This window comes from Mobula hypostoma, chromosome 27 (genome assembly GCF_963921235.1).
Source record: "Mobula hypostoma chromosome 27, sMobHyp1.1, whole genome shotgun sequence".
Lineage (NCBI taxonomy): Eukaryota > Metazoa > Chordata > Chondrichthyes > Myliobatiformes > Myliobatidae > Mobula > Mobula hypostoma.
The window spans coordinates 4,034,018-4,092,378 of NC_086123.1; the positions used below are offsets into that span (position 1 = coordinate 4,034,018).

The 58,361-nt window shown below is 42.9% G+C and overlaps 1 protein-coding gene across 4 annotated transcripts; it reads left to right on the forward strand.

The window, feature by feature from the left end:
* The first annotated feature begins 10,221 nt into the window (after positions 1-10,221).
* On the forward strand, positions 10,222-51,204 carry LOC134338562 (solute carrier family 2, facilitated glucose transporter member 11-like). 4 transcript variants are annotated; one of them, XM_063034477.1, is made up of 14 exons: positions 10,236-10,963; positions 11,175-11,250; positions 15,621-15,749; positions 19,955-20,053; positions 20,139-20,299; positions 23,767-23,891; positions 26,460-26,589; positions 28,342-28,490; positions 35,406-35,593; positions 37,014-37,124; positions 39,378-39,479; positions 42,200-42,275; positions 43,078-43,202; positions 46,522-51,204. In XM_063034477.1, exons 3-14 carry the CDS (start codon positions 15,741-15,743, stop codon positions 46,672-46,674), a joined length of 1,428 nt encoding a protein of 475 aa, XP_062890547.1. In that variant the 5' UTR covers positions 10,236-10,963; positions 11,175-11,250; positions 15,621-15,740; the 3' UTR covers positions 46,675-51,204. The 4 variants fall into 4 exon arrangements, with proteins under 4 accessions (XP_062890545.1, XP_062890547.1, XP_062890543.1 ...); XM_063034473.1 differs by having other exon boundaries at positions 10,237-10,963; positions 43,075-43,202; XM_063034474.1 differs by having other exon boundaries at positions 10,240-10,325; positions 43,075-43,202.
* Positions 51,205-58,361: the final 7,157 nt, after the last annotated feature.

Sequence of the window (58,361 nt, forward strand, 5' to 3'; positions counted from 1 at the left end):
GGCAAGCAGGAGCACAGGTGCCAGGGTCAGGGGATGTCTCAGGCTGGGTCCACAGTGTTCTAAAAGGGGAGGGAAAACAGCCAGAAGTCATGGTACATATTGGTACACATAACACAGGTCGGAAAAGGGATGAGGATCTAAAAGGAGAATACAGGGAGCTAGGTAGAAAGCCGAAAAGCAGCAGCTCAAGGGATAGTAATCTCTGGTTTGTGGCCTGTGGCATGTGCCAGTGAGGGTAAGAATAGGATCATCTGGCAAATGAATGTGTGGCTGAGGAATTGGTGCAGGGGGTAGGGTTTCAGATTTCTGGAACATTGGGATCTCATCTGGGGAAGGTATGACCTGTATTAAAGGATGAGGTGCACTTGAAATTGAGAAGAACCAGTATCCTTGTGGATAGATTTGTTGAGTTGTTGCAGAGGGTTTAAACTAATTTGGCAGAAGGATGTGAACTGGAGTGATAGGGCAGAGGATGGGACAGTCGGTATACCAGTAGGTGCAGTGTGTAGTGTGACGAGAATACACATAAAATTAAGATGTTTGCTGGCCTGGGTTAGCATCAGTGGCATCAGCAGTTGGTCTGCCACCTGCCCTCAGGGGAAGGAGAGATAAAGAACAATGGAGCAGCGTCTGGAGATGTGTAATGAAGGGACGGGGGAGAGAGAGCTGTCTGGAGCGGCTCCCCCCTTTGAACCCTGAACTGTTTGAAGTGGTGCACAGGCGATACCCCAGCAGGGGGATAAAAAGGGACAGGTTTGGTAAGGCAGGACACACACGCCACCCGAGGTAACGAGACCCTGGAAGCGGTACGCCTCTCACGAGTGGGTGAGAAGTACCAGACAATGGCCAGGGTGGAAAGGTACGATCAGCGGGAACCCGGTGTGTGTCCGCCCTTGCCTGGGTGCCAGGTTCACTGCAGAGGATCGACCGCATCTGGAGGAGGGGTCACAGTCGGTGACCTCAGGTGACATCACCAAGGACCCACCCAAAAGCTGCTTGTGAGCCATATCACCGGTCTGTGAGTGAAGCCGTGTCTGAATGATCAGTTGTTCCTGTTCTCTCTCTCTCTCCCCCCACGTTGTCCATCGCCATGGCAACGATTACTGCGAACTGAACTACTAAACTGGACTGAACTTTGAGTCACTTTGAAATTTGGTCATTTACCCCTAGACAACGATAGAGCTTGATTGATGCTGTTATCTTAATTCTGTGCACATGTGTGTTTATCATCGCTGAATTGTTGCATTTATTATCCTTTCGATTACTGCGTTGCTTGTTTCTTTAATAAAACTTTCTTAGTTCTAGTACTCCAGACTCCAACTGAGTGATCAATTTCTGCTGGTTTGGCAACCCAGTTACGGGGTACGTAACAGTAGTGAGACCATAAAGAAGGGAAGGCAGATGATAGGACAAAATTGCAGTCAGTGGGAAGGGTTAAAGAGTGCCTTTAAGCCAAATAGTGGGTTCACCAGTTCAACAGCTGGAAAAATGAGAATAAAATAAAAGGGAAGGAGAGTGCAGGAGAGGTTACAAAAGTCTCCAGAATAAATTTAAAAAAACAAAAAGTTTAGAAAGGAATAAAAATGTAACTTTCTGCACAGCGGGGCAAGATTGAAAAGGATGATGAATACAGGACTGAAGATGGTATATTTGAATGCACACAGTACACAGGATAAGGTCGATGATCTCGTAGTGCAGTTAGAAATTGGCAGCAATGACATTGTGAGCATCACTGAGTTGTTGCTGAAAGAAGATCAGGGTTGTCTGCTCAGCATCCAAGGATACACAGTGTATCATAAGGATAGACAGGTAGGCAGAGGGGGCGGGGTGGTCCTGTTGCTAAAAAATTAAATTAAATCCATAAGAGGAGGAGACATGTAAAAAGGGCAAAGTCATGATAGCCATGGGGGATTTCAATATGCAGGTAGATTGTGAAAATCAGGTTGGTGCTGGATAGGGAATTTGCTGAAAGCCTGCGAGATTGCAGTTGAGCCCACGAGGTTAAAGGTAATCCTGGATTCGGTGTTGTGTAATGAATCAGATTTCATTAGGGAGGTTAAGGTAAAGGAACCCTTAGGAGTTAATGATTATAATGTGATTGAATTCACCCTGCACTTTGAGAAGGAGATGCTAAAATCAGACGTATCACTACTAGAGTGGACTGAAGGGAACTACAGAGACATTAGCAAAGAGCTGGACAAAATGGATTGGAAGGGGACGTTGGGAGAGATGATAGCGGAGCAGCAACAGATGGAGTTTCTGGGAACAATCCAGAAGTTGCAGGGTAGATACATCCCAAAGAAGAAGGAGTATTCTAGGGAAGATGAGGCAACCGTCGGTGACAAGGGGAGTGAAAGACAGCATAGAAGCAAAAGAGAGGGCATATAATAGAGCAAAAATTAAAGGGAAACTAAAGGATTGGATGCTTTTAAAAATAAGCAAATGGCAACTAGAAAGTACTAAGGAAAGAAAAGATGAAATATGAAGGTAAGCTTGCCAATAATATAAAAGAGAATACCAACATTTTTTTTCAGATATTAAAGAGTAAAAGATAGACAAGAGTGGATATCGGACCTCTGTAAAATGATGCTGAGGAGGTCGTAATGGAGGATAAAAAAATGACAGATGAGCTCGATGAGTATTTTGTGTCAGTCTTCACCGTGGAAGATACCAGCAGTATGCCAGAAATTTGAGAGCCAGGGAGCAGAAGTATGTGAAGTTGCCAATACTAGGCAGAAGGTTCTTGGGAAACTGAAAGGTCTGATGGTAGATAAGTCACCTAAACCAGATGGACTATACCCAAGGGTTCTGAAAGAGGTAGCTGAAGAGATTCTGGAGGCATTAGTAGCAATCCTTTAAGAATTACTGGATTCTGGAATAGTTATGGAGGACTGGAAAATCACAAATGTCACTCCAATCCTTAAGAAGGAAGACAGGCAAAAGAAAGGAAATTATAGGCTATAAGCACAAGAGATTCTGCAAATGCTGGAAATCCAGAGCAGCACACAAAATGGTGGAGGAACTCAACAGGTCAGGCAGCGTCCATGAAAACGAATAAACAGTCGATGTTTCAGGCCAAGATCTTTCATCAGGTCTGGGACCACTTACCTTCCTGTGGCATGTCGGTGATGGATGATGGAATTGATGGCTTTGTGGCCTAACTTGTGGATGATATGAAGATAGTTTGAGGGGCAGATAGTGTTGAGGAATCAGGGAGTCTGCAAAAGGGTTTAGACAGATTCCGAGTTTGGACAAAGAAGTGGCAGATGGAATACAGTGTTGGGAAGTGTATGCTCGTACACTCTGGTAGAAGGAATAAAGGATAGACTATTTTCTGAACAGGGAACAGATTCAGAAATCAGAGGCTGAAATGGACAGAGGATCCTCATGCAAGGTTCCCTGAGGGTTAACTTGCAGACTGAGTCGGTGATGAGGAAAGCAAATGCGATGTTAGCATTCATTTCAAGTGGACTAGAATATAAAATAAAGGACGTAATGCTGAGACTTTATAAGGCATTGGTCATACCACACTCGGAGTATTGTGAGTAGTTTTGGGCTCCTTATCTAAGAAAGCATGTGCTGGCACTGGAGAGGGTCCAGAGGAAGTTCAGTAGAACGATCCTGCGAATAAAGGGGTTACATATGAGGAGTGTTTGATGGCTCTGGGCCTGTACTCACTGGAGTTTAGAAGAATGAAGGGGAATCTCATTGAAGCCTATCAAACACTGAAAGGCCTTGATAGACTGGATGTGGAGAGGATATTTTCTATAGTGGGGGAGTCTAGGACCAGATGGCACCGCCTCAGAATACAAGTCATCCCATTAGAACAGAGATGAGGAGGAATTTCGCTAGCCAGAGCGGGGTGAATCTGTAGAATTCATTGCCACGGATGGCTTTGGAGGCCAAGTCAATGGGTATATTTAAAGTGAAGATTGATATGTTTTTGATCGGTAAGTATAAAAAGGTTATGGGAGAAGGTAGGAGAGGGTTGAGAGAGATAATAAATCAGCCTTGATGGAATGGCGGAGCTGGTTCAAAGGGCCAAAGGGCCTCATTCTGCCCCAATGTCTTATGGGTAGGGAACTATAGTAACTGTAATTGTAAATAGTTTATTATTGTCACATGTACCAACATACAGTGAATAGTCTGACTTTGCTATGGGATCCAGACAGATCATTCTGTATGCGTACCTTTGAGGCAGAACACAAGGAATAAAAATAGATGAACGCTAGAGATTATGCAGAATCAGGAAATCACGCACTGAATGTTGGAGAAATTCAGCAGGTCAGGCAGCACCTATGGAGTGGGAGGAACAGTCAATATTTCAGGAAAGTCTTCTTCATCAGTGCGTAGAAGTCCCAACGAGAGAGAGTGCGATACTGGATCTGCTATTTGGGAAAGAGACAGGGCAGGCGACAGAAGTCTGTGTATGGGAACACTTTACAGCTGGTGATCCGATTGCCACTAGTTTCAAAGTACATATGCAAAAAGGTAAATTTGGTCTGTGGATTGAGATTCTAAGTTGGAGAAAGGCTAATTTTGATGTTATCAGAAAGGATCTGGCAAGTGTGGATTTGGACAGGCTGTTTGCTGGCAAATGTGTACTTGGTAAGTGGGAGGCCTTCAAAAGCAAAATTGCAAGTACGAAGCCTGTACGTGTGTGTGTGTCGGAATAGAAAGTAAAGATAACAAGCGTTGGGAACCTTGATTTTTGAGAGATATTGAGGCCCTGGTTAAGAGAAAAAAGGAGGTGCATAGCAGGTTTAGTCAAGTAGGAACAAATGAGGTGCTTATGCAGTATTAGAAATGCAAGAGAACACTTCAGAAAGAAATCAGGAGGGCAAAAAGAAGGCACAGGTTGTTCCAGAGACAAGGTGAAGGAGAATCCTTAGGGAAAAGAGCAAAAGGATTACAAGGGACAAAACTGGTTCTCTGGAAGATCAGAATGGTAATCCATTTGTGGAGCCAAAATAGAAACCATAGAAACTACAGCACAGAAACAGGCCTTTTGGCTGTGCCGAACCATTTTCTGCCTAGTCCCACTGACCTGCACACATGAGCCACTCTCCAATCCTCCGGCACTTCACCCGTAGACAGCGACATTTTAAATATTTCTGCCAGGGCCCCCGCAATTTCAACACTAGTCTCCTTCAAGGTCCGAGGGAACACTCTGTCAGTTCCTGGGGATTTATCCACTTTAATTTTCCTCAAGACAGCAAGCACCTCCTCCTTTTTAATCTGTACACTTTCCATGGTCTCACTACTTGATTCCCTCAATTCCATAGATTTCATGCCAGCTTCCTTAGTAAATACAGACGCAAAAAACCTATTTAAGATCTCCCCCATTTCCTTTGGTTCCGCACAAAGCCGACCACTCTGATCTTCAAGAGGACCAATTTTATCCCTTACGATCCTTTTGCTCTTAATATACTTGTAAAAGCTCTTTGGATTATCCTTCACTTTGACTGCCAAGGCAACCTCATGTCTTCTTTTAGCTCTCCTGATTTCTTTCTTAAGTATTTTCTTGCACTTCTTATACTCCTCAAGCACCTGCTTTACCCCCTGTTTCCTATACATTTCATACAACTCCCTCTTCTTCTTTATCAGAGTTGCAATATCCCTTGAGAACCAAGGTTCCTTATTCCTATTCAATTTGTCTTTAATCCTGACAGGAACATACAAACTCTGCACTCTCTAAATTTCCCCTTTGAAGGCTTCCCACCTACCAATCACATCTTTGCCAGAGAACAACCTGTCCCAATCCACGCTTTTTAGATCCTTTCTCATTTCTTCAAATTTGGCCTTCTTCCAGTTCAGAACCTCAACCCTAGGACCAGATCTATCCTTGTCCATGATCAAATTGAAACTAATGGTGTTATGATCACTGGAACCAAAGTGCTCCCCTACACAGACTTCCGTCACTTGCCCTAATTCGTTACCTAACAGGAGATCCAATATTGCATCCCCTCTAGTTGGTCCCTCTATATATTGATTTAGAAAACTTTCCTGAACACATTTTACAAACTCTAAACCATCTAGACCCCTAACAGTTTGGGAGTCCCAATCAATGTATGGAAAATTAAAATCCCCTACCACCACAACTTTATGTTTCCTGCAGTTGCCTGCTATCTCTCTGCAGATTTGCTCTTCCAATTCTCGTTTACTATTGGGTGGTCTGTAATACAATCCCACTAATGTGGCCATACCTTTCCTGTTTCTCAGCTCCACCCATAAGGACTCAGTAGACAAGCCCTCTAATCTGTCCTGCCTGAGCACTGCTGTAATATTTTTCCTAACAAGCAATGCTACTCCCCCACCTTTCATTCCTCTGCCTCGATCACATCTGAAACATCGGAACCCTGGAATATTAAGCTGCCAGTCCTGCCCCTGCTGTAGCCAAGTTTCACTAATTGCTACAACATCATAATTCCACGTGTCAATCCACGCCCTCAACTCATCCGCCTTCCCCGCAATACTCCTAGCATTGAAATATATACACCTCAGAAGATTTTTACCACCACTCACAACCTTTCTATCAGCGGATTTGCTTAAAGCTTCAACATCATTTATTTTCACCCCAGCCACACTGTCAGCTCTGGGGAGACGGGGGAGATCTTAAATGCAGTCTTGGCATCTGTATTTACCCAGGCGATGGACACTGAGTCTGTAGAAGTGAGGCAAAGTTGCATCAACTTCATGGACCCTGTACAGATTACAGAGGAGGAGGTGTTTGCTGTCCTGAGGCAAATCAGGGTGGATTAATCCCCAGGGTCTGACAAGGTGTTCCCTCGAACCCGTGGAAGGCAAGTGCAGAAATTGCAGGGGCCCGAGCAGAGATGTTTAAATCATTCTTTAAATCAGAGGTACCAGATGATGGGACGATAGCCAATATTGTTCCGCTGTTTAAAAAAAGGCTCTAAGTAGAATCCAGGAAATGATAGACCAGTAAGTCTGACATCAGTTGTGGGAAAGTTATTGGAAGGTATTCTAAGGGACCAGATATGTGAGCATTTGCATAGACATAGACCGATTAAGGATAGTCAGCATGGCTTCACTGTGTGGTAGGTCATGTGTAACCCATCTTATAGAGTGTTTCAAGGAAGTTACCAGGAACATGGATGAAGGCAAGGCAGTGGATGTTGTCTACATGGACTTTGGAAAGGCATTTGACAAGGTCCTGCATGGGAGGTTGGTCAAGAACATTCAGCTGCTCAGCATTCAAGATGAGATAGTAAAATATTAGATTATGAGGACACTCAGTCCTTGTTTATTGTCATTTAGAAATGCATGCATTAAGAAATGATACAATGTTCCTCCAGTATGATATCACAGAAACACAGGACAGACCAAGACTAAAACTGACAAAAACCACATAATAATAACATATAGTTACAACAGTGCAAAGCAATACCGTAATTTGATGAAGAACAGACCATGGGCACGGTAAAGAACGTCTCAAAGTCCTGATAGCCCATCATTCACGCAGACGGTAGAAGGGAGAAACTCTTCCTGCCATGAAACTCCAGCGCCGCAAACTTGCCGATGCAGCACCCTGGAAGCACCCGACCACAGCCGACTCTTGAGTCCGTCCGAAAACTTCCAGCCTCCGACCAGCCCTCCGGCACCGAGCACCGAGCACCATCTCTGCCGAGCACTTCGACCCCACCCCGGCCGCCGAGCGACAGGCAAAGCCAAGGACTCGGGGCCTTCTCCTCCGGAGATCCTGGATCACACAGTAGCAGTGGCAGCGAAACAGGCATTCCAGAAGTTTCACCAGATGTTCCTCCGTGCTCTCACGTCTGTCTCCATCAAATCAGGATTGTGCACGGCACCTACTTGGCAGATAACAGATATTCATCACCGGAGAGGCCGCTGCGCGCTGCATCGCGCCATCTTCTCCTCTTGAATCAGACATTGGTTTTACGGGAGAAGCCAGCGAGTGGTAGTAGATGGTGCCTCTGAATGGAGGCCTGTGACTAATGGAGTGCAGCAGGGATCAGTGCTGGATCCTTTATTGTTTGTCATCTGTATCAATGATCTGGATGATAACGTGGTTAACTAGATTAGCAAATTTGTGTACGACACTAAGAATGGGGTTATATTGGACAGCGGGGAAGGCTATCATGACTTGCATAGGGATCTGCATCAGCTGGAAAAATGGGCTGAAAGGTGGCAGAAGGAGTTTAATGCAGACAAGTGTGAAGTTTTTCACTTCTGTAGGACCAATCTGAATTCCTCTTACACAGTGAACGGTAGGGCATTGAGGAGTGTGGTGGAACAAAGGGATCTGGGAATACAGGTACATAATTCATTGAAAGTGGTGTCACAATTAGACAGGGCTATTAAAGGAAGCTTTTGGCACATTGGCCTTCATAAATGAATGTATTGAGTACAGAAGATGGGATATTATGTTGAAGTTGTATAAGACGTTGGTGAGGCCTAATTTGGAGGATTGGGTGCAGTTTTGCTCACCTACCCACAGGAAAGATGTAAACAAGTTTGAAAGATCACAGAGAAGATGTACAAGGATGTTGCCGGGCCTGGAGGACCTGAGTTGTAAGGAAAGATCCGATAGGTTAGAACTGTATTCCTTATAATGCAGAAGATTGAAAGAAGATTTGATGGAGGTATACAAAATTATTAGGGGTATAGGTAGGGGAAATGTGAGCAGGTTTTTTCCACTGAGGTGGGGTGGGACTACAACCAGAGGTCATGGGTTAAAGGTGAAAAGTTTAAGGGTAACATGAGGGGAAACTTCTTCGCTGAGAGGGTCTTGAGAATGTGGATGAGCTGCCAGCACAAGTTGTGCATGTGAGCTCGATCTCAATGTTTAAGAGAAGTTTGGATGGGTACATGTACGGCTGAGTAGATCGATGGGAGTAGACAGCTTAAATGGTTTTGGCATGGACTAGGTGGACCAAAGGTCATACTTCTCCATGACTCTGTTTTTATATAGTATATTTTATGCACTGTACTGTACTGCTGCCTCAAAACCCACAAATTTCACGACATACTGTACATTAGTGATAAAAAACCTGACTGATTGGGCACAGGAGTACATTCAGCCAGAGACTCATTCCACCAAGATGCAACACTGAGCGTCATAGGAAGTCATTCCCGCCTGTGGCCATCAAACTTTACAACTCCTTCCTTGGAGGGTCAGACACCCTGAACCAATAGGCTGGTCCTGGACTTATTTCCATCTGGCATAATTTACATATTATTATTTAATTATTTATGGTTTTATATTGCTATATTTGCTATACTTATACTCTATTCTTGGTTGATGCAACTGTAACGAAACCCAATTTCCTTCGGGATCAATAAAGTATGTCTTATCTATCCACGTGTGGCAACCGTGCTATGGATGCAAACACGGGGAATTCTGCAGATGCTGGAAATTCAAGCAATACACATCAAAGTTGCTGGTGAACGCAGCAGGCCAGGCAGCATCTACAGGAAGAGGTACAGTCGATGTCTCAGGCAGAGACCTAGAGATACTGCCTGGCTGCTGCGTTCACCAGCAACTTTGATGTGTGTTGCTTGTGCTCTGGATGTGCAGGAATGTAACACAGCATGAACGCATTGCCTTTGAAAGTAAAGAATGAAAAGGCACTGCACGGTTTATTCATTTAAATATTTGTTTAGTAATAAAGTTCGTTTTGGATAAAAAAAACTTATGTCAGCGGGCTTCAAGGAGACCCAACAACGGTTACAATCAAACTTCTCACAGGGAAGACAGCTGCAGATCAGGTCGGGCAGCTTCTACAGAAAAGAGAGAACAGTTGACGTTTCAGGCCAGACTCTTCATCAGGTCCGCACCGGGAGACAGTCACATCCCGCTTCCACGGTAACTCCGTGGCCCGACAGATTCCAGTGAATCACGAAAAAGTTGAGGAGATGAAACGTCTCGCTTCCTAACTTCGTATTAACTCCCCAGCGGACAGCGCCGCCCGGAGGGTGACAGCGGGGCGGCGACTCTGCCCCCTGCCGCCCGGAGGGTGACAGCGGCGCCGCGACGCTGCCCCCTGCCGCCCGGAGGGTGACAGCGGCGCCGCGACGCTGCCCCCTGCCGCCCGGAGGGTTACAGCGGGGTGGCGACTCTGCCCCCTGCCGCCCGGAGGGTGACAGCGGCGCCGCGACGCTGCCCCCTGCCGCCCGGAGGGTTACAGCGGCGCCGCGACGCTGCCCCCTGCCGCCCGGAGGGTGACAGCGGCCGCCCCGCGGACTCGGGTGACTGGACAAGGCAGCGCTGGACACGGCGGCAAATCACTGGGAGAAATAACACAAGAAGGAGCAAAGTGAAGGATCGGTCAGGAATGCCGGTGAGTTCGCTGACTTGCAGCGATGGTTGAGCATGGACTGCGGGGACTGAGGGAGTGGGGCCGACGCCGGCACACCAGCCCGGCGGCTCCGGATGAAGCGAGCCTGCCGTGTCCGTGATGGAGAAGGGCCGCAGAAATAGATTCAGGTAGTCCCCTCCCCCCCCCCATAATGGCATTCCTCGTTCGTGTGCACTTCACAGTGTAAACCGCATGGAAGTAATAAGTACAGCGACGAGCGCAGAAATACCGGAATAGTGCGCACCGGAATGCTAAACTGACAGTGATAGCAGAGGTCCGGCGACAGAGGCTGTAACCCGACGTGCCGACTCAATCCCCCAGGTAGCCCGTGTCCTGGTGCATGCGTTGGTCCTCTGCATCCATAGCTGCTGTTCTGCACATTTCCCGTTGCTCCAGTTGACGGTATCCGCAGTCACCCGTGTCTCCTCCTTTTACCATTCTGCATTTCTGCCAGTCGTTCCGCCTGGTCAGTGTGCTGACGGGAGTGGTGAGCTGAGACTACAACCTGACCTCTCCCGAGTGGTCTCCCAAATCATTCCCGGGATTGGAAGACAGTCAGGACGAGATCACACAGACGCGGAAAAACGCGGGCTGAAACAGACCCTCTGGCAAACCAGGAAGTAAGCTATATTTACACTTTATGGAATTTTTCACAAAAAAAAGCCACCAGTAATCCTTAAAATCTTTTAGAGTGCATTAAACAAAGGCAATATTACTTGAGAAGTTTAAAAAATTTCGGAGTATTTTAAAATGTTTGATTTTAATTAACAAACCTTTAGAAAATATAAACATAATTTCACAGTGTGAAATATCTACCTGTGTTTCTTGCAGTTGTTTCCCATTAAAATCAGTGCCTGGTGAAGAAAAGCACTTTCTGCATTTACTCGTGACTTGCGGAAATCTAAAAGTGAGTTACGTTCATTAGTATTGGACAGTAAATATTAGTTCACTTTGTATCCACGTTAAATTTAACCCTGGGCATGACACCAGCACAGCCTCTATAGCAGCCTTTCTCAACCTTTTTGCCCTGGAGGAACCCTTGAAATAATTTAAAGGTTTCGGGGAAACGCTGCGTAAAACATTTATATCTACAGTTCATGGCTAGTGTGATCAGTAAGCTGTAGATATAACAATTGTCAGTGCTCTTTCCAGTAGAGAATGAATTTTTGGCCAACCTTGAAAAAAAGGGTAGTTAAGCTTAGCTTGCCTTTCATGAAATGAATCTCTTTCTTTCCCTTTCATAAATTTAAAAAATTTGCAAGGCAAACATAATACTTTTCTGTTAAATAACTGGCTCAAGCCAAAATGGGATTACATTTTTCTAAAGGTAGATTTAATTTAACTAAAGCTGTAAATTGATTTTAATTAATGTTATTTACAACATGGGTTGAATAGTAAAGTTACTAAAAGCCATAACCCAAAGCAATATGAATAAAAATATAGCCCAAGACACAATTTTATACAAGATCTTGAAAAGAACATTTTCTTACTAAGTGACATGATCAGACTGAAGTATAGGCCTAGCATGTGAAAAATGTACTTGTTTTTTGCTGCACAAGTACTCATTTCGGGGTCAAACATGAGATAAGTACCCACAGATTTCACCTTCAACTGAAATGAGACAATTTCTGTCCTTGCTCTTACTGTTTGTTAAACAAAAAAAAGCTTGCTCACACATGTAAGAAGTTGAAAACTGCAGCAAAATGTTCATTGCTTTTCTGTGAATGGCAGGATACTGTTCTTTCACAGAAATCCAAAACTATTCCAGGGGCAGGTCAGTAAATCTCAACTTGAGTGCACGTTGGTCTGTAGCTCACCAAGTTCTTCCTCTTCCCTCAAAGTCAAGTTCTCAGGCTGAGCAGAAGATTCAGAGAAAGGGTCCCTCCCCCAGTCACGCACTTGCGCTGAAAGGGAGAAAAATACTGTTCAATTTTGTTCTAAAGTTCTTCCAGGTGGTTTTCAATAAGACTTGAGACTTTCTGATATCCTTTCTCATTCTCAAGCCCAAGCAGAAGTGGAAACATTTCAAGATTTCCTTTTTCAACGTGATTTTTCCAAAGATTCAGTTTTCTTTTAAATTCAATGTCACTTGAAGTCAAAACATTTTCTCCAGCGTCTTGCAGAGATTTATTCAACTGGTTCACATGATGAAAAATGTTTCCAAAGTAGGCTAGTTTCTGCGGCCATTCTTCATTTTCACAGCACTCAGCAAAATCTGGGCTACTATTTTCTTGAAAGTACTCCTGCAATTCACCTTTCAGCTCAAACACCCTGTTGAGAACGCTTCCTTTGCTAAGCCGGATTTCTGTATGTAGCAGAAGATTGGTGTGCTGCTTGTCCAGGTTTTCCCACAGTTTTTTAAACAGTCTCAAATGAACTGGTCTTTGTTTACTGAAGTTAACCATTTTTGTAGCATCATCCAGAATTTTTTCATTTCATCTCCAAGGGTTTTTGACATTACAACCTCTCTGTGAGGAAACCAGTGTGTTGTGACAACATCAGGATTTTCTTTTTTTTTTAACAAGAGAAGCAAAGCCTCTCACTGCACGTAAAAATTCCTTCCTTGGAATGAACAATTCCCTCCAATTTTCTACTACACTGGTAGAGTTTGTTTGCTCCTATAAGCTAGTTGGCAGCGTGTAAGTGGAGGCTGGAGGAGGTAGTTCAGAGGGAGAGGCTGACATCACATCCCAAGTTGGGCGAATCTGTTCAATACTTGGAAAATACACTTCATGCTCCTCCTCAGCCTACCGTCCTCCCCTCCATTCAGTAGGGCACTCACCAATTGTCAATGGCCTGCTCTATCTCGCGTCAAAAATTGAGAATGGACTCAACCAAATAAACACGGTCCTACTGCGCACTGCCGTACTGGGGTGAGAGACCTCCAACGAGATTGCTGATGGAGTTACTCAGTCACTGCCCACCACTGCAAGTGCTAGCATTGCATGTTGCAAAAGCAATATTTTTTAATCACGATCTCTCTCGGAACCCCTAACGACCTTTTTGGGAACCCCAGCTGAGGCACACCGAATCAGTAGTACCAGCTTGCAGAAAGAGATACGGGAATCCTGTGGTTTCTGTCAGTTCACTAAGGCTCCAAAAATTTAGTACACTCTAGACTTTCGTGTCAAATTGGCAGATTTTCTGCACTATCTGATGTCATTTCTGTTAATACCTCTGCACTTGTAATTAACTTATTTTTTTAGATTTAACACAAAATGATAACTTTCCCAGTGCATCAGGAGAATTGAAAGGGAGCACTGGAACTGGATTTCTGGTGTGTGAAAGCAAACATGGAGTTTCTTGTAACGTGTTCCATGCATTGCCATTTGGTCTTCTCCCTTCCATTTCCACGTTTCAGAAAGATTCTGGCCTGAATGGTGCCCCTGCCCATGTCCGTGGATCCTGTGCAGATCCACTGGTGGGGTTATTTGCAGACCTACTTCGTGAACGCTATTAGCAAAGCACTCCGATACAATACAGGTTCCATTTTGTTACTGCAAATAAAGTACACTTTCACAGTGTTTACAAATGTCATCAGAATAGTTTGATAGCTGGTGGAAAATCATATTTTTCACTAATTATTTGCCATTGCCTAGTTTGGCACGGAATAGAAGGGCCGAGATGGCCTGTTTCTGTGCTGAAATTGTTATATGGTTATATGGTTGAGAATAGAATAGAGGTCTGGTGCATCATAGGAATTGCCCTCTGCAGTCACATAGGCAAGGCACAAATCCTGGGTTGGTTTGACAGGGAGATATTTGGATTGCTTGATCCTGAAAAACCATATTTGATCTCAGTTCCTGCCTAATACTCTCATAGTTTGTCCTGCTCCAATTTAGTACTCTCCTGCAGGGTCCACACTTATCCTTTTCTACAGCTACCTTAAAGCCGTTCCCGAACTGTTCTTTCACTGAAAGGTCAGTCACCTGGTGAGGCCCATTACACACCTGATCCAGTATGACCCCTCATCCTCTTGGGTTATCTACAGTAGTCTACATTTGAGAAGTTGAAGTCATCCACTACAACAATCCTTTTATTTTTCCATCTTTCCCTGATTTGCCCATGTGTCTGTTTCTCAGTATCCCAGTGGCTGTTTAAGATGGCGGTGATGGTTGTGGCTGGTATCAGTAGTACAATCCCATCAAAGTCATTTAATTTTTTCATATTTTTGAGTTTCATCCTTCATTTTGTCCCCACCGAGTGCGACTGTGATATTGTCCCTGATTAATAGCACAACTTGTGCTTCCCTTTTACCAGCTTCTCTACTTTTCTCAAATATCAAAACTCTGGACAATTAAGCAACAATTCCTGTCCCTCTCTTAACCAAGTCTCTTTTATGGCGACAAATTCATAGTCCCATGTACTGATCCATGCTCTGTTTTATCACCCTTACCCACAATACTATCATTGAAAGAAACACCACAACCAATCCATCCCATCACTTTGCTCCTGCCCGTTCTTACTGGTCATGACACCTACCTACCATTCAATTCCTCCACTTTCTGATCTGCTATACTGGTTTCCATACCCTGCCAAGCTAGTGTAAAACCTTCCGAGTCATACCAGCAAATCTTTCAGCCAGGATATTGGTTCCCCTCCAGTTAAGATGTAGCCCATCCCTTTTGTACAGATTGTCCCTGCAGTAGAAGAGGTTCAAATGACCTTTTTTCTGTTCATTTGGTTCACTTAAGTCATTTTAGTTCCTTTTGCCTTCTTTTCATGTCGCAAGTAATTTGGTTCCTGCCATATTGAACATCTCTTTCACAAGTATCTGTAAAAGACATTTGTACATTGGAGTTGCAGTTAGTGTCCCAGGGATTAGAGTTTGCTTCTCAGGCACTGTCTGTGCAGAGTTACACATGTTCTTGTAACCAAAAGATTCCTCTGGGGGCACCAGTTTTCTCCCACTTGTTGACAATTTAGTAGCATACGGCTACTGTAAAATCACCATTCAGTGTGTTAACTGTGTGATAGGAAACAAGCTGCAGGGGTTCTGGGAAATAAAGAGGGAAAATGGGATTACGGGATTGCTCCTCTGGGTCAAAGGGTCTCCTGTGTCATTATAAGTTTATAAATCTATGTAATACGCAATGGGATGATATATTGGGGGATTGTTTAGGTGGTGATTTAATGTGGAGGAGCGTGTTATTTTTTCGTCTTTGTCACCCGTTCAGTGGATGTTGGGCAACGGGGGGAATGCACATTACAGCTTTGAAGATGAGATAGTGTTCAACATCTCTCTCAAGTTCAAGTGTTTTGTCTTTAATACAACAGGTCATTCAGCTCTGGATTTATGAAGGAGGCTTGATTTTCCTGCTTCCTGTTTAGCCTTGATGCTGCCTCTTCCTTAAATCTTGACTTCTCACCTAACCATCTTGCAGGAAAAGTCTATAAATGGATTTGGTAAGTTATTTCTACAACTATTGATGGAAATTACTATAAATTACATTGAGTGGTGATGTCAGATTAATAATAAAGTAATGGAAGAAATAGAAAAATGTATTAGAAATGCCATTTGAAAAGTCAGATGTCTTTTGAATTATCATGAACCAGATGTTTCATGGCTCAAAAGTGGACAAAATCCTTTATTCTGTCTGTGGAATAAAGGATTTTGTCCATTTTTTTGAGTCATTGAGCTTTGTTCAGGGAGACATTTAAGTGAAAGTCCATTTTTTGAGCCATGAAGCATAATAATTCCAGAGACATCAGTAGCATGGTTGTCCTGTGGGTAATTGTAGACATGAACTGGATGTGGAAGGGTAAGTGTGATGTGAACAAAAAACGCACCGCCCTTTTTCATCTTGTACTGGAACTTCAAATGCATTGTCCCTTCCCGCTATCGCAGTCTGCCCAATTACATTTAGAGCCTGCTCCCCCCCCCCCCGTACTACGTTTACAGGCAAGAATAGGAGATTTATCACTAGCTTTTAATTTTCACCCTGATAATTCATGGGTGAAACAGTGGCTTACTGTAAGTTACTGCTCTGTATTCACTGCTTTTGATGTAACCACTCTTGTGTACTGTCACCCTACTGTGAAGAAAGAGTTAAATTTGATTCCTCCTTGGTATATGCTAAAATGGCTAACAGCAAGTGGATGCTTGGAAGACAAAATGCTGTTAGTCTGGGATGTGATCATGTTTTGAGAAAGTGGTGTGAGTACCAGTCTGCAGCCTTGAATGTAGATAGTGGCAAAAAATGTACTTGCTAGGAAAAGTACATAACATTATGTTATGTTTAAAAAGGGACAATTTCTTTATGTAAGTGGAAGTTTTCTAGGCTAGGTTATGACTACTGCTGAGTGAGGGTCATTTTTCTTTCTTTCTGTATTCTTTGTTTCACTCTAATAAAGCAATTTCTGATAGTCTTTCAAACACCTACAGTGCTGCCTCCTTTGTTTGCCGATACCTCTTGCCGCTGTATCCTAAAATAACAAGGAATGAATTTTAAAATACTTTTTTTACACTTACCTATCACTTAAGCAGTTTATGGCCTTCCCAAACTCACCAATGATTTGCACAATTTTGACTGTATTCGCCATCTAAACAATCTGGTTTTGTAATTGGCAACTCCATCTCTGCGCAGAGCAACCACAAAAACTCTGTCACACAGCTTGAAGCATCCCCTCCTGTTTAATACATCAGCTGGGCCATTCCAGTAAAAGATAGTTGTATACTTGATTAAGTCGTGAAGTAAAATTGCTTTTAGTGAAATAGAGCAAAAATGTTGTTATGTAAATACTAGATTTACACTAGATTATTAAATCTAACAGCTGGTAAGGGGTGAGTGCTTTTTTTTACATCATACTGCTGAGCAAAGTTTTGGAAGGATACAAGATTGGGTTAAAACTTTAACCAGCTTGACATGAATTCTCCTTCCCTTCTCATTTACCATCAGATTGCTTCTATACTGTAGGAGTGTTTTGTTGTCACTCACGGACCACATGTTGGAGGAGTCGACATGTTAATATTTGGGGTTCAATCTTATACTGAGTAAGGTGGAGACTGAGTTCATCGTTCAGTTGCTTTTCCCTTTGTATAGATGAGATGAGCAAGAATCAAGAAGTTTTCATGTCAAGATTGTACATGTTCATTATTTGCTTCCCTGTTTCTTTTGATGTGTTAAAGATTTTACAATGTTTGATCCACTATCAGCAGTGTGACCTACCAATTTTGCGTATGAGTCATGTTCATAGAGCCCAGTAATGGGCCTTCAGCTCAACGTGACCATGTTGACCATCTGTACTAATTTCATTTGCCAGGGCTTGGTCTATAGCCTTGGTGATACAAGAACTCACTATGATGTTTTAGGATTATCTGCCTCCACTACCCGGTCAGTATGTTTCACATTCCAACCATACTGGGTGAAAAATATGTTTCCTCTAAACTTATGGCTATAGTTTTAGACAACTCTGCTGTGAGGAAATGTTTCTTATTCTCTTCCCTATATATAGCTGTGCAATTTTGCATGCTTGCTTCATTCATCCCAAGGAAAGCAAACCCAGCCTAGTCCACCCTTGCAACTGAAATCCTGGTGAATCTCTGCTGCACCCTCTCCCGTGCAATTGCATTCTTCCTGTGGTGTGATGACCAGACCTGTACACAGTGCTTTTTCTTTGTATCGTAAACACCTTGCTCTTATGTTTTCTGTATATGAAGGTAAGTATACCATGTGCCACCTTCACCTTCTCTATATGTGCTGATACCTACAAGTATCCTTGGATGTTAACACCAAGGTCTATCTGTTCCTCAGTACTGACTGGGGTTTTGCCATTTATTCTGCATGGCCTCGTCTGACTTGCCCTCAAAAATGCATCACACCACATTTACCAAGATTAAGTTCCATCTGCCTTTGTTCTGCCCGTCTTTCCAATTGATTCTACAACATTTAACCACTCTCGTTATCAAAAACATCACCAATATCGCAAACACAAATTATACCTCCTACATTCATATCTAAATCATTAATGTGTATAACAGTGAGAAAACTGTGTGCTTCACTCTCCAGAGGCTTCCAATCACAAAAAAAAATCTTGCCTCCTATAATCAATAGGAGACATTCACATATTTTTTCCAAAAATTGAGTCAAACTGCCCCACCCTCACAACAAAACTATGCTGGCTATGTCTATTTAACTCTATCTTTCAATCCTGTTTCTCAGATTACTTTCTAAGAACTTCCCTGTTATTAATTAGTTTTCTGCCTGGTTTATCCCTGCAAGTGGTCAAACTTTTCATTCAACCAGACAAGAATACACATGAATACAGCCAAATAAAACAGTGTTTCTCCTAGGCTAAGGTTCAAAACACATTATCAACGGTCATACACAGCACACGGCACATATAGGATAGCAAGTAAACATACAGTCACACAGAAAATATTATATGGCCCAAGTCACTGAGAAGTATGTCTTGTAACTGGATGGTGCACGAGTGTTATCAGCAGGAACAAGTGGTTTTCAGCAGTCCGCAGACGGACGTATATACGCAATCCAGCTTGTCCTTCCACCGACTGAACATGGGTTGGCAGCACAGATGAGAGGGTGCGGCCCCCAACTCAACATGGATACCTCGCTGCACTGCCTTCAGTGTCTCCACTGCTGAATTGCTACAACAGGCAAGCCCACGGCCTGAGGCCAAGTCCATGCTACAACTGAGGCCACACGGCTCCCGCCACCGTCTGTCTCACCAATAAACAAGGGAAACAGACTTGCACCAGTTTACAATACCGATGTCCATCAGGGTCTGTGATTGCAAGAGATACATCCAAGACAATCTTTTCTGTTAGACTGCACACTGCCTTCGCGCACTGATTGATGCCTGTCTGGCAGGCTGTAACACAGTCTGCGCCAAGTCCAACTTCTCTGCCAGTGACCAGCTTCTGATGGGGTAAACCTGTCATGCCTCAAGTTCTTGGTGTCCAGCATTATCTTGCAATTGTGAAAAAAAGACAGAAAAATCCTTGGTCCCCAAGAGTCTGAGTGTGCCGCCATCTTACCAGAAGTTTACAATTAGAGCAAAAAAAAAGTCCATTTTAGTGGCAATTGTTCATAATGCAGATAAATTGTAGTGATTAAGGTTTTGTTAGTTAGTTCAAGAACCAAATAGTTGAAGGGAAGTAGCTGTTTCTGAACCTGGTGGGAGGGACTTGCAGCTTCTATACCTTCTGCCCAATGGTGGTTGCAAAAAGACGACATGGCCCAGGTGATGGGGATCTTTGTTGACAGATGTTGCCGCCTTCAGACAGCACCTCCTGTAGTTACTACGGATAGTGGGGAAGGGATGTGCCCCTGATGAGAGGCGTAGTGGAGACCACTACTGTCTGCAGCTTCTTGTATTCCCAAACGTTTGAATTGAAGCACTGAGACTCATTGCTGGTGCAGCTGTAAGAGTGGTGAAACTGAAGCAGGTTACACCCTCAGACTCAGCGGCTTCACAGCTTGTGACCCACTCGCACTTGATTACTCGCAAACTTGGGAGTAATGAGCATGGAGAAGGACAAATCACCTGATAATGTTGTTTTGGCGATAATGTTAGTGAAACTCTGAGTGTAGGTGTGGATAAGCCTTGCTGGGAAGTATCCTTTCCATTTTCTTTTTTATTCCTTTTAGCTGCAAATGAGGGGTCTCCTCCTAACCATCTTTGCTGCCTGCATTGGTGGTACCTTCCAGTTTGGCTTGAACCTGACGATCATTAATGCACCAACAACCGTGAGTCCAGAGCTATGGTCAACTTGAAATGATTGGTAGCACTTGCAGAATCAACATTGGACTTTGTTTTAATTCACCATTGCAGTTTATTCAAATGTTCATCAATGAAACCTGGATTGAGCGTTATGGCAAACCTCTGGAAAGCAAAGTAATCACACTGCTCTGGACTATCATCATAACTGCCTTCTGTGTTGGAGGAGTGGTCGGTGCATTTATTGCTGGACCCATGGCCATAACCTGTGGCAGGTATGAACTGCAGTAGGAATGTTGGCTTAACTATTACCCAACGAAATCTATCATTATGTGTTATGAGTGGTGGAAGGACCTCCCCATGGCCAAGTGTTAATTTGTGAATGTGGACCAAGAGCCAGGCGAGTTTCTAACTTTTCTTCTGTGGCTGACTTAAGGTCGTCCCGATGCCACATCTTTTTCCCTGAGGAAGCCACGGAGATGATGGAATCTAGGAGTAATGGGAAATGAGGAAGAGAGGGAGTAACAGCACATGGATCAATTGTCCCCAGCAATCAGTACAGCATTGTGTCATAGATGGAGGGTCTGCTGACTTCCACCATAACTTATAAAGGGTTGCCACTACTGAGTTTTTTTTGAACAGGGCTGTATATAAACACAATTTCACAGGGAGTGACTGTAATCTCTGTAGGTTTCACTAATTTGGTTCTTTGTCAGTTATTTATGAAGGTTGTACTGTGTGTCCTGTTTATCCATCCTCTGTTATTATATTATTAAAATGAGGCCAACACATTGAATCATGTGATCAACAAAACTGGATGGGGAACCAAAACCTCTGTAAAGGTGAACTATGACAGTAAATGCCTGGTCCAATTTCATGATGACAGATATTTGAACAGAAAATTCACGAGTACTCAAAGATGGCACAGAATACTTCTTGTGCATAAAGGGCAGGCACAGACAGGTCCAATGTTGGAACAAACGTCTAGAGTCTGGAATAGTGAATGCAGGGATGGAAGAATGGGAATCCTGTTTACTCTGGAAGATGGTGCAGGTCCACGTAACCTTTTGGTGTTTATCTTTTCATCCTTGGCCTGGGATAGCTGACTAATCTGTGGAATTCTCTGCCACAGGAGACAGTTGAGGCCAGTTCATTGACTATATTTAAGAGGGAGTTAGATATGGCCCTTGTGGCTAAAGGGATCAGTGGGTATGGAGAGAAGGCAGGTACAGGGTTCTGAGTTGGATGATCAGCCATGATCATACTGAATGGCAATGCAGGCTCGAAGGGCCGAATGGCCTACTCCTGCACCTATTTTCTATTTTTCTATAATCACTAGCAGCCTCAATAAAATATCCAGCAACCACTTCGGGCAAGTTACTAGATTGCTGTTCTTTCCCACACTTGTAAAAGCTGGAACTGGGAGAGTTCACAACAGTCTGGAGTCAGATCTGAAATCCTTTACATCTTACCCAACCCAAAACCAGCTGCTTTTAGGGATTTAAATTGTCCTCGGTGAGTCTGTTGAAGTGGCCTGTTTCTCTCTCCCACTGCTAGTTGGCAGCTGAGAATGTTACTTGAGCAAGAAAGAGTGAGCTAATCGAGGTTAGGAAGTTGGGTGATAGTGTTCCTCTTACTTCTCTCCCCCAGCCTGCACAAGTCTTTTCAGGTATGAAGTTCACCAATAACACTCAGTGATAAGATCTGCAAAGTGTTATTTGAAAGAGCAGATCTAGTGGCCCGTTTTCACTGCCCCACAATCAGCTCAAGAGTCTTGCCCCAGCTTTGGAAACCAACGCTCTGCAGGCCAGTGTGAATGTTTTTCACCTTCCATGTCATTTAACAACACTCTAGAAACTTCAAGACATGTCTGAGCACCAGGGAATTAGAGTACAGTTATGAATTGTGTGAAAACACAAGTGCCTGGCATTGCTAGTGACCATCCTGTATCTGTCAACAGTCCACAAATTAAAGTTCAGATTGAGCTCAGATTGTAGGGAAGATATTATTTGTTTGCTTGTCTCTGACTTTTTACTCCATATATTCGTAATTATTTCCTATTCTCACACCTTTCTCTTTCATGAGCAATTGTTTATGATAATCTGTTGACATTTGGGTATTGAGATTATGCTACCTTCATGGACTTTTGAAGGATAGGGTGGTAATATTCCTCTTTTTGCTCCTTCCTTATCCTCCAGAAAGGTCATATGCAGGTAACTGATTGGTAAATGTGACATTTCTTCTGCAATAGCTCACTGATACTACACGTTCTGAATCTGATCTGAAACCTTCCAGATGAGGTAAAACAGGTCAAAGATCATAACACTCCAATTTTCCTTTAATAGTTCATTGAAGCTACACCTCATTAGATATTAATCTGCTATTTCCATTAACACAGTTCCTTTTAAACCTTAAATGATACTCACCTGTTCAGTTCTCTTTAATTCTAACTGATTTTAGACAACTTGCTGGATGATGACATGGTTTAATCTATGTACAGATCTCTGGCAGTCCTTTATAAGTCAACAGTCATACCCATGACAATATGAATGCTAAATTGTTCTATTATTGTCGCATATATCGAGGTACAGTGCAAAAACTTGTCTTACATATGCATACTCTTCTTGCCAAACCTGACTTTGTACTGTCTATTTTATCCTTGGCGGTTTGCTAGAGATCTGTGAGATCTTTCGTTGTCTCATCTGTGTGAGTAAATTAGTCCATTACTGACTCAAGTGAATATCATCTCTTTTGATGGTTTGGGAAAGACTATAGATGAATGAAGTACAGAAGGATCTGAATGTTCTTGTGTATGGATGGTAGGACATCAGCAGACAGGTACAGCAACGGCTTAGGAAGGCAAATGCCATGTTGGCCCTTACTGCGAGAGGGTGTGTATTAGAAACAGAGAAGTATTGATAATAATTATACATTGTACTGGTGAGGCCACACCTGTTTTGGTGTTATTTAAGAAAGCATTAGAGAGACAGTGAAAAGGAGATTCACAAGGCTAATTACTGAGATGAGAGGCTTATCCTATCACAATTGGCAAATGAAATTTTCTGCAGAATTCAGGAAAATGAGGGGTGATCTTACTGAAATATTCTAGACCCTTAGGGAGCACGACAGGGTAGATGTCACAGTGGGAAAATCTTGAACAAGGGGAGATGGTTACGAGGTTATTTATAACTCCACAGGACCAACTTCTCGCAGAGAATGATGAATCTCTAGAATTCTGTACTCTTGAGGCTTGTAGAAACTGGGGATATACTTTTTAAACATTTTAGTGAATTATGGGGAATTGGCACAGGTGATTTTGAGCATTAATATTTGAATGGGTTGGGGGCTGAGTCGCGTACTTTGGCCTGCACGTTCTCACCTACTTGTTGTCAGGTATTTTGCTGAAAATTGTTCAGCGTTTATTACTATTGTGAAGGGCTGGTGAATGGACTTCTGAAGACATTCTAAGACACTCTTAGGTCATGAATTAGGACGGGAGCATTGTTTAGGGAGGAGGGATTAGTTTACTTGGACATTTGATTATTAATTTAGTTCTGCACAACATTACCGACTGAAGGACCTGTTCCTGGCTGTAGGCTATGTTGTTAGCGAGTCAAGACTACCATTCATACCATGCAGTATGAAGTTAACTAGCTCTGAGCAGAACATGTTTGCTGCTATTATTAACATAACATCACTGCCAACACATTTTACTAACTGATTTCCATTTCTCTTCTCTCAGGAGGAATTCGCTGCTACTGAGCAATATTTTTGTGCTCGTTGGTACTTTGCTGATGGGACTGAGCAAGACGGCCAAATCCTTTGAAATGATTTTAATTGGGAGATTTTTTACTGGAATAAGCTCAGGTTGTCACTTTTGTTTTGGGATATTAAGTTTTTATTCATGCCACTTATTTACAGAGGAAATGTACCTGATGTTATAGGCTGGTGTAGCAGTGGGAATGGGATAGGGATTGCTCTCGCACCGCAGTTTTCTTACAAGTTATTAAAATCTAAAGTTCAATTAAGTTTTGTGGTAAGTTAACCAGTTCTTTAATTTGTTCATGTAAGTTAGACACACTGCCGTGGCTGATTTTAAAGTTTAATACTCTATCTCACTTGAGAATATCTTCATAATGGGTGGCGTAGTGCACAATTAGGTGGGTTGAATGCTGATCTCTGGCACTGTCGGAGTTTGCACGTTCTTCCTCTGTCTGTGTGGGTTTCCCCCAGTGCTCTGGTTCCCTTGCATTTCTCCATTGACACGTTGGTTAACTGTAGCCCTTTGTGTGAGATGGGAAATTGGAGGTTCAGGGAGAAGTTAGTGGACATGTGAGAGAGAAACAAGTGAGTGAATGTGATTGAAAGGGTTGTTCTGAGAGCTGGCATGGACTTGCTGGGACAAATGGCCTCCCTTAATGTTGTAGGGCAATATGGAAATAAAAACACCTGGCTGTTTGTCAAACTTCTCAGCCACAGTGACCCTCTTCTCTTTTCTGGTCTGGTGTGAGACAATCTACCTTTCCTTGTGTGGAATTTCCAGATTTAAAAGTCATCAGGAGCAGTTGGCCTGAGGATGAGGTGGATAAGTTGCAGGTAGAAGATATTTAGTTTAATGTGGCATCATATTCGGCACAGACATCGTGTGCTGAAGGTCTTATTCTGTGCTGGACATTTCTGTGAACTGTGTAAATTCCGTTGGGGTGGTTGTTCACAGTCATGATCAATGCCCTCTGAAACTGCTGGAAATGGGGTTTCTCTGGACGTTGTCTGGACCGTGCTGTGATCTCTTTCTCCTCCATGTGGTTAAATGGATTAACATTAAGACTTTCCATGAGGAATCATCTTCCCTTCAGTAGAGCCAGGGAAAAGCTCCAACAAGGAGAAAGAAAGGTTGAAAGAACTGCAGATGATTTACAAAAGCTGACACACAAATTGTAAAGACAAACAACAGGAATTCTGCAGATGCTGGAAATTCAAGCAACATACATCAAAGTTGCTGGTGAACGCAGCAGGCCAAGCAGCATCTATAGGAAGAGGTGCAGTCGACCATCCCCTTCTCGCAATTCCTCCGTCTCCGCCGCATCTGCTCTCAGGATGAGGCTTTTCATTCTAGGACGAGGGAGATGTCTTCCTTTTTTAAAGAAAGGGGCTTCCCTTCCTCCACTATCAACTCTGCTCTTAAACGCAGCTCCCCCATTTCACGTACATCTGCTCTCACTCCATCCTCCCACCACCCCACTAGGAATAGGGTTCCCCTGGTCCTCACCTACCACCCCACCAGCCTCCGGGTCCAACATAATATTCTCCGTAACTTCCGCCACCTCCAACGGGATCCCACCACTAAGCACATCTTTCCCTCCCTCCTCTCTCTGCATTCCGCAGGGATCGCTCCCTACACAACTCCCTTGTCCATTCGTACCCCCCATCCCTCCCCACTGATCTCCCTCCTGGCACTTATCCGTGTAAGCGGAACAAGTGCTACACATGCCCTTACACTTCCTCCCTTACCACCATTCAGGGCCCCAAACAGTCCTTCCAGGTGAGGCATCACTTCACCTGTGAGTCGACTGGGGTGATATACTGCGTCTGGTGCTCCCGATGTGGCCTTTTATATATTGGCAAGACCCGACGCAGACTGGGAGACCGCTTTGCTGAACATCTACGCTCTGTCCGCCAGAGAAAGCAGGATCTCCCAGTGGCCACACATTTTAATTCCATGTCCCATTCCCATTCTGACATATCTATCCACGGCCTCCTCTACTGTAAAGATGAAGCCACACTCAGGTTGGAGGAACAACACCTTATATTCCGTCTGGGTAGCCTCCAACCTGATGGCATGAATGTCGACTTCTCTGGCTTCCGCTAAGGCCCCACCTCCCCCTCGTACCCCATCTGTTACTCATTTTTATGCACACATTCTTTCTCTCAGTCTCCTTTTTCTCCCTCTGCCCCTCTGAATATACCTCTTGCCCATCCTCTGGGTCACCCCCCCCCTTGTCTTTCTTCCCGGACCTCCTGTCCCATGATCCTCTCGTATCCCTTTTGCCTATCACCTGTCCAGCTCTTGGCTCTATCCCTCCCCCTCCTGTCTTCTCCTATCATTTTGGATCTCCCCCTCCCCCTCCAACTTTCAAATCCCTTACTCACTCTTCCTTCAGTTAGTCCTGACGAAGGGTCTCGGCCTGAAACGTCGACTGCACCTCTTCCTATAAATTGTAAAGACAGTGGGTTGTTGAATTGGTTTATAGATAGAACATATTAATGGAAAATTGTACTTGGGGAAAACTAGAAATAAAAATAGACCGAAATATCCAATTCTGTTGGGCTCAGTATCTCTGCCAGAATCAGTTTTAATATCACTGACAAATGTTGTAAAATTTGTTATTTTAAAATCTGTACTTCATGCAACTAACGTTTACTTTTATTCTTGAGGTGTGGGAGTGAATATCAACCCCATGTACCTCGGTGAGAGTGCACCAAAGAAGATACGAGGCATAGTGGCCTTGTCATATGCTCCGTTCACTGCAGCGGGATTAGTGACTGGGCAGGTTTTAGGTCTTAGGTAAGTTCTACCATTTCCTTATTTACAATATAGATGATTGCTCTAGTGTACCTTAATGCTCATGTCAAAACCTGAATAAATCTATTGCTCACAATGTAGTTGTAAAGAAGAGTGTAAGACCATAAGCCACAGGAGCAGAATTAGGCCATCTGGCCCATCAAGTCTGCTCCACCATTCAATCATGGCTGATCCTCTTTTTCCCCTCTCCTCCTCAGCCCCAGTACACCCAGGGACTAAACATTGAGGTCTGTGCCCAAACTCTGGAATTTGCTCGGGAAACCTTTCCATCTTTCCATCTCTCTTTGTGTCTCTATTTCTTGAGGACGTTCCTACTATGGCAAAGGTTTTGGTTTCCTCATCTGTCACCTTCATTTTTTCACATTGTCAAACTCTGCTTGATGGCAATTTCTGTGAATGGCCCTGGCTGTTTGATTATATTAAAAAATTGTTATTTAAATGCAGTTGTTTGCTAAGTAAGTTAATTGAAAAGATGAAGGCACCAAAAAAGAGATCTTCTCACTTTGTATCCCTGCAACATGTGAACTTTTGATTAAGAACTGAGAAAGCTGCAGCTACACCTTAAAGTGTAAATGTACAAACTATCCAATCCCCAGAGAACCTTGCTGCGCTATTCATCGTGCTCACTAACAGTTGTGTGGCATTAGATTAGAATACAGTCTTTAATACACTCCCAGATGCCTGTCATAGGTAGAGTACAGCACAGAAACAGGCCCTTCAGCCCATCTAGTCTGTGCTGAACCATTAATCTGTCTAGTCCCATCGATCTGCACCCAGACCATAGATCTCCATAACCCCCTCATCCATGAACCCATCCAAATTTCTCTTAAGTGTTGAGATTGATCCCGCATCCACCACTTGTGCTGGCAGCTCATTCTGCACTCTCATTACCCTCTGAGTGAAGAAGTTCCCTTTCATGTTCCTGTTAAGCATTTCACCTTTCATCCTTAACCTATGACCTCTAGTTGTAGTCCCACCTAACCTTAGCAGAAAAAGCCTATTTGCATTTACCCTATCTATACCCTTCATAATTTTGTATACCTCTATCAAATCTCCCCTCAATCTTCTACGCTGCAGGGAATAAAGTCCAAACCTTTGCAACCCTTCCCTATAACTCCGGTCATCAAGTCCTGGCAACATGCTTGTAAATTTTTTCTCTGCATTCTTTCAATCGTACTTGCATCTTTCCTGTAGATGGGTTACCAAAACTGCACACAATATTCCAAATTTGGCCTTGCCTCTTACACAACTTCAACATAACAATCCCATCTTCTGTACTCAATACTTCAGCCTTCATAAATCAATGTGCCAAAAGCTTTCTTTATGATCCGTTCTACCTGTGACGCCACTTTCAAGGAAGTATGGACCCTTATTCCCAGATCCCTCTGTTATTCCGCGCTCCTCAGTGCCCTACTATTGACTGTGTAAGATCGACCTTGGTCAGTCCTCCCAAAGTGCAACATCTCATACTTCTGAATTAAATCCATCTGCTATTTTACAGCTGGTGCAAGCTTCGATAGTCTTCCTCACTATCCAGTACATCTGCAATCTTGGCCTTGCCTGTAAATCTGTTGATCCAGTTTCCCACATTGTCATCCAGATCATTAATACAAATGACAAACAACAACAGACCCAGCAGCACTGATGACCCTTTTCACACGCTGCTGCTGTGCTGGTTGGCGGTACTATTTGTATTCTTAAGCAAGTAAAGTCATTTTATAATTATGTTTGTAGTGAGGTACTTGGCAGGGAAGAAACATGGCCCATCCTGCTGTCAGCCTCTGCAGTACCAGCTCTAATCCAGCTGGCCACTCTTCCGTGGTGCCCAGAAAGTCCCAGGTACTTGCTGATCGACAAGGAGGACAAGGATATGTGCATGAAGGGTGAGAAATGCTAAGAGAATATACGCCATTATCCTTTGCTTTGGGGATCATGGAGAAAGTTGGATAACCAGTGGTCAGAGGCGTGGTTTGTACTACAGCAAAAGAAGCTGCTTCCATTTTCTAGTGCAGAAAGCTTCGTCCTGATGGTGAATGGGTCCAGTGGGATCAACCAGCCCTTTGATACCTCATCTGCTGGTCTTCATGTACTCTTTGGACCAGTCATTCTATGTATTAGGCGATAAGGGCATTTACTCTTTCAGGTTTTTGAAGGTTATGGGGAACTGCAGTGGCGGAGGAGTTGAGGCCAGCACAGATCAGTTGTGAAGAGAGGGGCAAGTAGCTTATTCCTGCTCCTATTTCTGATGTTCTTCTGCAGCTTCACTTGATATTAAGACATATACAGTACCTTGAAAAAAGTATTCAGCCCCCACAACTATTTTCACACTTTACTGCCTCATTTTCTAAGTTTGAAATATATTGAAGTAGGATTTTCTAAACTAATCCACAATGCATGTGCATCATGTGAAATCAAAAGAAAAATTCCAAAACTTGTCAACAATTTACTAAAAACTAAAAACACTCAACATTGTGAAGTTGATAAAGTATTCATCCCCTTTGTAAATACTGCGCTAACTTTCCTCAGTGCAGGACTGCATTTCACCTTACCAGCTCACCCATTTTGCTGATTGTAGAAAACTGGAGGGTCACCCTCTCTCTGTAACGTCCAGTAGGATGGTAGATTTTCACCAGGCCAAACTAATGTGACAAAAGCATTCAAGGCAAGTTGGGGAAATGATTATCTGGGAAAGGGTACAAGGCCATCTCTAAGGCACTGAACATACCTCGGGCTCAGTGCAGTCCATCGTGAAGAAGTGGGAAAAGTATGAAACCACAGCCACTCTGCCTAGGTCAGGCCACCCCTCTAAACTTAGTTTCCAGAGTAGTTGAGAGAGTGGGTAGTTTCAAATTCCTCAATACACATCACTGAGGATCTCACCTGGACTGTACATACCGGCTGTGTGGTGAAAAAAGCACAACAGCGCCTCTTTCACCTCAGACAGCTGAAAAGGTTCAGCATGAGTCCCCAAATCCTCAGGACTACAGGGGCACAACTGAGAGCATCCTGACTGGCTGCATCACTGCTTGGTACGGGAACTGTACTTCCCTCAATCGCAGGGCACTGCAGAGAGTGGTGCGGACAGCCCAGTGTATCTGTGGGTGTGAACTTCCCTCTATTCAGAACATTTACAGCAGCTGGTGCATAAAAAGGGCCTGGAAGATCATCAGGGATTTCAGCCACCCCGAACACAAACTCTCTCAGCTGCTACTGTCTGGCAAACTGTACAGCAGCATCAAGGCAAGGATCAACAGGCTCAGAGACAGCTTCTCTCACCAGGCCATCAGACTTATCAAGTCAAGTCAAATTTATTTATAAAGCACATTTAAAAACAACCCATGTTGGCCAAAGTGCTGTACAAAGCATAACAGGTAGCTAAAATCATAAATACAAGAACCACAGATATAAACAACGAGGCACACAGCTTATAGACACAAAATAAACAACACATGAGCCGAGGCACAAGCCAAAAATCAGCCACATCAGGAAGATTCAAACGCTAGTGAATAAAGGTAAGATTTGAGCCTGGATTTAAAAGAGTCAATAGAGGGGGCAGCTCTGATAGGGAGGGGAATTCTGTTCCACAGTCTAGGGACTGCAATAGCAAAGGTGCGGTCACCGCTGAGCTTAAATTTAGATCGCAGGACAGCCAGGAGCCCCAAGTAAGCCGACCTGAGGGACCTGGAAATAGAATAAGGGGTTAGAAGGTCTGCGATATCGGAGGGGGCCAGCTCATTTAGGGCTTTATAAACAAACAGGAGAACCTTAAAATCAATTATAAGCCATACTGGCAGGCAGTGGGGAGAGGCCAGGATAGGAGTAATATGGTCCCTCTTCCGGGCACCTGTCAGGAGCCTGGCTGCGGCGTTCTGGACCAGTTGCAGACGGGAGAGGGACGACTGACTAATCCCAGTATACAGGGAGTTGGAGTAGTCCAAGCGGGAGGATACAAGGGCGTGGGTGACTTTCTCGAGATCTTTGAAAGAGAGAAACGACTTGATTTTGGCAATAGTACGAAGCTGGAAAAAACTGGCTTTTACTACTGCATTAACTTGCTTGTTAAACTTAAAGGCGGAATCAAATATCACACCATGGGATTTAACGTGGGGTTTGACACGGGTGGACAGGTTACCAAGACTGTTGGTACTCACTTTGATGGAGTCGGGGGGCAAAATAGGACAACTTCAGACTTGCCTTCATTCAGCTGTGGGAAGTTTTGTGCCATCCAACACTGTATGTTCTCAAGGCAGTTCATGAGGCTGACTAGATTTGACTGGTCACATTTCAGACTGTACAGACATGTATACAACCTTAGAGTTTGGCCAATATCCTCCTACATTCCCCTCTTTATTTCTTGTACATTGTGATGGAGACACAACATAAAGACTTTCACTCCTTTGGATGTAAGATATTAAATAAATAAATAAGAATAGCCCTTGTGAAAGAGGCTGCTGTGATGCCAGCAGTCAGTCTGAGTGAGCTGCCGAAGTCATTGGCTCCAACTGAAGTTGAAGTTCATGGCTCCACAATCTCTGAAGCCTTGCACAGAAAAGGGATTTATGGAAGATTGGCAAGGGAGGAGCCCTGGCTTTTAAAAAAAAAATATCCTTGCTCGTAAAGTCTTCGCAGATTGTCACTTAGAAGACACTGTAAAGATGTAGAAGAAGGTCTTGTAGCTGGATGAGATTAAAGTGGACTATTTTTACCTCAGCACATAGGGTGTAAATCTAATACTGCGCATCAGCCAGGTAACACCATTCCTACGGTAGACAGTGGTGGGGGTGGCATCATGTTATGGGGATGCTTTTCACTAGCAGGGACTGAAAGTCTGGTCAGGATTGATGGGAAAATGAAAGCTGCTAAATACAATGAGATCCTGGATAAAAACCTGCTAGCCTCTGCCAGGAAGCTTAAAATGAGGAGTGAGTTTGTTTTCAGCAGTATAACGACCCAAAGAACACTGCCAGATCCACTGGGGAGTGGCTTCAAATGATGAAAATTGATGACCTTGAGTAGCCTACTCAGAGTTTTGAGCTTAACCCAATTGAACATCTCTGACAAGACCTTAAGGTTGCTGTCCACTGCCGCTCCCTACCTAACCTGGCTCATCTTGAGCAACTTTGCAAGGAGGAATGGACAAGTCTTGCTGCATCACGTTGTGCAAAGCTACTAGAGACTTATCCAAAGAGACTACTGGCTGATAATAGTGACGCAAGGTGGTTCAAAGTAAAAGTAATAGCAATAAATACTGAACATGAAATAACAATATAACAAAGTTCTTGAATAAGTGTAGCTATTCCCTTTTGTTTAAGAGCCTGATGGTTGAGGGGTAGTAACTGTTCTTGAACCTGGTGGTGCGAGTCCTGAGGCTCCTGTATCTTCTACCTGATGGCAGCAGCGGAAACAGAGCACGGCCTGGATGGGCAGCGTTTCATGTAGATGTGCTCAATGGTTGTGAGGGCTTTACCCATAAGAGCATAAGATATAGGAGCAGAATTAGGCCATTTGGTCCATCAAGTCTGCTCTGCTATTCAAATCATGGCCGATCCTTTTCTCTCCTCCTCAACCCCACTCCCCAGCCTTCTCCCCGTAACCTTCGATGCTATGTCCAAACAAGAACCTAGCAATCTCTGCCTTAAATACAGCCAACGACCTGGCCTCCACAGCTGCCTGTGGTAACAAATTACATAAATTCACCACCCTCTGGCTAAAGAACTTTCTCAGCATCTCTGTTTTAAATGGACGCTCCTCTATCCTGAGGCTGTGCCCTCTTGTCCTAGATTCCCCCACCATGGGAAACATCTTTTCCACATCTCCTATCTAGGCCTTTCAATATTCGAAGGATTTCAATGAGATTCCCCCTCAACCTAAATTCCAGCGAGTACAGACCCAGAGCTGTCAAACGTTCCTTGTATGATAACCCTTATGTTATCGGAATCATCCTCACGAACCTCCTCTGAACCCTCTCCAATGCCAGCACATCTTTTCTTAGATGAGGAGCCCAAAACTGTTTACAATACTCAAGGTGAGGCCTCACCAGTGCCTTATAAAGCCTCAGCATCATATCCCTGCTCTTGTATTCTAGACCTTTTGAAATGAATGCTAACTTGTATCTGGTGTTGGATCTGTACTTTGCCACACAGTTATAGGTGTAAAATGAGTAAAGCAGGGCCTTGTGGTGCTCCTGTGCTGATGGAGATTGCAGAGGAGATGTTTTTGCCAATCCGAACTGACTGGGGTCTACAGGTGAGGAAATCCAGGATCCAATTGCACAAGGGGGTATTGAAGCCTGAATCATGGAGTTTACTGATTAGTTTTGAGGGGATGATGGTATTAAATGCTGAGCCGTAATTGATAAGGAGCACCTTGATGTATGCATCTTTGCTGTCCACATGTTCCAGGATTGTGTGAAGAGCCAATGAGATGGCCTCCGCTGTAGACCTGTTCCTTCAGTAAGCTAATTGGAGTGGATCCAAGTCACCATTCAGACAGGAGCTGAAATGCTTCAACACCAGCCTCTCAAAACACTTCATCACTGTGGATGTAAGTGCCACTGGGTGATGGTAATTTAGACAGGTTACCATGCTCTTCTTGGGCACCAGTATGATTGAAGCCTGCTTTAGGCGATGGGTACCACACACTGCTGGAGTGAGAGGCTGAAGATATCCGTGAATACACCAGCCAGTTGGTTGGCACATGTCTTCAGCACTCGGCCAGGTACTCCATCCAGACCGGATGCTTTCCTTGGACTCACTCTCTGGAAGACATCTTCAGATACTGAGACCAAAGGATCATTGGGGGACATGGGGGTATGCGATGGTTCCTCACTGTTCTGGTGGTCAAAGCGAGCAGAGAAGGCATTGAGTTCATCTGGATGCAAAGCTCTGTGCCCCTGTGTCGCAAGATTTAGCTTTGTAGGAGGCTATGGCATTCAAACACTGCCATAGCTGTCGAGCATCCCTCATTGATTCCAGTATTGTCTGGAATCTCCACTTTGCCTAAGGGGTGGCTTTCCAGAGATCATACCTGTACCTCTTGTAGCATTCCTGATCTCCAGATCGGAATGCCTCTGATCTGGCTCTCAGCAGGTTCTGGATTTCCTTGTTCATCCAGGGCTTCTGATTGGAGGAAGTGTGGAATGATGTCATTGGGACACACCCGTCCACAGCTGACTTGGCCAGTCCACTGACTCAAGGCAATCCTGTAACCGTTCTTCTGCCTCCCACCACCACCTCTTGGTTGTATTAAGTACTGAGCAAAGAGGAATGAATACTTTTGAAATGCTGACATTACAGGTTTTGAATTTTTTAGTTTTTCCTGTGTTTGGGCAATATTGTGGAAAAAAAGAGCAGGTGATTCACAAGTACAAATTCTCAGTTAAATTGATCAAAATCCCTGGTTGCAATACTTATTTATATGAACAAAGGGTTGGGGCTGAATGCTTTTATAAGGCACAGTATCTCCCAGAAGTAATTTATGAAGAGAGCTGAAGTGCCTAAATTTCTGATTATAGCAACCTTTAACATTTTATAAAGAAACTGAAGGTATTGAAGGGTTAGTAGGAAAGATAAGGAGAAACTGCTACGTTTGGAGAGGGACTTCCGAATTAGGGATGATAAAATAGAACATTACAGCACAGAACAGGCCCTTTGGTCTATAATGTTGTGCCATTTAACCTAATCTAAAATCAATGTACGTACACACACACACACACACACACACCCCCTCCATTTTTCTGTCATCCATGTACCTATCTAAAAGTTTCTTAAATGTCCCTAATGTATCTATCTGCCTCTACCATTACCCCTGGAAGAGCATTCCATGCACTCGCCAGTCTCTGACTTGCCTCTGATATCTCCCCTGTACTGTCCTCCAATCACCTTAAAATTATGCCCCTCATAGTAGTTATTTCTGCACTGGGGAAAAGTCTGGATATCGACTTGTTCTATGCCTCTTAATATCTTGTACGCTTCTATCAAGTCACCCCTCATGAGGGGACAGTTCACACAAAGCATCATTGAAATCTGGCACCCTCTTCATCATGGAAAACTGTTAAGGCTAGTTTCAATGAAACTTGTCTGCACGAGTGAAGCCACGGTAGCATAGTGGTTAGTGTGACGCTATTGCAGCTCAGGGCGTTGGAGTTCAGAGTTCAATTCCAGCATCCTCTATAAGAAAGTTTCTACGTTCTTCCCGTGAATATAAGGGTTTCCTCCCGGTGCTCTGGTTTCCTCCCACAGTCCAAAGATGTACCGGTTAGTAGGTTAATTGGATATTTTAAATTGTCCTGTGATTAAGCCAGTGTTAAATAGATGGTCGCTGGGCAGTGCAGCTTGTTGAGGTAGAAGGATCTTTTCTGTAAATAAATAAATTAATAAATTTAGATCATTTGTTTTTTTATAGGGAAGAGAAATTAATTTCGTTATTAATAGCTGGATCTCACTACATTAAGCCATTTACCTGGACTTCTGTGTGTCCACTGCTACATGTGGAAGTGAAGGACTTGTTGACTTGCGTGCATTGTGTTAGATTTAGCGTTAGTTTTGCTTTGCAGCTGAACTTCCTCTGGAGTCCTTTGGTGGAGCCTCGTGTTTCTGGCCTGCACGGTGTACAAAGCTAGTGAGATTAACTGGGGGGGACTGCATTTGGAAATTCTGGGTTAGCAGGACCTGGCCCATCCTGTAGAACATTCACAGTTACCTCATGTGAGCGAAATGCAATGCATGACCATTGGCAAATACCCCAGACCATGATTGGCCCTCTGATTGCCAGTAACATCATCCTCTCTATTTTTACAGCGCTAAGACAGCTGCGTGGTGATGCCAACCTGACGTCAGAATTAGGTGAAATGTTGGAAGAGCAATCTGCACTTGAAGGTGAAAATGTCAAGAAAATATGGGACATGTTTCTAGACCGTAGTGTCCGAAGGCAGCTGATGATCACCACTGTGCTGGGCTGTGCCGTACAGTTATGTGGGAATGACACTGTAAGTAGGATGAGGTCCAAAGGAAGTTTGACACTGGAAATATATAATAGCAATAGTGGCTGTCTAATCTTTAATCAAATGGATGGCATCAAAATGTAAGCTCCATTTTCTCAAACACATGCTGGATGCAGGACTGCATGATGCATTTCACAAGGCGCTTTTACATCTCCATTTCGGAAGGCTTTGAGGATGGGCACCAGTGGAGAGGCAATGTACCTCAAATGGTACAATTTTATGGGGCTAGGTAAACAAAACAACTCTGCATTCACATAGACATTTCTTTGAAGGTGGCAGCACAAAAAGATAAAGATGTGAATGAGAGATCTGCAAGCTTCTGCTGGACTTCCTCAGAGCGACATATTTAGAATTCAGTGAGGCATGGACATGTTAAAATGGATTAATATGTAGAATTGCAACAAGAGATATATTTGTAGTTGTGACGCACTTGAATTCCAATGGATTCTGTTGCATTGGCAAAGGAATTGATATTTGATGCAAAGTGTACAGAAAAATGGACGAAACATTATTGTCTGGAAGTGTGTCTCACTGGTTGTTTGGCTTACTATTGCCCACTTTGTTTACACGTGACTGAAAGGAAACTTCAGTATAAATTAGTATCAAATTTGTATTTCAACTTCAACGTTCACGGCGCCCACCTGCCAAGGAGTTTCTGAGGAATGGCCGTAAAGGAAGAGACCAATATGAGAGTCAAAAAACTTCAAAACACAAACTACCTGGGAACAAGATTGCAAAAAAATCACATCAACTATTAAAGTGAAAGGACATCAAACAACACAGAGAATAGATCATCGAATACATTAGAATATACCATATAGTATAACACACCGTATATTACAGTGAATAGTATTTTGTGGGCATCTTGCATAACAATATAAACTCTTGAATTAGCTGAGCATGTATATTTTACATAACACTGTGTATGACAGGAGAGAGCAAATCAAGTGTTAATAGACTCTTTCATGGGGACAGCAAATCGGCTTTGTGTTTGTATTATCTTGGTCAATGTCTCCCATCCACTACATAATGTACTGTTGGACACAGGAGTACATTCAGCCAGAGACTCATTCCACCGAGATGCAACACAGAGCGTCATAGGAAGTCATTCCTGCCTGTGGCCATCAAACTTTACAACTCCTCCCTTGGAGGGTCAGACACCCTGAGCCGATAGGCTGGTCCTGGACTTATTTCATAATTTACTGGCATAATTTACATATTACTATTTAACTATTTATGGTTCTATTACTATTGACTATTTATGGTGCAACTGTAACGAAAACCAATTTCCCCCAGGATCAATAAAGTATGGCTATGACTATGACTATTTGCCTGGTCTGACGTGTTAGCAGAAACAGGTTATATCTGGTTGGATTCAGAGTTTTGATTCCTTTTGCCCCAACAGATGTACTACTACGCTGCATATGTGTTTCGTGCTGTGGGAATTTCTGACAAAAACATCCCATACGTCACTATCGGAACTGGGTGCTGTGAGCTTGTTACTGCATTGACAAGTGTGCGTAATGTTTTTTTTAATTAAGGTTCTCATTGTTTTGTTTGATTCCTATTATTAAATACTTCAAACCCATTCATACACAAATTAAGAGAGAATTAAATAGCCCCAGGGTAAAGTCACCTTCCCACTTTTTATATAGGCTTATGATTAGTTGCAAGCAATTTAAAAGTTCTCCAAGATCTTTCCTAATTTTCAATTTAAAGAACTGAAGTGTGTGATACACTGTGTAATATATAGGCTGAAGAATGCAAGTGTGTAATGTGTAGGAGGGATCCAAGAGGGAAGGAATACCTGCAGTAAAATTAATTGGGTGAAGTGCATTGCTCAAAACGTGTGAAACACATTGCAGGATAGATAATAAACAGTCTGGAAAATGTTAAAAAAATGATACAAATGTGATTCTGCTGAGCTCTGAGTAAAACGAAGATTCAAAGGTGGTGCACATTACATTATGAACCACTCTAGTTGAATATGGGATAATCCACGAATAAAAACAAAAAAAAAGTTACTATGAAAGCTGCTTTAGGACGGGTGTATATCTCTCTCTCAGCAGGAATTACCTCCGCAAATGACACTAAAAGATTTTAAGCATGTGGATGGAAAAGACAAAGTGATAGACCTGCTGCCAATTGTAATCAATTAAGCCAGTGGGAATTTTAAATAGTCAAAACAGTCGGCTGTTCTATAAGGAGATGATGATAAAATTGCTCAGTGCATCAGTGACATTCCAACTTCTGGCTGGCTTTTGGTGACCTGAGAGAGAGATTCAGAGTTGGAGGCAATGAAACCACAGCTTGCATTTATTTACCAGACAAGGAGAATAAGCTGTTTGTCAGTTTTAAGGGTAGGTTGCCAGTTTTAAGTGTGTGTGCCATAAGATTGCAGAGACTGGGCTTTTCATCATGAAAGACGGTCACCTGAGAGAAGATCTTACAGGGATTTGTAATTGTTAGGGACAAAGAAAATGTCAAAACAATATGTAAAATTAATCTGCAAAAGTGGAACTTGGGTTGGTAGATGTCTGACTCATACCAACCCAAGCCTTGAGGTTTGCAATTTTTCTGTACCCAACCTGACCTATAGACAATTACAAATACCTCCCTCTCCTTTCTCAACCTCTGTCCCCATCTCTGGAGGCAAACTGTTACCGACATCTTTTATAAACCTGCCGATTCCTATGGTTATCTTGACTATACCTCTTCCTGTTCCGTCTGCTGTAAAAATGCTATTCCCCTTTCTCAATTCCTTCATCTCCGCTTCATTTGTTCCCAGGACGCAGCTTTCCATTTCAGGACATCAGAGAATGGAGTTTCCCTTCCTCCACCATTGATCCTGCTCTCGTCTACATCTCCATTTCACAAACATCTGCACTCACCCCATCTTTCTGCCACCTTAACAGTGATAGAGTTCCGCTTATCCTTACCTACCACCCTATGAGCACCAGCATTCAACACACCATCCTCTGCAACATTCTCCATCTTCGAAGGGATCCTACAACTAAGAACATCTTTACCTCTCCCCACTCTCTGCTTCCCACAGAGATCGGTCCCTCCGTGATTCTGTTGTCCTTTCGTCCCTGCCCGCTAATCTCCCTCCCAGCACCAATCTCTACAAGCTGTCCAAGTGCTACACCTGCCCATTCACCTCCAAACAGCCCTTCCACATGAGGCAACACTTTATCTGCGAGCCTGCTGGGTTCGTCTATTGTGTCCAGTACTCCCAATGCGGCCTCCTCTACTTTGTCTTAGTGGACTTGAAGGTAGACCCTCTGGCCAGATGACGTTTATCCTCAGATACTGTGGGGACACAAGGGAAGAGATTGCTGGGATTCAGGCTGAAATTTTAAAATCTCCTTTGGCCATGTGACTGGGAGACAGCAAATGTGGTCCGTGTTTTCAGGAAGAAGCCTGGTAGTTATAGATCTGTAGGCCTGACATCTGGGTAAAAGGGAGTAATTAAGGGCAGCCAGATGGCTTTGTCAAGGGTAGTTCCACTGGTCGGCATCGATGTAGTGGGCAGGGGGTCCTGCTTCCATGTTGTATGACAATACCAGACCCTGTGTGACGGCAGATCACTCTGATCTTCGGAATCAGGGTCCAGCTGAACCACGGACTTGGCTTTATGCTGCACTGTGCGTTTTGCAATTTAATGGGCAGCATACACGATTCTGACAGAGTCATCACGTCATGCCCAAGGGTTCTTTCTTGCAGATGTATTATTACCGTGTTCTAACACCTGAGTTCCCTCCATTAGAATCTGTTCGTTGACCGAGTTGGGCGCAGGTTGCTGCTTATGGGAGGTTACGGTCTGATGGTCATCTGTGGAATAATTTTCACCATCTCATTGGCTCTCCAAGTGAGTCACAGTCTCTTTTTCAGAGTTAAAAGGAGAGTCAGGTTGGAATTAGTCAATTTTCAGGGCATGATTCCTATTTCAGAGATAATTTTTAATCTCCATTTTCTTCTTTACTTAAAGTGATTAGAAGTAGAAAAACTTGTGAACAGCATTGATACCAAAATTCCCATCCAGGAGTTCTCATGGTATCTAGCTGACTAGAATGACACCAAAATAAAGAAGTTGAGGAATTTTTTGATTTGACATCTCTATCGGGCTTTTAATGCCTAGCTCCATGTTTAGCAACTCGGGGTTGATTATCAGGTTAATGTAATGAGGAGCATGTTCAACCATTCAATGTCATGAAGCTTTGACTTTAAAAAAAATCTTTATGTATTTAATCCAAAAGAAAAACAAGGGGAAAAAAACTTGTGCTTCAGGTCATTCAGACTGAAAGTTATACAATTTACTTTTCAAAATCCAGAATTTCTCACTCACCTACCTACTGAAATCATTCTTATTTTGAACAGAGACCTTCAGATCAATCCTGATGAATGAGGTTGTGCATGATAATACAAGATCTCCTGAGTGCAAACCCCACCGACAGCTGGGAAAGCCGTTTGAAATGGCTGATGAGCTGTAAAGCTGCCCAAATGTTTGTGAAAATCTCAGACATTTCTAAACGTCAGAAACATGAAAAAAAAGTTAATCATTATGTTACAACTGTGTTCAAATTTATTAAAACAATTATAGTAAATAAAAAAACAAACACATTATGCAAGAAAACACTTAAAAATAATTGAATTGCTTTTCTCCCAGCTTTGCCTCTCATTAAAATGAATGGCATCACTTAATCTAGTACAGTTCAAGTTAAGATCATAAAATGGAGGAGCAGAATTAAGGCCATCTAACTCACCAAGTCTGCTCTGCCATTTCATCACAGCTGATCCATTTTCCCTCTCAGCCCCAATCTGCTTTCTTTTCCCCATATCCCTTCACGTCCTGGCCAATCAAGACCCTATCAACCTCTGCTTTCAATATACCCAATGACTTGGCCTCCACAGCCGCCTGTGGCAATGAATTCCACAGATCCCCCACTCTCTGATTAAAGAAATTCCTCCTCATCTCTGTTCTAAAATGACTCCCCCTCATTCTGAGGCTGTGTCCTCTGGTCTTAGACTCCCCCACCTGAGGAAACATCCTCTCCACATCCACTCTGTTGCTGCCTTTCAGCATTCAATAGGTTTCAATGAGGTCACCTCTCATTCTTCTAAATTCCAGTGAGTAGAGGCCCAAAGCCATTGAATGATCCTCTCATGACAATCCCAGAATCATTTCTGTAGACCTCCTTTGAACCCTTTCCAATGCCAGCACATTCTTTCTTAGAAAAGGGGCCCAAAACTGCTCACAATACTCCGAGTGAGGCCTCACCTCTCGAAAAGAATGCTAACATTGCATTTGCCTTCCTTGCTACTGGTTCAACCTGCAAATTAACCTTCAGGGAATCCTGCACGAGGACTCGCAAGTCCCCGTGCACCTCAGTTTATGTCGTTAAGCCATGTAACAGCAGCAATGGAAAATGAAAAGTGTCCAGTGCAGGGTGAGAGTGTGCGAGGTGAGGTAGGGTGTTGGGGGGGGGAGCTTGTTAACAGGGCATTCACTCAGGCTTTACATGTGTGATGGGTGGCTGCAGGGTAAGGGCTTAACCGGTTGCATTTATTTCTTGGGAAATGGTCCCAGATGTAAAGAAAGCAAACAGAAGGAGCCATCATAGGAGAACTTGTGCTGTTAGCGCACAGAGCAATAGTGAGAATAGATTTGGAGCACTGGCTACAGTTTAGCGCTCCTTATTTAAGGAAGGATATGTTTGTTTGGAGGCAGTTCAGAAGAGATTTACTAAGTTGATTCATAGGATTAAATGGTTATTTTATTAGTGAAGACTAAGCAGATTGGATGGTATAGTATCCTGAGATTCAGGAGAATGAGATGTAGTCTCATTGAAAATCTGAAAGATTCTGAAGGAGATGTACAGGTTAGAATCTAGAACTAGTAGTTTCAGAAATCGCCTTTTTAGGATGTAGATTGGGATGTATTTCTTCTTTATGAGGATTATTTCTTTGGAATTCTTTACCCCAGCGCAATGGAGGCTGAATCACTGAATGTATTCAAAGCACAGGTGGACAGATGTTTGAAATGTAGGATAGTCAAAAGTTATAAGGAGCAGGCAGGGAAGTGGAGCCAAATTCAAGTTTAGGTTAATCACAATCTCATTGAGTAGCAGATCAGGCCTGAAGGATCTCAAGGTTTGTTCCTACTCCACTTTCTTAAATCCAGTGAATGACAGTTGGAGCACTGATTACTGAAAGGTATCTAGAGAGAACGCGTGGTTAATTGGTCATTGTGAATTGTCCCATGATTAGGTGAGGGTTAAATTAGTGTGTGGCTGGGCGGTGTGGCTCAAAGGGCCTGTTTCACGCTCTATCTTCAAACAAATAAATAATGGTAACTATAGGTGATAAGGCTGATTGTTGCATATCTTCCCATATCTAGCACAACCAAATCAAAACAGAACCAAAGCTTGAGTAGGTCAGTTGTTGCAAGAAAAGGAATTCAAATTCAGTTGAGGGCTCTGAACTTCATCCCTGATCATGTTTTCAGTTGTACTGTTAGAATTAACCTGTCTAATGACTAGTGGAAAAACAACCCTGCATGTTTAACTCATGTGATCTGTCTTGAACTAGGACAAGATTAGCTGGATGCCATATGTGAGTGTCGTTTCCATCTTTGCATCCATCTTAAGCTTTGGAATTGGCCCAGGTAAGACTCTGTATTATAGTCTATAAAGAAAATTCCAATTGTTGACAAAATGCAGCAGTTGCTGACATTAAAAGTTAATATTTCATCGTGAGTCCTTCAAAACTGCAAAATAAGTGAGCTGTTTTTGTGGAGTTCAGATATAAAAGATGAAGTTACTAAAGATACTTTGGTCAGAAATATGGAAATGATGGGAGGGATGAATCAAGTGTAACCATTTTAATGGAAAAAAATCATGTTGCATCCTCCAGTTTGACCTGCTTGATCTGTTAGTGAGCACTTTGTGGAAGATATATTCAATGCATGAGGTATCAATGCTACAACCACAGTAGAGATGATTGGCTAGGCTGCCTATCAATCAGGCTCAGTGATTATCTTTGTGTGTATAATTTGTATGTACCTGTCCTTCACTCACTGTTTTCTGATTAAATTCCTCCACTTCATGGGGAAAAGTAGCTCTAGTTTCTGTTCCCCCTGCCTTTTAAATAGTCTTTTTCTGAATAAAAAAATTTGCTTTGAGAATATTTCTTTCTACCTCCAACTCATTGCCCAGTATAGGATTAATAATAGATGTATTCTACTCCCTGCACTGAAATTTCTCAGTCTCCTGATATAGAAGTGTCTAGACGGCTGCAGATGGAGTAATTATTAACTGTATAGTTGGTGTTGCTAATGATGTAGCAGTCTTGTGATAATAGTGTTTATTCTTTCCTGCATGTGATAAGTAGAATCTGAATAATAGCCAGGAGTTACTGATGTCCTTATGTTTAGAGTATCATTATTGTGATTTCTCTGCCCCTAGCAGGGGTAACTGGGATCATTCCGATGGAGATCTTTGACCAGACTGCAAGGCCTTCAGCTTATATGATCAATGGATTCCTTTTCTGGATAAATTTTATTATTATTGGGTTAACGTTCCCATTTATTGTTGTAAGTATCATGAACGTTAACAATGTTTAATATTGGAACAAATTAATCATTCTTATCTCTATAAATAGTCTATATTGTAAAAATGGAAAGTGATGAGAAATGACCAGGTATGGTGGCGTGGAAATAGTTAACAGTTCAGGTCAATGAGAATTCATCGGGATGGGGAAAAATAGGAAGTGGTAAGTTTTAGGGTACTGGGAAAGAGAAGGAAACATAGAAACATAGAAAATAGGTGCAGGAGTAGGCCATTCGGCCCTTCAAGCCTGCACCGCCATTTATTATGATCATGGCTGATCATCCAACTCAGAACCCAGCCTTCCCTCCATACCCTCTGACCCCTGTAGCCACAAGGGCCATATCTAACTCCCTCTTAAACATAGCCAATGAACTGGCCTCAACAGTTTGCTGTGGCAGAGAATTCCACAGATTCACCACTCTCTGTGTGAAGAAGTTTTTCCTAATCTCGGTCCTAAAAGGCTTCCCCTCTATCCTCAAACTGTGACCCCTCGTTCTGGACCTCCCCAACATCGGGAACAATCTTCCCGCATCTAGCCTGTCCAATCCCTTTAGGATCTTATACGTTTCAATCAGATCCCCCCTCAATCTTCTAAATTCCAACGAGTACAAGCCCAGTTCATCCAGTCTTTCTTCATATGAAAGACCTGCCATCCCAGGAATCAATCTGGTGAACCTTCTTTGTACTCCCTCTATGGCAAAGATGTCTTTCCTCAGATTAGGGGACCAAAACTGCACACAATACTCCAGGTGTGGTCTCACCAAGGCCTTGTACAACTGCAGTAGTACCTCCCTGCTCCTGTACTCGAATCCTCTCGCTATAAGTGCCAGCATACCATTCGCCTTTTTCACCGCCTGCTGTACCTGCATGCCCACTTTCAATGACTGGTGTAAGGAAGAAAGAGAAAGGATACTAAGTGAGTTTAATGAACGGCAAGCATAATAATAGGACGGGTGAAGAAGAAAAGATGGGTGAAGTGCATGAGTAGATGTGAATCGTGCAACTATTGTCTGCACTTGTCAAACAGTTGCAGATAACAAGTCTGGAAAGTTATGCTGTGAAGTTCTTTTGGACAAAATAAGAATCAAGTTTATTATCACTGACATACGTTGTGAAATTTGTGGCAGGAGTACAATGCAAGACATAAAACTCACTACGGGTTGAGTGCCCCTTATCCAAAATGCTTGGGGATGGGAGTGTTTCCGAGTTTTTAATATATAATGAGACAGCTTGGGATTGCCATCCTTTCCAACTCTGAATTTGTGTGCTACTGGTAAGCAATCCTTGTCTTGCACTTGCTCATCACACATGGGTACTTAATAGTAAAAATTGTTCTATACAATTAATATACATTAAATGGAAATATATGTGTACAGGGTAAGAAAAGCAGCATCAGGAGAATTCCTGATTCAGCTGTTGAACAACAACAAACAACAACAGGTTTCAGTCTCCACCTATGATGTCATGTTTTGATTAAAATGTTATAGTGCATTATATTTGTATTTTTTTAGGTTTTATGCCAGGCATAAAAACAATCTGCTTTGTAGACTTGTTCTGGTGTTAGATCTTCATCAGCAAAGCTCTTCGATGAATTTCTTTACTGCTTCATGATCAGCAGACTTTCAACTTTAGATAATCTGTAAGAATTTAACGCTGTGCCTTTCTGCAACCAGCCTGCTGAATATTCACAATTACCTTCAATTTTCAGTTTGTCATGATAGATCATTGCTTGTTTCATGATCAGCGTACCGTTAAGAGGCATATGTTCACACTGACACTGGCGAATCCACTCATGGTCGAGATCTTCATTGTTCACTTTATGCGGTGTTTTCCTATTTTTCATTAACTTCTCTTCATTACATACGTGAGGTCACTTCTCTGAAATTTCTGTGGTGCTCAGGGACTGGCACATCGCCTGGGAACCTTCCCAGCACCTTGTCGGAACTTTCCATGTGTGATGTCATGTCAGTGCTCGGAAAAATTTCAGATCTTGGAGGTTTTTGAATTTTGGAATTTCAGTAAAATACAAAAAAGAAAAAATAGTTTAACAGAGGAATAGCGAGGTAGCATTCAGAGGTTCTTAGGTTATTCAGAAATTTAATGACAAAGGGGAAGAAGCTGTTCCTAAAATGTTTAGCATGAGTCTTCAGGCTCCTGTTTCTCTTTCCCCAATGGTAATAAGGAAAAGAGAGCATGTCCTGGATATGGAAAGAATATGAATATGAAAACATTGATTTTTTTTGTAAAATAGAGTTAAGACAGAAGGAAAGCCAAGGCCAGAATAAGCTAAATCAACAGCTCCAATGGGGCTGATGCTCGAGGATATTAGAAAAGAATTAGAGATAGGTGTGTGAGATGAAGGGTGACATCTCTGGATGGAAGAGGTCCAGGAGGATGGAATAATGGTTCAATGGTTGGCTATGTTATTCAAGGGGAGGTAAGAAGAATTGTTAAAAAGGGAAAACACAGGAGCTTTTGCAGATACTAGAAATGGAATGAAGATCCTGATGAAGTGTCTCGGCCCAAAACATTGACTGCTTATCCACCTTTGCAGACATTGCCTGACCTGTTGAGTTCCTTCAGCACTTTTTGTGTGTTACTTTGTGTTAAAACAAACACGTGTAGAACCTCTGCAAGGCAAGGTCAATTACCTAAACAGCAATGCCTTCTTGAGTGATGGTGACTGAGCAGCAAAGAAACAGGCCCTTTGTAAACATCCATCTACACTGATCCCCTTTGATCGGGGTGTAAGAGCATGAAGCAATGGCCTCTGCTGAAGACGGAATAAGATCATCAGGGGTACAAAAGCTCTTGTGGAATTCTGCAGGATCTTTGTAATCAATCCTTGTCTATTCGAAATAAAATGCTCTCCTTCCCCACCACACCGCCAGCTCTTTGGAAAACATACCATCTGAAGGGCAGGGGGGATTCAATCCTGATGCAAATTATATTATTGTTGCCGGGTTGTATGAAGAACAGGAATAGCAAGACTCACCATCCTTGCTGGGAAATATATCACCGGCACTTCATTGCTGCTGTGTCTAAATGCTGGACTTCTCTCCCCTTCAGCAGAGGGACTGCAGTTATTCAAGAAGGCAGTTGAAAGCCTTCTTCTCAAGGGCAGTTAGAAATAGGCATTAACTTGCCTCCTTGTAATGCCCAGATTCCAGAAAATTAAAAAGTTTAATAAAAAATCATTTAAGGGTGAGGCAAAAAGAAAAGACAGTAGTAAATGATGAAGTTGCTTTGATTCTGTAATGAAAATCTGTTGTGCTGCCCTCACCCTGTCTTTCTGTCTTTCAGGAGGGGCTGGGCAGTTTCTGCTATGTGCCATTCCTTTTCCTTAGCTTCCTCTTCGTCGTCTTTATTGGAATCTTCCTGCCCGAAACAAAAGGAAAGACCTTTCTTGAAATTTCCAAGGAGTTTCATAAGCAAAATTCCAGAGGGCTCAAGTAGACCGAGTGAAGATAAAGCAAAGAAACTACGTTAAAGTCTGTCAAAACATAAACAACCAAGGGTTCCTTTCTTAAAATAAGGATTTAAACGTTCAGGACTTGAGAGAGAAGAAAATTCATCATCTGGAGGCTGGTGAATCTTAGCAAGTCTGTACTGATGTGCCTCTGTGGAGGCTGATTTGCTGCACACGTCACTCGGGGTCACTTTGTGAGGTACCTCCTACACCTAATACAGTGGCCACTGAGGGTATGCTCTGCTGCTGAGCCCTTGCACTTCAGGGTTTGACAAGCTTTGTGTTCAGAGATGCCCTTCTGCACCGTCGTAGTGCATGATTATTGTCACCTTCCTGTCAGCTTGAACCAGTCTGGCCATTCTCCTCTCACCTCTCCCACTAACGAGGCGTTCTCGCCCGCAAAACTGCTGCACACTGGGTGTTTTTTTTTGTTTTCTTTCACACGGTTCTCTGTAAACTCTGGAGACTGTTTGTGAAAACCCCAGGAGATCAGCACTTTCTGAGATGCTCAAACCACCAGGCCTGGCACCAACAAACATTCCACGATCAAAGCCACTCAGATCACATTTCTTCCCTATTCTGATGTCCAGTCGAAACACCAAGTGAACTTTTTGACCATGTCTCCATGCTTTATGCACTGAGTTGCTGCTACTTGATTGGCTGATCAGATGTTTATGTTAATGAGAAAATGTGTCCAATGCAGTGGTGGCTGAGTGTACCTGTGGCAAAGATTGATCGACTTGAGGGATGTAGAGTTAGCACGAGAAAATAATACTGAGTGGAAAGATTAGCCTTGATATTTGACAGTGAGGTGTCTCTGGGCTACTTCTATTTCTGATGTCCAGTTAAATACTGGTGCTTAATATTTGGTCAGGCAGCATTTGTGAGTTAGAAAGAGAGGGGTTGTTTATGATCTGAAACATTAGCACAGACTTTTTTTTACCTAACCTGCTGAGTGTTTCCAGGATCTTTGGATTTTATTTCAGAATCATAGTATTGGTAGTTTCTTACTCAGTATTTAAACAATATTCTTCCCTATGCTTTTTTTTCTGCCTTCATGCAGTGTGGGGTAGAGTAGCTGATCTTTGCTGTTAGTTTTCTCTGTCACTGGGCAGGGAACCTACAGCAGAAACAGTTGTTGATAATCCAGGTCATATGTTCAAGTATCTGCAGATTAATTCATAAAATTGATCAAAAGAACCAACAATTGTCAGTGAAAACTGAGTTCATGCTTATACTTTATTGTCGCCAAACAATTGATACTAGAACATACAATCATCACAGCGATGTTTGTTTCTGCGCTTCCCGCTCCCTGGGTTACAAATATTAAATATTAAAAATAGTAAAAATTAGTAAATATTAAAAACTTAAATTATAAATCATAAATAGAAAAATGGAAAGTAAGGTAGTGCAAAAAAAACGAAAGGCAGGTCTGGATATTTGGAGGGTACGGCCCGGATCCGGGTCACATACCCTTATGAGAAATAATTTCCCAAAGTTTAGGCAGCCCCTAGGTTTCATATTTTTCCATTCCTGACAACTGTAAGCCAATTTCTCTGTACCTGAGAAATACTCATTTTCCACTACTGCCCATATCAAATCGCTCTACATACAATTGCTGTAATTCTTTCATTTCATTGTATACTCACTCTCATAAGTAAACTAATTGAATATATATGTATCATGTTATTCACAAGCACCACAGAACACTATTATTGCTATCTAGATAAATGTTTTACAAATGTACATCACATTTGCACAAATCAGGCCATCCATAGCCTGGGAACCTCTGTAGCTTTCGAACTTAATGACAGGAAATGCTGGAAATACTCATCTGGTTAGGCAATAATTATAATGGGGAATCCAAAGTCATGAAGGACTTCTTGACAATGATAGATACTAATCAAGAACCTATCAACCTCTGCTTTAAATATACAAATGACTTAGCTCCACAACCATCTGTGGCAATGAATTCCACAGATTCACCACTCTCTGGCTAAATAAATTCCCCCTCTCTGGTCTAAAGGAACATCCTTGTATTCTGAGGCTGTTCCCTGTGGTTACGGACTCTCCACTATTGGAAATTCTCTCTCCATGTCCACTCTATACAGGCCTTTCAATATTCAATAGGCTTCAGTGAGATCTCTCCACCTTCTAAACTCAGCAAATACAGTCCCAGAGCTATCAAACATTCCTCATCCATCAACTCTTTCGATCCTGGGATCAATCTTACAAACTTCCTCTGGACTCTCCGATGCTAGCTCATCTTTTTTTATATATGGGGCCCAAAACTGCTCACAGTATTCAAAATGTGGTCTGTCTAATGCTTTATAAAGCCGCAGCATTACATCCTTGCTTTTATATTCTAATCCTCTCAAAAAGAATGCTACCGTGGCATTTCCCTTCCTTACGCCTGCTAGTTAACCTTTCGGGAATGCTGCATGAGGACTCCCAAGTCCCTTTGCACCTTGATTTTTGAATTTGCTTTCCATTTAGAAAATAGTTTATGCCTTTATTCCTTCTACCAAAGTGCACAGCCATACATTTCTCTACACCGTATTCCATTTGCCACTTTGACCATTTTTCTAATCTGCCTTAGTCCTTCTGCAGACTCCCTGTTTCCTCAGCCCTACCTGCCCCTCCACCTACCTTTGTATCATTCACACACGTGGTCACAAAGCCATCAACTCTGTCACCCACGTCATTAATATATAATATGAAACACCGACCCCTGTGGAACATCATTTTGTCACTGACAGCCAACCAGAAAAGGCCTCCTTTATTCTCATGCTTTGCCTCCTACGAGTCAGCCAATCTTGTTATCCTTGCCAGTGTCTATCCTGTAATGCAATGGGCTCTTACCTTGCTTAGAGCCCCACCAGCGACAAAGGCATTCTCAAAATCCAAGTCAACAACATCCACTGATTCTCCTGTGACTTTCCTGCTTGTTGTTTCCTCAAAGGGATATCTCTGTTTCTACCTGCCCAAGTACACCTATCCTACTTTCAACAGTGTCCTCAGCATTGTGTTGTCAAAAAGAAGGGTGAGAGAGATGGCAGGTGTTTAGAAGACTCGTTGAAGATGAGATGGGCCATATTGTGCTCAATTTACATCTGGATTTGCACTCCCCGTTCCCATGCTGGCCTGGTGCAGATGCATGTGTCCATTTACATAGTCTGACTGACCCCACAGTGAGGCCACAACCCGAAATCCTGGAACTTTCTGATAGACCCTGAAAGGAGGCAAACCAATCAAAGTGCTTCCAAAGACCTCATCTTTTAGAATGTATTATTTTTAAATATCTCAGCAATATAGTTAAAAATGAAAACTTTTTCAGTATCTCTGATGTACAAAGTCACATAAAACATTAAATTATTTCAATGTTTATTAAATGCACATTCAAACATATCATTAAAAAGATAAAAATCAAGTACTGAAAAATAAATACAACTTGAAAAGATGATTTGAATCAAGAAAGCAAATAATCTTAGTGATGTTTTAATATTTAAATACATATTTTCAAAAAAGGTGAACAACTTGTAAGCTTATTTTTCAGATTGTATTAGTTGTTTTAAACTTTCGAATGTTTCAATGAAGTTGGGCAGCAGCTTGGAGAATGTTTGAGTGAGTTCAGTGAGGACAACTCAGTGTTCAGTCAGATAGGTGGACCCTTCAGCATAATACTTGGCAATTCAGCCCAAGACGTGGATACGCTGGCATCAGACACTAAGCTTGACGTGAGCTGATGATGGGGCCATGCGAATCCACGACATGCTAGCTGGGAGCATCTGTAGTTGAGTAGCTTGGAATCCACTGGCCACAGCTCAGCTCAGTTCACAATGATCTGCGACTCTCATACTTCTGGGATGCTGGGAGAATCTGTATAACAGCAGGAAAACCAATTGCTTCACAATCAAAATTTGACATTGAAAATGGTAATTCATTCTCTCCAAATGTAAGGACATTTATATGGTGCACAGTATAAAATACCAATAAAACTGTATAATATTATTTATACATTTTAAATTATGTAAGTTAAGCACACTTTAGTCTTCCTTGTGTTCTTTAAAGCATAGAAGCTGAATCATAGATTAGAAGACACAAGAGCATGGGAAAGAACCTCTAGTAGTGCTGTACATATAGATAATCTGTGAATGAAAAGTGGTGTTTAGTAAATAAGCCATTGCACTGAAGCATGCTGGAATTGTGAAGCTGAAGATGTAATTTTTCAACTTTGCCACCTTCCTGATTTATACCAATTGCTACTAAAATAGCCTTTGAAGAGCCTACCACATGTATCAATATCCTCAATGCCTGCATCAATAAATTATTGAAGTGCCTGTTGAAGTAATTGTAACATTAAATTATTTAAAGTATAATTTCTGAAAGGTTGGATATAAAGCCAACCTCTGAACAATGAACATATCAACTGAACAGTGTGAAATTAAGGAATATTTGTTAAAGTTTCATTTCCTTGTAACGATGCCAAGCACCAGTATTATAATAAAGTTAGGTTTTCTTTCCAATGAAGAGTATAATTTGTGACTTATCTTTTAATGGAAAAGCAGCTTATTTAAAACAAACAAGGATTTGCAGTGAAGGGATTGGGTGGTTGAAACAAATGCTGACTAGGTACATTGTGAAAGACTTGGAGTGATTTGGATCTTGTCAAACGTTCCTGAATAAGACTACCTCCTTTGCTACCACCTGAACCCTTTATATTTATTGCCGTCTTAGAAACTCCTGCCCCCAGGGGAGCAATATTGCCCACCCACCTTACTTGGGGAACAAGAGGTGTATGCTCAACATCCCATACAAACATACTTGATGCCATGGAAGCATCTTTTCACTCTGCTGCCAGCCATTTTATATGAGTGGGGAGAAAGGAGAGTGAGAACAGGAGGTTACGGTGTGAGCAAAAGGTGAAGAAATAGGAGACAGGATGGTAGAATGAAAGAGTCTGTGTGTGCGTATGAAAGAGAGAGAGAGAAGAACTGATTCTGCCAGCTGTAAGAGGTTTTGAGTAGGGTTTTGCATAAGCCATCAAACCAAATAAAACAACTCCGCTCAGTGACAACCGTTCAAAGATGAATAGATGAAATGTCGAAGATTGTGGAAGACGTGCAACATTCTTAGGACAAGAGAATTTGTTCTGCATTTGGGTGAGTCAAATTTGCCAGGCAACTAATCTTTGTTTCTTAGTTGTGTTTGCGATGAAAGCATGGTTCAAGGGGACAAGAAACAGATACAAAGGGGAGTCAATATTTTTGGATTGTTGAGCAATTTTTTCAAAGAGAAGAACACTCCACTGGCCAGCAATCTTGCTTGTGCAGCAGATGGGCCACCGTCAAAGGCAGGGCGCCGGGTGGGTTATTATTTTCTTGAAAAACACTGCACCAAACATTTTTATTTAGAGTTATAGTATGGAGTAGGCCCTCCTTGCTGTTCGAGCCACACCACCCCAGCAACCCCCGATTCAACCCTGGCCTAATCACGGGAAAATTTACGTATAATGACTAATTAACCTACCGACCGGAACATCTTTAGACTATAGTGTGAAAACTGGAGCACCCACAGAAAACCTGCGCATTCCACTGGAAGGATGTACAGATGACATCGGAATTGAGCTCTGACACCCTGAGCTGAATAGCATCACGCTAACTGCTACGCTGTTGTGATACCCCATTTACCATTCACTGTAATTTACAGACAACACCTTGTCGCAAAAACCTTGGCTGCACAAATCATTACATACCTCAGCGGTATATAAAACCAAATCCCATTCTCTCAATTCTCAATGATTTCAAGAGCTTTGTACTGAGAATGATGAATAGTCTGAAGACTTGCTGTTGCACACACACGTCAGATGGCTCTCAAAACGAAACTGCCTGAGAAGCTTTTACGTGCTTTTTGAAAATAATAAAATTCTTTGAAGACTGGAATGCCTCATTCAGTAATCAACTCAAGAATATTAGGCATGACATGCTATTTGTCAGAATTATTTGAAAATTTAATAAATTCAGTTTTCATTTGTAAGGAAATGATGTCAATCTTATCAAAGTCAAATCAGTCCTCTCCACATCTCTGTCCAAGTTAACCCTAAATGCAGTATTGGCTTTGAAGGAGTACCAGAAAGTGATCTTAAAGTACACTGTGCCCACCTGGGCAAGCTGCATAAAGACATGTCAGAGAGATCTCAGGATCTTCTCAATCCAAATTCCAGATTGGGTAAAAATCCATTCCTGAGCACTTGTAGTGAGGAATTAATAGGATGGATGGAGGAAGAACTGATCTCGCTACAAAATGACTGAGCTGAAGCCAAGGTTCAAAAAATCATAGACTTTTGGTTGCAGAAAGAAATCTCTGAACGTTATCCTGCACTGTGGAAAAAGTTCAAGATGGTCTTTATTGCCTGGTAGTGGTATGCAATTTCAGTGCAGTTGCCCAACTTCTTTCAAAGGAACAAAACAGACTGCAAACTACTGAACGTGGGGAATCTGAGACTTCTGAGTGACATTCAGCCTGATGTCGAGAGGTTGATATCTCTGCACCAAGCCCATCCATCTCATTGAAAAAGCAACAAAGTTGTAAATAGTCGGACTATTAATATACATTCACTGTGGAAGACACTAGCAGTGTGCCAGAGGTCCGTGAGTGTTAGGGAGCAGGAGTGAGTGCCATTGCTATTACAAAGGAAAAAGTACTAGGCAAATTTAAAGGTCTTAAAGTGGATAAGTCACCTGGACCAGAGGGACTACATCCCAGAGTCCTCAGAGAGGTTGCTGAAGAGCTAACAGAGGCCAAATCCGTGGGTATGTTTAAGGCAGAAGTTGACAGTTTCCTAATCAGTCAGGGCATCAAAGGATATGGTGAGATGTCAGGTGTATGGGGTTGAGTGGGATCTGGGATCAGCCATGATGGAATGGTGGAGCAGACTCGATGGGCTGAATGGCCTAGTTCTGCTCTTATATCTTATGGTTTAATTCCACAATTGTTGATGAAAATTGTTTTTACTGTAATTAAATAAAGAAATAATTTTATTTGTAGCTTGAAATGGATTTGAATAAATATTGCAATTGTTTGTCACTGCTTTGAATTTACCTTTCCTATTTTCTTTCACTATGCATTGTAAATCAAAATTCTTTATAGTTTTTATGTAATGGCCATAAAGGAAGAGGGGGCACAGGGGGACAATGTCTAGGAGCCAAGGGGATGGTAACCCAAAAGTTTGGGAACCACTGCTCTAAACTTTCATAGGGTCAGAGAATCATAGAAAGGTACACCCTGAAAGAGCTTCTTCAGCCCACCTAGTCCATGCCAAAGCCTTTTAAACTGCCTACTCCCATCGACCACAGCCCTCCATATCCCTACTATCCATGAACCTATCCAAACTTCTCTCAAACATTGAAATCGAGCTGACATGCACCACGTGCTGGCAGCTCACTCCACACTCTCACAACCCTCTGAGTGAAGAGGTTTCCCCTTAAACTTTTCACCTTTCTGACAAACAGACCCCAATCAGTTAAGTTAGACAACCTCTCCTCCTCCCCTCTCACCCTGAACACCGGCTTGCCTCAAGGCTGTGTGCTGAGCCCTCTTCTGTACTCCCTTTTCACCTATGACTGCGATCCTGGACATGGGATAACTCCATAATCAAGTCCGCAGACGACACCGTGGTGGTTGACCTGATCAGAGGGGATGACGAGACGGCCTACAGGGACGAAGTCCAGCACCAGGCCGTATGGTGTGCCGACAACACCCAGAAGGACTTCAGGCATGCCAGGAACCACACTCACGTCCCCATCTACATCAACGGAGCTGTAATAGAGCATGTATCAAGCTTCAAATTCCTTGGTGTCCACATTTCCGAGGATTTCACCTGGTCCCTGAACTCCTCCATCCTGATCAAAAAGGCACAACAGCACCTTTATTTCCTGTGGAGCATCAAGAAAGCTCACCTCTGTCCCAGGATACTGACGGACTTTTACCACTGTACCATTGAGAGCATACTCACCAACTGCGTCTCAGTGTGGTGTGGCAATTGTCCCGTATCAGACTGCAAAGCACTCCAGTGTGTGGTGAAAACTGCCCAGCGGATTATCAGCACCCAATTGCCCACCAGTATCTACTTTAAACACTGCCTGGGCAGGGCGAAAAGCATTATCAAGGATGCATCTCACCTTAACTATTGACTTTTCACTCTCCTCCCATCCGGTAGGCGCTACAGGAGCCTCCGCTCCCGCACCAGCAGGCACAGGAAGAGCTTCTTCCCTGAGGCTGTGACACTGCTGAACCTCACATCTCAGCGCCAAGCAGTATTGCACCCATATTGTACTGTCTCAGTACTTTTATATTTGTGTACTGTAGCGCTTACTTTTTATTCACAGTTATTTTATAAATAATGGTATTCTTTTGCACTTCTGGTTAGATGCTAACTGCATTTCATTGGCTTTGTATCTGTACTCAGCACAATGCCAATAAAGTTGAATCTAATTTAATCTAATCTAATTAACCCATGACCTCTGGTTATAGTCCCACCCAACCCCAGTGGAAAAACTCTGCTTGTATTTACCCTATCTATACCCCTCATAATTTTGTATCAAATCTCCTCTCAATCTTCTACGTTCTAAGGAATAAAATCATGACCTATTCAATTTTTCCTTATAACTCAGGTCCTCCAGACCCAGCATCGTCCTCATTTTCTCTGTGCTCTTTCAACCTCATTTACATCTTTCCTGTGGGTAGGTGACCAAAACGGCACACAGTACACCAAATTAGGCCTCACCGATGTCTTCTACAACTTCAACGCAGACATCCCAACCTGCAAAAACTCATTTCAGGGAGGTAGCAGCCCCTGCCCCCCCCCTCCGCAACCCCATATCCCACCCACCATGGTCGACCTCCAAGGGTGTATGTAATACTTTGTTTAGTGATTTTGTCTAATCTGTAAACCAAGTTGGGTATATGCAGAAACTGTGACATTAAAATATGTACTTATATTTTCGCGATTATTCTATTACAACTTTAAGCAAGTCTACAGGGGGTTTGGCCTCATCAAGTAGGACATCAATAGCGTAGCTCCTTGGCAGCCAGCCAGCTAGTTTAAATAACGTTGATGAACGAATGACACCTGTTAAACTCACCTCAACATGTCTCTTACATTTTAACCCACCATGGGCAATAGAAAAGTCACTGTTGCAAACAGTGCAGTGAGCAACACTGTCATCATTTTTGATGTCGACTGTAAAGCCCGTCCACAGAGAGAACTGATAGGTCTACTTAGCAGGGGTCCGCAATCGTTTTTGCACCGCAGACTGGTTTAATATTGACAATATTCTTGCGGACCGGCCAACCGGGGGCGAGGGTGCTAATCGCAGCTGGAGTATAGGAGGTAAGTCAATCGCATCATAACATTTTAAGTAACGTTTGGATATTAAACACACAGCGCATATTTTCCCCATATGAACATATAAAATCATTGCAACACACCAATATCGCTGAATCAGTGGGAGCCCTGGGCTTGTTTTCCTGCAACAACACGGTCCTATCGAGGGGTGATGGGAGACAGTGATACTCGAAGGGGGTTCCTTATGTCCAGTCTATTCCGCAATTTAGTTTTCGTTGCATTCATTGCAGAAAACTCCGCTTCACAGAGATATGTTGGAAATGCAGACATCCCACCTCTCCCGGAAGTTCCGGGAGTCTCCTGCATTTGGATAGTGGCTCCCTGATGCCAGAAATTATATACAATATCCCGGAAATAGATTTTTTTGAGAGGGAGAGCGAGCATCCTGATTGGTCTCTCTTCGTGCTAAGAGTGGTTCCCAACCACCGGGCAGTGAGGAAACAATATGATTTGGCGAATGAAACGGTATGAGTCAGCTGCACCTTTCGATGGGACCGTGTTGTTGCAGGAAAACAAGCCCAGGGCTCCCACTGATTCAGCGATTTTTGGTGTGTTGCAATGATTTTATATGTTCATACGGGGAAAATATGCGCTGTGTGTTTAATATCCAAAAGTTACTTAAAATGTTATGATACGATTGACTTATCACCTATACTCCGGTTGTGATTAACACCCCCAGCCCCGGTCGGCCGGTCCGCAAGAATATTGTCAGTATTAAACTGGTCTGCGGTGCAAAAACGATTGCGGACCCCTGCTAAGTAGACCTATCAGTTCTCTCTGTGGGCGGGCTTTACAGTCGACCTCAAAAATAATGACAGTGTTGCTCACTGCACTGTTTGCAACAGTGACTTTTCTATTGCCCATGGTGGGTTAAAATGTAAGAGACAGGTTGAGGTGAGTTTAACAGGTGTTATTTGTTTATTAGCGTAGCTAACGTTATTTAAACTAGCTGGCTGGCTGCTAAGGAGCTACTCTATTGATGTCTTACGTGATGAGGCCAAACCCCCTGTAGACTTGCTTAAAGTTGTAATAGAATAAACATGATAATATAATTACATATTTTAATGTCACAGTTTCTGCATATACCCAACTTGGTTTACAGATTAGTCAAAGTCACTGAACAAAGTATTACATACACCCTTGGAGGTCGACCTTGGGGGTGGGGGGATATGGGGTTGCAGGGGGCAGGGGTGCTACCTCCCTGAAATGAGTTTTTGCAGGGTGGGATGTCTGGAAATGGAAGCAACGTTTTCAGTGCTTCCGTGGCCATTTCAGGATATTCAGCCCTGTCTTTGATCCAGAATGCAGGCGGAGAAGTTATGTCAAACATACTTTTCAGCCCACCGTCATTTGCAAGCTCGAGGAGTTGATCTTTTTCCCGCGCTGACATGGATGATTCACCAGAGACATTCACTAATGGGTCACGGACCCATTCCTTTGCACGTCTCGGGTCACTGATGACCTTGCGTGCATTAAAATTCAACAGTGCGTGACAGGGAATGAGGAAAGGTGCAGCTGACTCATATGGTTTCAAATCGCCAAATCATATTGTTTCCTCACGGCCCGGTGGTTGGGAACCACTCTTAGCACGAAGAGAGACCAATCAGGATGCTCGCTCTCCCTCTCAAAAAAATCTATTTCTGGGATATTGTATATAATTTCCTGGCATCAGGGAGCCACTATCCATATGTGGAAGACTCCCGGAACTTTCAAGAGAGGTGGGGTGTCTGTCAACATAACATCCCATTCCTGTGCCGAGTACTTTGATTTATGAAGGCCAATGTGCCAAGAGCTTTCTCTGCAACCCTGTCTACGTATGACGCTACTTTCCATGAATTGTGGACTTGTATTCCCAGGTCCCTTTGTTCTACCACACTCCTCAGTGCCCAGCTCTTCACTGCGTAAGACCTGTCTTGGTTCTTCCTACCGATATGCAACACCTCGCACATGTCTGCATTAAATTCCACCTGCCACCTCTCAGCCCATTTTTCCAGCTGATCCAGATCCCTCTGCAAGCCATAATAGCCTTCCTCACTCTCCACTACAGCCCCAGTCTTGGTGTCATCTGCACATTTGCTGATCCAGTTAACCACACATCACCGAAATAGATGACAAACAACAATGGGCACAGCACCGATCCCTATGGCTCACCACTAGTCACAGGCTTCCAGTCAGAGAGCAAACCATATACTACATCCCTCTGGCTTTTCCCACGAAGCCAATGTCTAATCCAATTGACTAGCTTACCTTGAATGTCAAGCGTCTGAA

Coding starts and splice junctions, on each gene's coding strand:
- LOC134338562 (XM_063034475.1), top strand. Junction 42,276..43,074: donor AAGCTTTGGAATTGGCCCAG/GTAAGACTCTGT, acceptor CTCTGCCCCTAG/CAGGGGTAACTGGGATCATT. Junction 43,203..46,521: donor TAACGTTCCCATTTATTGTT/GTAAGTATCATG, acceptor TCTGTCTTTCAG/GAGGGGCTGGGCAGTTTCTG.